Source organism: Vollenhovia emeryi, unplaced genomic scaffold (assembly GCF_000949405.1).
Source record: "Vollenhovia emeryi isolate VEMERY1.0 unplaced genomic scaffold, V.emery_V1.0 DF939121.1, whole genome shotgun sequence".
In the NCBI taxonomy this organism is placed as follows: Eukaryota; Metazoa; Arthropoda; class Insecta; order Hymenoptera; family Formicidae; genus Vollenhovia; species Vollenhovia emeryi.
In genome coordinates, this window is record NW_011967245.1 from 2,869,683 (window position 1) to 2,938,854 (window position 69,172).

The following is a 69,172-nucleotide window of genomic DNA, read 5'->3' on the forward strand; positions in this document are numbered from 1 at the left end:
TTTTTTTTTTTTAATGAAAACGGAACGCGGACAGGGAAAGAGAGAGACAAGAGAGAAATATGTCGCGTTCATCACGGCTCGGCGAGAAAGGAAGAAAAGGCCGGCACGCATCGCACGCGCGACCGCGTGCAACGTACGCGGTTTCGCACGCAACGTTTCGCGATGGTGATTGGTTTACGGGCCGGACGCAGGCAACCGCGGCTTTTCTTGACTTTCACATTAACACAACTTTTGATCGATAGTGTGTTTGTATCTGTTACGTAACCGACATCGGCGATGCGCCGCGACAAATCGGTTTCTAATCGTATCACGTCTCGCCTGTACCCGATCTCTTGTTTCCTCGCATCTCGTCCTCGCGGTTCAAAGCGCCGCTGTCTCTTTTCTAAAAAATTATCCAGACCTGAATTCAACTTAGGGATTTTAATTCCACTTTAAATTGCAAGCCGAATAATTTGATCGCGCGCGCCGAAGCTTTCGGACGAGACGTCGAGAAAATCGCGCTATGGAAACGTCTATGACTGTATGTTTAATAATAATAAAAATTATTGCTACAAAAGTGAGATACGTGCAAGAGAGGTAACGTTGATAATCGAAGGCAAAAGGTGAGGCACCAGCAGAAAGTTGTTGTTACAAAGCCTACCTGCTAGAATTAGGTCTAAAATAAAGATTCGAGCAAATAAAAGACGCTACGCATGAAAGTAAAGCAAAAGAAAAAGGACGTAGCATAGCAATATTACTCGAAAGAGAAAACGGTCGATTGTAAGTATGTGCTGAGGGACGAAAAAAGACGAGAGGAGGACGGTAATTTATTGTAAAATTTGGCGGCGTGCGAAAAAGTACGAGACTTAGCGGTGCGATAAGAAGGGACGGAGAGCAGACCGGGATGGGCGAGTAAGAGGAGAGACATTCAGAATTTAGACGTAACAGACGGGACGGAGATAAGGAGGAGTGTTGAAGTGAAGAGATGTATAATCATTAGTCCAACTTGTAAAATAAAAATAAGGAACAATAAAGGCGTTACACTTAATTTTCCACCTTCCCCGGATTTTTCGTCCCTTGCAGGACGCGCGTTATCTCCGCGACGTCGCCGCGGGGCTAAGAGTCCAAAGTAAGTACCATCGCGGAACGTGTCGCCTATTATTAGACGCGTCGTTTCCGCGTACGGGCACGCAGACAGGCCGCGTCATGCACGCGCTGACGCGCGAGAGGACGCGGGAGGACGCGACGGCGACGACGCGACGACCGTGCTCCAAGGAAAGTGAGTCGTCGTTACGCCGCGTCGGCCCGAAGCGGATTGTGAATCACTGCTCTCGACGCGTTCCGCGCGCGAGCGGAAGCGGAAGGAAGCGCGTCCAAAATGAAGCGGGGACCTCGGGAAGCAATACGCAAGCGTCAAATTTGTTTATTGTATTCCCGGGGGGTAAACCGCTGACGATATAATCGTGTACACCGATGCCCAATACCCAGTGGGCATTACTTAATTTTAACTTGAGAAGATTACTTGACCGCACTGATAAAAAAATATCTTAATAAAAAAAATATTACTTTACCCAAGAAAATTATTCATTAGATGGCTCCTAATAGCTTATTAAATTTAAAAAATAATAAACAAATTAAAACATGCATTTCTTTAATTTAAGTATTTATTAAATATCAAACAGTAGGTAATTCTTAATTAAAAAATTTTACTTTAATTCTATAAAATGTTTACCAAGATACGAGTTTTACAGAGAAGAAAATTGGATTTCTTATGTGACAAAAGCAATGATTTCATTTAATAAATAGTATTCCCTATCTCATGAAATCTTTAGTTGAATGTAGAAAATGTAATGATTTAAATTAATTTACTTAACATAATACACGGATTTACTTGAAATTTGATATTTTTATTTAAATAGAATAAATATTTACTTTAGTAAAAAAATAATTTTAAGTAAATCTATTTACTTAGTTTAAAAAAATTTTTTTGTTTCAGTGCATGTCTGGCAAATTTTAATGTTTAAACTTGCAACGTTTCAACCATGGTTTGTGGTTCTTTTTTTGTGGTCCGTTCTTGAAATTAAGATCTGTTCTTTTGATTTAAAACCATAATCGAAACGTTGTGAGTTTAAACATAAAAATTTGCCGGAAATGGTCAAGTAATCTTCTGAAGTTGTAATCACTCCTGGCGACTTAAGTTTTCCTCCAGCCATTTACTTACTTTTATTATCTTATCTTATCTTTATAATGCCCCAGCAAGGGGCCTAATGCCCAAACTAATGCCTAAAAATGCCTAGTAACGCCCAGTAATGCCGCAAATTTGTACACTACAATGCCCTCAGCGGTTTACCCCTCGTATATTCCCTTTATTTCTTTTCGAAAACGACATCGAAGATTAAAAAGTATTGTTATAAATGACGAGTTGGGTGCGAGAACTAGACGACTTCATTTTTGGTCAAAAATGCGTCACGATTTTATTAATGTAAAAACAGCTAATAGAAGCCGAAGCGTGTATGTTTTGTGTTTACGTGCTGCCCAGAGCTACGATTCAAATGCATCACGCCATTGTAAAAAAATATATGTATAAAGTACTGATTATTCAGACAGTTTCTTTTAGTTGCTGTAAAATGTACGGCAGCACAGTGTCACCTGGGTCTTTCAATTGTTGTCGGCCACGTGAGGCTCCAACGCTACGGACAGCTTAATCGCGCGTCCATTACGCGCTACTTCGAATCACGATTGATGTAGAATTTTTCGTTTTCAGCGAGATATTCCGATCCGAAGAGCCGCGTGCGTTTTCGCGCGTAACGAAAGTCGGCACGCAATGTTTATCGCGGTTGCACATTTCGGTTCGCACGTCATTCATTTCCCGTTTCGAACACAAGCGGCAGGAATCAACGTAACCTGATTTCGCACAACATAATTACGCCCGGGCGGATGCACCGGCGCGGGGAAGAGGCACTTTCACGCAAAATGCATGCGTGTAATCCCACCCCTCCCACCTCCACCTCATATAACGAAAGCCACGTTATCCTTTCTTCGCGTTGCGCGATTTTCTTCCTCGCGACTGGACGTCAGGACCTGCGCGATTTCTTGCGGATCTCGACGGCGCTTCCGGCCCGAAAACCCCGCGCGCATTTTCCGCGGGCGGCGGCGCAAACGCAATCCGCGTGATTTGCCGCGCGACGTACGTCGCGTCGCGTCGTGATTTCGCTGAAAGCGGAAATCGAGCGGCGCGCGTGCACGCACGCATCGGAATTTTAAACAGACGTCTGTTTACCTCGCGTGTATGAAATTTAATTGCGACGACCGTCACGGCGGGCTGCCTCGCTAAAAACAGATGTAAATACGCGGAATCCGCGCGCCGCGCGTCCGCCCCGCGCCGGCGTTCCGGCCCGATCGAAATTACCGCGCCGCTGGCTGTCCATTAACGTCAATGAAGATCGCGATCGCGCGCGTGGGACGTTAACGTCCTTCCGCATGCAGGTATCGCCCTTTCTCCGACCGCCGGGCCAACTCGTAGGAGTCTATTAAAAGGATCGTTATCAGGCGCGCGCTTTCCTTCTTAATCGGGCGCGGGCGTCGGCGGCGGAAGGTCAAATAATTCCTTCGCAGCAACAATTCCCTCGAATACGGATGCGGGCTGAAAGGTCAGAATTTTACGAGAATACTCGCCGCGTGAGCACGTGCTTAAAGGGTAACGAGACAAAAAACGAAACGCGCGCGCGACCAAACCCGACCTTAACCTCTCAGATGGAGGGTTTTCTCCCCCTACCCCTCCCTCCCTCCCTCCGCCGCCCCTAAGTGAGGTTTCAGAGACTCGCATTAGCCCTGCGATCCTGCGACTTCAGCGCGCATTTAAGGCAGGGAAGAATGAGGGCGCGGGGAAAAAGATCGTCTTCCCCATGTCGGCTACAAAATTGGGACGCATCAACAAAACGGAGGCAGAAAGAGATCGATGCGAGGATATTTGAAGAATGAAATATATCGAAGCGTGCTGCATTAAAGCTATTCGTATCGTGTTTTCCGCATTTCGGTCTGAAAGCCGTTTCCCTTTTTCGCGTTTAAGTTCACGCGATTGTCGCTTCTGCGTCTGTATTCAAGATCTTGTAATTTTTTCCGTTTACATTGAATTATCTATTGAATAAAACATTACTCAGACAGATAATGCTCTTTATCTCATTTTAAATGTATCCTTTCCCAGAACACATAAGCGCAATTAAAAGTTAGGGGTTTCAGCCTCAAAGATACAAGTGGTGCATTACTCGTATTACGACACATGTATGTTTCCTTTTTGTAGAAGAATATGATTTGAACGTCTTGTAATTTCTGATTTACATTGAATTGTCAGAAAGATAAAACATTGTTCAAGCGGACAATGCTCTTTATTTCATTGAAAGTGTATCTTTTCCCAGAAAACATAAGCGCGATGAAAAAATTAGGGGTTTCAGTCTCAAAGATAAAAATGGTGCATCACTCGTCTAATTTATAATAAATCTCTACCTAGAACAAAAAGTTAATTAATTTCACCGGCAACGTGTTTTCGTTTTCTGCGCAAGAAGCTGTGGACGTAACAACTTCAATAGTATGGAAAATTACTGAAATCCCTTTTACCTTAAAATTAAAATACACTTTTTATGCGCACGCTGAAAAGACTTTAACGTTTTACAACGCTTATGTATTTCAGTTCCCATCTCACCAAGCGCGTAGAAAGATTCGGGCGGTAATCGCGCCTGATAAGCCGAAAATTCCAAAGAGTCTCCCCCCCCCCGGCCCTGTCGCGGATCGAATTAACGCGCCGCAAACGCACACGCCTCACGCCGTAACTGACCTACGCACTTTGCTCGCGTTCCTCACCCTCCCCTTCGCCCCCCCCCCCAATTTTTACGCCGGTTCTGCGAAACGCAACGCCGGAAAAGAATCGCAATGCGTAATCGGGTTCGCGGAATTTCGCGATCGGCTATCTCGCGGGCGATGAATCAATCGCGGTACACACCGCGGCGATAAGAGAGGAGCGGCCGAGCGCTGATTAAGCAGGCGTCGCGGCGGCGAAAAAGAGGAAAAGAAATCGCTCGGCCTTTAAGTCAGCATGAATTCCACGGCGCGTGTTGAGCGAGTCCCCCCGTAGACTCCGCGCGCGTTGCGTTACAACGATTTTATCGGGCGATTTTTCAGAGCAAGTTTTACATAAACACAATTACGTAATTACAAATAGTATTTAACGAAGCCGGTAGTTAAAAACCAGTGGTATCCAATTTTAACGACCTACGCTGGCCAACGTTTTTATTTTAAAAAACAATACACGCTACAGCGTTTCGGTCCCAGATTCGGAATCTCATCAAGTAATCTGTTACAAGATAGTTAAAGATTGCATATTAATTGTTTGGCCAATACCATTACGGCAGTAAAACATTAGTAAAAAATTGAGAAAGTAAAAATCGCACTCATTGGTTAGGGAATGCAGAGTCCCTAACCAATGAGTGCGATTTTTACTTCATTTATTTTTTTGACTAATATCTTACTGCCATAATGGTATTGGCCAAACAATTAACATGCGATCTTTAACAATCTTGTAACAGATTACTTGATAACGGTCCGAATCTGGGGCCGAAACGCTGTAACGTGTATTGCTTTTTAAAATAAAAACATTTACCAGTGCAGGTCGTTAAAATTGGATACCATTGATAATTGCGTAAATATAATTGCGGAATAAGAAACGATCCGGGCGCTTCATCGAAAGCGGCTGATAAAATGAAACGCTAATCAGACTCCCAAGTTTTTTTTTTAATCGATGAAGAAGATAATTCGCTTCCCCGCCGTGCGATGAAGACAAGTCACGTATGTCTGTCGCGCGAGGGCAAACTGAAATTCCTTTTATCAGCATCCTGCGAGCGAGTTGCGCGTCACACGAACATCTCGACGCACCTAAAGAGAGTTTACGAAAATGTAGGGAGTGATCTCTGCGTCGACGCAACCGTCCGCGTAGAAAAAAAACCTGCAACTTCGCCCTCAACGGAAGACTAGTTTGCCGAAATTAAGGGCAGCGCATATCGGGTCGGCCGTTCAGAGAAGCGGGGGGGGGGGGGGGGGTAAGACACGCGTGAAACGAAATCACGTTGATCAATACGTGAAGAACGCGGCGAACGTGCCGCATTCCTGTTTTAAGTGTACGCGGGCAGCAACGCGCGCGGTGACTCGACACGTTTCGGAGAGCGGCATTGTTAGCGTCGACGCGTCGAAAGTCATACCGAATCAATAAAGTGGCAAATCCTGACGATGAGTGCCACCAAGACGTAGCCTCCTCCGAGGAGGCAAAGGCGGAGGGAGAAAAAAAATTAACGCCCTCCCGTGGGAGGATTCACGCGTAGGCCGCGGTGTAATTTAAGGGGGAGGGAGCGGGGGGGGGGGGGACAAAAACATTCGTCGACGTAATCGCGATCTGGCGACTCGGCTCGGGACGAGTTATCGATTCGAGGCACGTAATTTAATATCAAACTGATAATAACGTCGCCGCGCGTCAAAATTAGGGTCTTATTTCGGAAGGCCGTGCACGTACACGTGGACGGCGCGAGAGGATCGATGCTCGAAAACGCAATTCGGCGGGCACCGCCGTGCGGTGGCGGCCGTGCACTTGCGCCTTTTTACGTAATAACGCGAGCGAGGCGGCAACTGGCCTGTGCCGGCGACGCTCGATCTCTCCGACTGGAGAATACACGCGGTTGTGAAATTACGTAACTAATCTACATCTTTACTAATGCTGCATACGCGTGCTAGCGTAGTTATAATTTTATATATCACGTTGCATGTCGCGTGTCGCAATCGAGCGACGAAAGATTCTCAAGTGAAAAGAGACGTCGCACTAAGCCCCAACGTACAAAGAGTCATTTGCAAAAGTCGTCCAAGGATTTATCGACCTTCGGACCGCCGGGATTTTTGCATTAAAATAGCGCCCCCTTTTCTCAAAACTTTATGCATAGAGGAAAGTGTCCAATTATGAGATAGGCTTCTATAATATTACGAGACAGCAGGTTTCCAACGTCCAAATTCTATGACAAATCTCTTTTCGGAAGTGCTACACAATCTAATGAACTTTTTATTAAACAGATTTTACCCCAGGAACAATGAATTCATGGCGGAACCAACAGACGATGCCTACTAATGTCGTAGAAACCCCGCTGTCTCTTATTAGGAGCCTATCTCATAATAGGGGACTTTGTAAATAGCATACACAATGCGAGATTTGTTAAGAGCCACAAGAGCGGCTTCTCCGGCCAAGTCTAAAGGTTAAAAAAGAAGGCTACCTCGCGCAATTCTCTCGCAAATCCATCCACTTCCGCGATGGTTTATCAGTATTTATAATCGTGGAGTTGCGCGAAAGCGTATCGAGATAGGGTACGTAGCTTTCGGACGCAACTTCCGAGAGTCAGTTCGTATCGGTCTTCAGGGAAAAAGCGCGAGTCCCAGCGCGAGATATCGATGCCCCGCGTCGCGCCCCCGCCAGGCTTTTTCGGATGACGCGCGCAGTGACGGTGATTGCGCGATAATGCGAAATGCAGCGGCGCCCAAGACCTTACGCGATGTCTTACCTACGTCGGTGTTGCCACCTGTAGGATTTTTGCAACAATAACGAGTTTTGGCAGTGCCAACGGATCGGACGACGGAGTATCGGAGCGCGGACATTGCGAAGGGTCCCCCCCGCGTGCGACAACTTTTATTTGTCGGCGACGCGTCACGTTCGTTTACTGTAATTTCTACGCAACTTTAGGCGCCACGTGCATCTTGACGCGTGTCACGTTAGTATTTTGATATGTACACGCACTGATAGAAAAATATAGTCATTTTTGGACCCAACCATATTTTTATAATTCCTCCAACGTAAGTTATGGTTGACCTAACAATGTACATTGATAGAAAAATATGAGAGAATTTTCTCTTAAAGTTTACCCCGGAAATCATGCAATCGTGGGATACGATATCGTATCCCGTGGGAACTTTACGAGTTTTTCGAAATTTTACCATACATTTTGCTAGTAATTATACTTAGTATACATTTTTACTGACAAAATGTACGGTAAAATTGCAAAAAGCTCTCATAATGTTCTTCAACATGCCACGTGTCCCACGATTACATTAGTTTCAGAATTGAATTTAAAAAAAAAATCCTCCCCGTGTATTATGAGCATTTTTCATTTACTAAATACATGTCAAATTGCATTAAATGTTTTATATAATTATAAATAAAGCGGTATCGCGAATTGTAGATCTGGAGCAGACATAAAATAGCAGAAAGAGAATCCAAAGATCGGAATTATTACTAAACTGCGTTTGAATACCTATCTGTCGTTTCGATTCGTAATTTTCATTTCGCAAACTCCATTTTTCAATACTTTTGTAATAATAAAAATTTAATTTCGTCGTTTCAAAATCCGAGGATGGCGTTTTAGAAACGAAGCACCTTTTGTGCGTTCGAATGCATATCTGTCGTTTCGATTCGTGATTTTCATTTTGCAAGCTGCATTTTAAAATAATTTTGTAATAATAAAAATATATTTTCGTCGTTCCAAAATCCGAGAATGACGTTTTAGAAACGAAGCTCCTTTTGTGCGTTTCATGTCTTTCTTTGAAGATACGAAGGCATCGATAATCTTGCGCACAAAATGTATCGATTTACATGATAACACGTGACTCACTGATCGACCATCTTCCAAGCTTCGATATTTATCACTTAAAAGATCGTTTCTTTTCTTCCGACAACAGTAATAAAATGCAAGTTTGTAAAGATTTGATTTTGTACTACTGTTCGCTTCCACCTTCATCTTTTATCATTAAAACACTACAATTGTTTTTTAATTCGATTAGTTTCAAGCTCCCTTCATTTTCTATTGAATGCGACGCTCGAACTATATCACGAAACAAAAGAAACCTGCGTGTCTCTATTGAGAAAGATTTCGGTTGGTAAACACGTACAAAAAGAGCTTTGAATCGAAGGTCTGTCAGCAAGAATCAGACGGCTTAGCTTTCTATCAAAATGAATTATGATTTTGTTACTTCTATGAAAGAAGATAATGGGAACCAAAGGTAGAGGAAAGTCCTCTATTATGAAATAGTAGGTTTTCAACGTCCAAATTCAATCGCAAATGTTTTTCCGCAACAATTACACGATCTAAGGATTAACTTTTCACTAAACAGATTTCACTCCAAAGGCAATAAATTCATGGCAGAACCACCGGATGATGTCTACACGGAGAGAACTTTTTCTTAAAATTTATCCTGAAAGTTATGTAATCGTGGGACAACATGGCATTTCGAAGAATTTTGAGAGTTTTTGAAATTTAACTAGTAATTATGCTCAATGTACATTTTACCAGGAGAATGTAATGATAAAACTTCATCAAACTCTGATAAAGGTCTTCAAAATGCCACGTTGTCCCGCGATTTTCAGGGTAAATTTTAAAAGAGACTTTTGCCCACGTATTAATTTAGCAGAAACTCCGCTGTCTCATACAAGGCGCCTATCTCTTAATTATAGAAGACTTCCCTCTATATATTTCACGCTCACATATCGTCAGCCAGAGAAAGTGTAAGATACTGTGATTTTTCAGTTTTCCTCAGTTCCCGCAAAGCTCGCTACAATAGAATTCCCGCGTCCGGCCCTTCAATTATTCCAATACGCTGCTCGCCCCGTTTTCTCGTTTCTCTCGCATCCAGAAATCGCAATCGGCGCCGGCAACTTTCGAGCCGAGGAAATAGATTCAGGATCGAATAATCAACGAACAGGCAATACGGTCTGATCGGACGCTGGTCAACGTTAAGGATGTTTCGCACGTGCGATCGTAGCAGAAATAACCAAGTGGAAATTCGACTTTGACGAATTATAATATTGACCTTCTCGTGTAGTTTGGGCGACGACGATTGCGTACAAGTTCAGAAATGTATGTTTAATTTTTCCATCCGTTTCAGTCATTCGAGTCACACGTTTTGCATAACCTCGTCGGGTAAATTCGTTGCAAATAAAATTTTTTATAACCTGCGACTTCGGTGAAACGACTCTGGTTTTTTTTTACAAATAAGAGTGAAAATTTTATAGACAATCTGTAAAATTTTCACTCTTATTTATCGCTTGTTTTGTTTTCTAGCGTCGATGACCGGACACATTGTACAACGAGATGTCCGACTTCCAACATAATTTTCACATCTCTAATCTGACGAATCTTGTAAGTCATTTTATTTTAAAAAAAAACTTAATTTCATCTTTTATTTACTTTGAAATTTGTTTTGAATTTTTATACTTTGCAAAACAATTCAACGCGCGTGCTTTGTCCCTCGCCATCTTTTTTAAAAAACACAACATCGATTCTCACAATGTCGTCATATGCCCCTAACGCCTTATCACAATTATCAGTTTACCTTCATTTCAATTTCTGTTACGCGACATCTCGTTTTAATTTAGTTTTGCGTGTCGTTTTTCTGCACTTCAGGCACCTGCAGGCACCTTTGCAAGTTCGTTACCCGAAGAGGACCATTGGCCGAAACGTTGTGCCTCATCGCAATAAAGAGTCGCGAGGTAGTTTCCGCGCTCGTTCAGATTCTTGCAAAATTTTTGCTCAATTCCCAACATTTGAAAAATAAGTAGCAAACCTAATCCTCGACTCTGGCGAGCTCATTTTCCGAGGGAAAGCGGCCAATTCGTTGCGCTATCGACGCGGTCGCGTCTCACACCGCGGGCGGCTGCCCTCGCCGGCTTCGCGCCGCGCCGGTGAATCGGAGACGCCGCCGCGGCTCGGCACGGGGAAAAAAAGAGCGCGCGGGACGCTCGCCGCGCCGCTTAAACAGCTGTTTAAGCGGCGCGCCGCGAGGAGCGGGACCCGCCGCGGAGAGCATTGAACGGCGTAGTTGCTCGCGTACCGCGGGTTTTGAGGTTAGGATCGAGCCGCGGGGAGACGACAACGCGGTCTCCCGGCGCCCCCCCTTCCTCCCAATCCCCCCGTTCGTCGCGTCGCTCGCCGTTTCTTCCCCTCGCGCGTCTCGCGCGTGCGACGCCCCGAGACGCCACGCGACGCGACGTCACGAGAATCGCGAGCGACACGCCGCTACCTTCCGACCGTTCGATCGACTTGGCGCGTCCCGCGCCTAACCTCAAAGGCGAACTTGGCGCGGGAGTGCGATTCGCGCGCGCGGAGCAACGAGAGAGAGAGATAGATAGAAAGAGACAGATAGATAGATAAGAGCCGCGCGCGCGGCACGTACCTTCGATGCGAGTTTCCTCCACGCAAGCTGGAACGCGTCCCCCTTTGTCCGTCGCGCTCGTGCGGCCTGTCCTGACGATCCACTTCGAAAAACAAGCCGGCGACGCCGATGAATGAAGGGCGAAGGGGGGAGCAGGCGAGGAAACGGCGGGTAGATAGGTGGTAGGGGGGGGGGGGTTGTGTGCAGGTAGATCCGCGCGCGCGAGGAAGGAGAGGGACTCCTCCGGCACACGGCACACGGGGTTACGTTTTCACTGCTCCTCAACGGTCGCGCACTTCACCGACGGAGCGGCCGGACAGATCGCGCGGGTGGGGGAGCGCGACGGTGTAGATAGCGGGCGACGTTGGTGACAGCGCGCTGGTAGCGGCGATGGCGGGAGGCGGGGGCAGGCGAAGAGAAGAGACGAGAGCTCCTCGGGTACTCGGACTTTCCGCGCGAAGGAAACGGCGGAGCACTCGCGGCGGGGGGGGGGGGATCGGAAAACGCAGGAGCGAGGAGCCCACCGTTGGCGACTTATCGTCGGGCTGTCACCGCGAGCATAACGAGCGGCACCGCACACCACGCGCACGTACACGCACACCAAGAGAACAGAACGGAGCACACACGTTGACACACACGCGCGGCGACCGTATATCCTCGGCCTCGTCGCGCGCGCGCGCCTTTCCCTTCGCCGATCGCAATCGGGTCGCGGCCGTGAAACTCGCCGCGTATCCGCCGGCGCGCCTCTACCCTCTTGCCACTCTGTCCTCGTCGCGCGAGGAAGAAGCGCGGTGGACCGACGACGACGACGACGACGATCGTGACTCACACTCGCTCGCGCGCGCGTCAAAGGGTCGCGCGGGCACGCACGCACCTTCCTTCCTCCTTGCCGCCGTTGGAGCGAGAGGCGGCTGACGCGAGTCCCGTGCGCTCCCAAACAGGGACGCTCGCGCGCCACCGGATCAGGTGGCGAGGCGGTATATTAATCCCGGAGAGAGCGGCCCCCTCCCCCCGTTTGTTTTCGTGCTGGCGCGCGCCAAAGAGCCGGAGATCCTGGTGGTGCGCCGCGCCGCGCTCTCAGGTTATGGTCATCGGCGTCACCGCGTGACGCCACGCGGCCTCGCGGACTACTGACTGACTTACCGCCGGCCGTTCGCTCGTCCCGCCGTCGCGACGCGACTATCACGTGGTATTGTCGCGGACGCGGGCGCGCGCGCGCGGGCGGAGAGCGTTTCTCTTCCCCGGCGGCCGCCGGTGCTTCTTCTCGCCTTCTCGCGATGGCCCGCGCGGGGCCTTAGGGACGCGCCCCGATCCTCCGCGCTCGCGATCACGAGGCGGCCCGTTCCGTCGACGCCGGCGCTGCTGCCGCCAGACGGACGGAGGAGGAGGAGGAGGAGGAGGAGAAGGGGGGGAGGATACGCGGTGTGGACGTACTACCGGCTGACACCCCCGCGACAGCGCCGCAATGAACTCGCCCGGCACGAAGGGTCAAAAGCACCGCGGCAAAATAATAACAGAACGCAGCCGCCGACGCCGCTGTCGCCAACGACAGCGCGCGAGCTGGGCGGTCGTCGTCGCTGCTGCTGCTGATGCTGTCGCTGCTGCTGCTGCTGCTGTTGTCGTCGCTGCTGCTGCTGCCGCCGTTGTCGTTGTCGCCGCCGCCGTTGCCCCTGCCCCGTCGCTGTCACACGAGCGCGACGACCTTCCTCTCTCTACTTCCTCTCCAGCAGCGGTCGAGACCAGCCGCGACCGGCGGCGGCGGCGTCGTCGTCGTGCGAGGAGCGGCGCGACGCCCCGACGTGCCGGGACGACGTCGCGATCGACGTGACGGCGCGACCGCGGCAGCAACAACGGTAGCGGCACTCGCGGCGTCGTCGTCGTCGTCGTTGTCGTGCACCGCCGCGACGGCTGCCGTCGTCGTCGTTGCCCGTCACGGCACTCGCGTCCTCGTCCTCGCCGTCGCTCGCGAGGACCCTCCTCCCGCCGACGTAGTCGATATCGTTGTTTTTGTTGTTGCCGCTGTTGCTACTGTTGACCGCAGCGACGCTGGGGATGACGACGTTGTCGATGGCGGTGGTTGTTCGCGGCCGCGGGTTTTGGCGGGTTTCCACGGGCGACGAGCGCGCACACCACTGGCACACACCGCGGCCGCCGTGCATTCACCTCGTCCTCGCAGCACGCGCCGCCGCCGCCGCTGCTGTCGTCGCCGTCGCCACCGCCGTCGACACGCACGGCCGACGAGCGCTCCTCCTCGCCAGCTCGCGTCGCAGCCGTGCTCGCGGGCCCGCTCCGCCGCGGCCTCGCAGCGGCCGCCCCGAATTGAGATCGTCGCCGACGCGGCTGCTCCCGTGCCGCCACGCCACACCGAGACACGCGAGACGAGGTTGTCCGACGACGCACCACTGGCTCGCGGACGCGCGCCGACGGGCACCGATCGCGACGACGTCGAGCGGCCGCCCGAGCACGCGGCTAGCACGACGGTCGACGTTCGTAACGCGCGACGTTCCCGCAGCACACACGACAATCGTACAACGTCCTAACCGCGGGGACACCGCATCGCTTTCACGGGCGAACATGGAGCTGGATCCATGCCGAATGCTTGCCGAATCGCCCGCGGGGCGGCGCGCCCGCCCGTCAACGTCGTGGCGGTCGAGCGCGCGGGAGCGAGAGAGAAGGAGAGCGAGATAGCGCGCGCGCCTACCCGAAATACAGCCTTCGGGGGGCCGCGCCGCGCCGTCGCGCCTGTCGCAGGCCTGCCAACGCGATATCGCGCCGCTTGACAACAGCGGATTCTCCCGACTCGCGCCAGATGGCGCCAAAGCCCGGCGGCCCGCTCCAAGGGGGTCCCCCCCCCCCCGTGGCGATCGAGATATCGCCGCTTCGTTCCTTTTTAATTCCAATTAATATTTAATCACGCTCCTCTTTCTTCCGCCCTCGGGTCCAACCTGGGCGTCGACTCGAGAGAATTTCGAAAACGAAATTCCTAATCGGAGCGACGCTGTCCGCCGCCAGCTTTGACGCGATCGGTTTGGATCCTCGATCGAAAGAGAGAAATCCCTTGCTCTCGTCTTTCCTTTCTGCTTTTACCTGCCGGGGATTTACTTGATACAGAAAAATAAAATAATGAACACGCGTATTGTAGCTTCGTAAGAAGAAGGCAAAATCTGCACACTTGGAAAATTTGTCTTTTCTTGTTGAAGAAAATACCGATTAAAATTTGTGTGTTAAATGTTTAACACATTCATGCGTTAATTTAACATATTGCTCTTGTGTTAATTGACTTATAAAATGTAAAATTATTAAAATACTGAAAAGAAATGTTAAAATGTTAAAACAATGTACTTATTTTTTTAATCTTAAACAATACTTACGTTCTGTATTATTAGTAACACGATTTATCTGTTGAAATTTACAGAATAAAATGTTGATTTTATTTCAGGTTCAATCTGTTACCTCGTCCAACACACATCTCGGGACATTTTTACTTGTGCTTCAACAGTTAACAATGCAACTTCAATTGACTTTGCACTCTCCAACTAAAGAGTGCAAGCAAAATTTCTCCCTCTTATTCCTTTGACTAATATTCTGCTAACATAGCGATATTGGCCAAACGAACGATACGAGATCAGGGATAATTACGAAACAGATTACTTGAAAAGGGTCCAAATCCAGGACCGAAACGTCGTTTTTATATTAAATAAAGGCATTGGCCAGTGTAGGTCGTTTTTGTAAAATACTCATCATTGTTTTGAATTGCTGGCGATATCATATCTACCCCAAAGTTGATTTTATTCTATATAACATAAGTATAGACAAAGCCCCTTTCCAAGGAAACGGAATTAAAATCGATCGACTCGGGTTCGTTCGATCGAAGCAAAGTGAACGTTTCAGTCCGCCCGAGCGTTTCGCCATTTCATAACAGCCGCGAACGAGGCCGATTACTGAATGTAAAATTGACTTTCGTGAAGAATGTAATTGTCTCGCTTTGCGGAAAGTATGATCGTCGACCGCGCGAAAAAACGCGGCTCCGTAATCGGGAAATCGACTGGACGCAGCGACATGGTCGGCCCTCGGCGCGTCCTCCTCCGAGATCATTGAGCGATTTCGCGATGACGCTGATTCATATCCGAGGCGAAGCCAGGCGGAATTCGCGAGCAATCTGAACCGGACGTTCGTAAACTGAATGTGCGCTAAATTGCAGTATAAATTGCTCGCTAGAGTAATTTGAATCGAACGGCCGTGCGGGAAGATTAAAAGAACGCAATTTGCAGCGCAATTAACTTCTAAAGAGCGCGCCGCTAGGGATTTATGTTGAGTCTGGAAGCGCGATCATTTTTTTCAAAGCGCTGACGGGCACGGTTTTGTTTTTAACAATCGCCCCCTCTAAATTGCGAAAATTAGTTCTTATTCGTAAATACAGATGTAAATTAATTAGTGCCTGCCTAATTTCCGTTTGCTTAAATCGATGGCACTTTATACACCAAAAACAGAGAGCTGTGTATCGCGATATAAATATTATTAAATCAATATTTTTTGCAAAAGAAACAATCGAAGTAAAATTACGCCTGAAAATATAATTTTAGAAATATATTAGATTTGTATCGCTTCCTGGGAACACTTACTATAATTTTTCAATATACATGTAATAAAAAAAGTGATCAACACGTATATGTGAGAAACTATTGTTTTATATTACATTCAGATATTTGTGAGGCTCAAGAAGCTCCGACAATTTTAACAGTTCGTAGATGTCATTTGCGAAGAACGATTTACAGTTTGAACTTCCACCTCGAAAAAGGTTTTATTAAATTCTTTTTAACAACTCATTATTTCAACACAAACAGTTGTTTTAAAAAAATGTACTTCGCGATTGTAATTACCTAATAAAAAAAATATAACGTTAAACAATCGAAAACTATTTGACGGGTACTCACATTTGCTATGAGCTTCATAATTATCTCGATACCACTCTAAAAACTCGTGTAACGAGATGATAGCCAATATAAGACGTTGTCCCTGTAAAAAAACATAGCGCAGAAAAATGGGACGGAAAATAGCGCGAGTGAAACTCGTTGAAGAAAAACGCAAAAAAATTATGAATGACGTGCGAGACGGTCGTTACAAGACGAAACTCTACAAGCTGCACAACATGATGCAATACTTGAGCGACGTCGTGCAACGCTCTTTGCAATCGCTTGGGAATTAGCTCGCAGCGTACACTGTTTGATCCCTGAAGAAAATAATAAGAAGAGATGCAATTTAATAATAATTTCATAAAATTTATAAATTTAGCTTTACACTTCTAGCTCTATGTATCGCGTGGAAAGTTCCTGCAGCGGAATATTATGTATACTGAATTATATTAATTATATTGAAACAAGAGTAATAGTTGTAACGATGTAATGCTGTATCAATAAAATTATCTTCAGGATGAAAGACAGTATTAGTGCACACTTATTTCACAGCTTCTACAATATACATTCGTAACCTTTATTACTTTTGTTTAAAATTCCCATTGCATCACAATTAGTTTTACATCTTTATTACAGTCTTCATTACATATGTGTGTTCTCAATAAGATTGTATTTTGTTACACTGAAATTGTTATAGTATCATTGTGTACACAGCAGAAGACACGAATAAAATGTCAAAAGTCAAAAGTCAACATTTATCGTATCTACATCTTGTGGTGTCAGGTTACAGGCATGTGTGTAACATCTTTTTTTTTATTGTAATATAACTTTCTTAATAAAAAAGATAGAGGCTGAGATATCATGTTTTCGCGGACACTGTTCATTTCAGCGCGATATGCACAATTCTTTGAAACACACTTATGCAAAAATACTTGAGCATATCGTTTTGTTCAAGTATACGAAACTTTTTGTCACTATTGTTCACTACAAATTCATACCTGAATATTTATCCTGAAAATTGTATTCTCTTTACTGTTTCTCACTTAACATCAAATAACTTGACGTATGTAGTATTATCAAAATCAGTATCGGTTATTGAGACTGTTTATATTATTTAAAATATTTGTTGCAGTTTTCTATATATATATATATGCATGTATACATATACAACATATATATACATAAGTAAAATGAAGTTGTTGATATTACGTTGAGATATTTCATATATGCAACATATATGAAATTAAAAAAATTGTCCCGAAAGTTTTCGCGATCCCGATCTTCCTCTTACATACTTCCCACGTAAATTATGACTTTTGCCCTTTGAGATTTTTCCTCTTTATTCCATGCCAACCAGATGCCCTTTGGAATGTATGTCCAGTCATCAATTCATCGTTGATACAGTACAAACCTTCAAGGGACGTCTTTGTGACGTTCTAATGACGTCCCCAAGACATGCCGGGGTCGGATTCTTCATCCAAATCCATCGGGCTCTCTCCACGACTACGATTACTTCTTCTGTCATTAAACTCGTCGCGCTCTACAGAACGTCTATAATAATCCGGTGAGTATCTGTCACGACTATAGTGATCGCGCATATTAGAGTGAGAAAAATCACCTCTACTTCGAACAGGAGAATCCAGCCTCGAGCTTCTAGATTCATGATCCACAGAACTTAAATAACTCTCTTGTTCGTCGGGTCTTCTAGAAGGCCCTGTCCGCCTGTTACAATTACGTCTCTGCGAGTTTAGACTCCACCTCAGATCCTCGGATCCTACATCGTGATATTTGGATCCATACTCGATTGTATTCCGCGTGCTCCAATCTAGACGATCCAGTATCGACCGTTTCTCTTCTTTTATCTGCTGGAGCTCGTGCGGATAGACCTGTGATGCAGCGTCGGCCGTGGTGACGCGTGCCTGCACACCCTTGCTTTCCGTTTCTACTTCATCTGTCTGACAGATCTTCTGATGCGTTTGAGTTACCGCTTTCGGAATCGGTACCGGCTGTTCCGCGTTGCCCTCGTTCCAGAATATCTTCGTTTTGCTTTTCTGCAGAAGTATCGAATTCGACGTATGGTCTTCGGAAACGTCTTTCGTATCTTTCTCCTCGCTACGATCGTAGAAAAATCTACCCTTCATTTTCAAACGCGGATCCTCAATTGGAAGTTGGTACAGCGCTTGTTCGCAATGTCGTATTATTTCGGCCTTGAAGCCTATCAATGGAAAGAAAACAGAGTCGCGTGGAATAAAATTCCGAATTACATATATATATGCTGTATATTGCTTAGAAAAATATGTTTTATGTCATGCTTCTTGTAGTCTTCACACACGTTGTAAGAGTCTTTAAACAAAAGTCCACTTTAACTGCATATCTAATTAGTCATGTCACACAATTAACAAGCAGCTTGAATTGAATTAAAAAATTTAAAAGTTCTTACCTGGATACAGTATCGGTATATTAGATGAACCTACAGGACATAATAAAAAGAGAAAATATAAACAATTAGTACGGCTCAATAAATAGGATACATGGAAAATATCTGTATCCTTGTGTGATCAACCGAAAAGCGTGAACTGTGTATCAGTTCTATACGAATCTTTACGCGATCAAACACATAACAAATTAAAACATACTCGCACCTTTGGCTGAAACAGACGCTTCCAATAGACTGGATAAGCTGGTCTTTTCGAAATGCTGCAAGATCAAGTCATAAAAGTTACATTAATTAGTTTTCCCCACCAATAAAATACATGCTTGAAACCAATACAACGATTCATACGGCAAATTAATATAAATTAATGTTCATTAACTTCGACATAGTGGCTAGCACTTGTTGTCGAATGTAAAACAAAACCAAATACTCATCACTATCGTATATGTTACAATTACTTTTGGTTTGGAGATGATCGGCGGTTCGGGTGTCTTTATTCGTTCCTGGGGCGGAGAGTAAGCTTCGTTGTGCGACGATGCCGTCGGTCCACGTTCTGTGTAGCTCTGCGACGACGTGGAGGATGCGGTTGAGCGAGTCGAAGGTTTGTTTGGAGGAATCGGTGACTGTTGGACAAAGGGTGCGGTATACGATGGATTGTACGATACGTGCACATGATCCATCGTCGGAGGGGGTACAGGCTGCGGCGAGGGTATCGGCATAGGGAGCAACGGTGAGCACATCACCGGTCGCGGAGGTGCTTGGATACCGGTGGCGTTCGGCTGATTGTATATAACCGGACCGGACGAATAACTGGTTGGAGTTGGGGGTATAGGTTCGAAATTCATTAGCGGTGTTGCAGCCGGCATCGGCTCGAAATTCATAAACGGCGGTCCGCCCGGCATAGGTGGTAGCATGGCCGATGACGGTGTCGGCGGCGGCGGCGGCGGTGGCGGCGGCGGCGGTGGACCCGGTTGATGCACGTACGGAGACCCAGGCGGTAGCGGCGGTTGCGGTGGTGGCGGCTGAGTCGGTGGTCTGGCTTCCCCTTCTTGCTGATACGCAGGTGGGTTGAGCAACGGTGAGATTCCTTCCATCGTCACGGGCGGCACGTATCCACTTGCGTTCACGCCGGTCGACATCGCTTCGTTCCGCAGTTGTCTCGCCAATTCGTTGATGAAGGGCGAACGCTTCCTGACACGCTTCTCCAACGATCTGCTGCGTGTGCGCGTACGACTACGGCGACGGGGGCTGTACCGTCTGCCCACTGGCGAACGGCTCGTTCGTCTTCTCGGACGTTCCGCACTGCGACTCCTCCGATCGCGAGATCGGCTTCTCCGGCTTAATCAAGATAATCACTAAGATATAATCTAGTACATCTTTATAACGTGTATGTATATTTGTACAGTACAGTCGTATATAAAATTACATGGAATATAAAATTTAAAGCGCAAGTTTGAAAAATTATATCTATCGTAAACAACTACTTACAGCACATTTTATACACAAAATGATACGTGTAATTATACACGCGGTAAAAAGATAATCTTTAACTAGGTGGCATAATTGAGTTTTCTAAATCCCTTTCCTGAGCCGGAAAGAGATTGTACTGATAGCACATTTAAAGATCTCTTAACAAAGATGTTAAGAATATTGTCTCCTCACCGTTCGTGCGTCCAATCAGGGCGTTTCCTACGGAGTCGCTCGGCACTCCATCTTCTTTCGCTGGATCGTCGTTCTCTACTAGGTCGCCTAGGACTTCTTCGTCGATCCGGACTTAACGCGGGGGTTCTACGGTCGTAGGACCGCGGTGAACTTTTCAATCTGCTCGGGCTGTATCTAGGACTTCTGTGCCTCTCGGGGTTGGTCTTGAAAGGACTCCTACGACGATCCGGGCTCGCGAAGGGACTTTTTCGCCGATGGGGACTCGGACGTGATCGATCGGGCGTCCGGCGCCGCGGCGAGCTCAACCTTCCATAACGTTCCGACGACTTGCTCCTGCGACGCTCTCTGCTTCGTTGCGCCTCGCGCTGCGCTCGTTCTCTGTTCTGCTCCTCCGCGATGCTCTGGATGGCTTCGGTCTCCGTACCAGGTGGGACCACGTTGTCCGAGTCCAGCAGGTGCTTGATCGCCTTCTCCTTTTCCGCGAGGAGCTTGTTCTCGGTGTCTCTCTTCGTACGCATCTTGTCCCTTTCGATGTCCTTGGTGCTCTTCATAGGATCCCGGCGAGTCTCCTCGCGTTTCTTCTCTTCTTTCTTCTTGCGCTTGTAAGCTCCTTTATCCTCGGGTCGATGGTGTTCCCTATAATTACTCTTGTCATCATTCATTTGCTACTTCCATGTTAAACTTGTATGTTAAATATAACAGATGTTACACATATACCGTACACACAGAGTGCACGTACAAGAGAGTGGAAATTGTCCAACATTGGCACATTGTAACTTACAACTAAATCACTAAAATTAGAACATAATACTTCTGTACACGCAATGTGAATTAACGTAATTTAACTCAAGAAAAATCGTGGCGCCACAATTACAGTTTCCGTGGCAATTATTGCACTTGTAAGTAAGAGCAATACAACGGCTTTATTGCTAATATCAAGTGACAATGTTATATAAAGAATCGTTTACATTAACTTGACACTACCTAGAGGATTGGCTCTTCCCCTGCGTCGCAGACCCCGTCGCATCCTGCTCGTTCTCGCGGTTTTTATCTTCATCTCCCTCCCAGGCGTCCACGACGTCCAGTCCCTTCATAAAGTCTTCGTCGTCGAGGAACTCGTTCAGCTCGTCGTCCGGTATTTTGCTGAGACCCTTGATTGCACGTTGCACATCATCACTGGGACTTTCTGGCGAGGAAGCCTCGTGTACCTTGTGAAATTGCCTCACGTATATCTCGCCGCTAACCCTCGGCTTTTCTTCCTTGATCTCAACCTCCTCCTTTACAGGAAGATGATCGTTCGCTTCGTCCATGTTGCTCGCCAGGTAGCGATTACCTCAGTAGACTGGAGTAATCAACAAAATATCTATGAGCTGTGAATAAAATCAAGTGGTATCTCTCGTGTACCTGTGCTATCGCAATTTGCTTGTTGGATCCAACAAAAAGTACACGTGTGAGGCGAACGAACGACACGAGGCGTTGGATTGCGCAGTTTATCGTGACTGCCGGATCCGCTGTTGCAATCCGTACACTCGGTGAGCTCGGTGTGTCTCACCTATGCCTCAGGCGCGTCTTCAACATTATCGAGATTCAGCACTGCGACTACTCGGTACCTTGACTCGAGGACGGTGCAGGCTCTTGTAGATTCAGTATCACTGCGCACAGTGCTCCGACACGCGCGATCAAGGAGCGAAATACTCGGCTTCGCTCGGACTAACCGAGGGGCAGGTCAAAACGTCAAGGCTCCCGCTTTATTCCCGGTGTCGTCCGGGACCGCCTCGCGAGGAGGAACGCAGGCAGCCTCGCGGACCAATACCGCAAGTCGGTCGTCGCGGGGAACGACGCGTTAACGCGGGCGCTTGGCCGCGGGAATCCAAGCGAGTACGACACCCGGGTGGGAAACGCCTGTGTCTGGCTCTCTTCCTCTAACTCGCCATACTGTTCACCTGGCGAAACTAACCTAACCCCCGGATCAAGAGCGCACTTGCTGCGGCCGTGCGTTTCCGCGAGTGATATTGTACAAGGACTTTCGCGACCTTGTATCCTCCCGTTTCTCCCATAACAATAATGGCGTGCGTCGCGACGCGTCTCGCGTCAACGTGATAACGAGTGAAAACGCGATAACGTTCCTCCGTTGGGCGCTTTTGTGTGTATAAATTGCAAACTCCACTTTCAACGATCTCTTGACGATCGTTCAACGTTCAACAATCTTGCCTCTGTTGCATATTGCTTCGCCGAACTGAACCGATTGTTCTATCCTCTTCGCTTTGTTCTTTTTCATTACGTATATGCGTAGGCCCGTTCTCTCCGTGCTGTGCCACGTGCTGCACCTTCGACACTCGGAACGCGACGGGGTAGGCGCATAGACGAGAGAAAGGGAGGACGAAAAGTCGAAAGAGAAGGAGCACGCGAGAGACTCTGGAGTCACGTACTCTCGTAGCTAAACTTTCTGCACTTTAAATCCTTTTTGCTTTTACTCTCAACGCGTAATCTTGTACGCGTCTCGTTTCGAGGGCAGAAAGTGTAACATAGGCGGTTGTTCTGTACAATTGGTTGATACGCAACTCGTGCCAATTTCTACCAATCAGATTAACTTTAAACTCGATTTAAATTACTTCTCATCTCCATCTAATTCGTAAATCTAGAAAAAATGATATAAAGTAAGTTGAACCGAGATAGAAGTTAAACTCTGCGTAAAGCACCTGTCGTCTATTTTACCGACACATTCGAATATAGTTTTTGCGCGGGTAAATCTTTTTATTAGCTTTCATGCACAAAATAATGCTAGGATGAGTTGTGGACCGCATAGCAGAACATTGTTACACTTAAAACACTCGCGTCAGAAGTCTGATGAAAAAGATATTGGTATTTGAAATTTTCAATTTTTCAATCGTGTTTTTAACACAGAAAATTTACTACGAAAAATATTACTTCAGCCAGGGTTTGAAACTGGATCTCCCTTCTCTCTAGGCGGGCGTCCCAACCAATTCGACCACCGAGGCATATTATACGAATATGTATCTATGTATATGTGCTTGTAAAAACTTGTATATTTCCATATTACACGATTATACTTACTGCATGAGAGTACAGGGGAGCGATCACGTACACGATCGAATTCGATCGGTTGACTTCTCATACGTTTCTACTCTACAGGTTTCATGGTTCATGCTTATTTATTATAGGATAGTTTCTCCCAGACCATAGATTGTTCATGTACGAAGAGTGGTATCGGATGGCATATTCCTTCTCGAATTCGAATTCGATCGGTGCACGTGATCGCTCCCCTGTTCATAGATCTAACACAGAACATAACTTCAATAAATTATATTGATTAGTAATGCGTGTTTGTGTAATATTTTGAGAAATGTGATGTAGAATACAAACTAGCTGGTTAATTTTCTCAAGACCCTCTAAAGATCTATTTGTGAATTTGAAGTAATCCAATCGGACGAATACGCTCGGAAATATCACACAATGATAAAAGTAAATAAATGGAATATTAACAAGATAGTTATGACTTTCAAATTAACGGCGAGTTATGCAGAATAGAGCGCTTAAACTTTTGGTCCATGTCGGAAAGTGCGACGTACACTCAGCATCATGATGATCGTTGTTGGTGGTAGAGCAGCTCGTAGGTCTTTTTGAACTGCAGCATGTGCACCAACGTCTTGTTTATTATTTTTGGTATCCAGCTATTTACGAAGCACTCGAACTGCCGAAAGATGTGATTCTGGCTGTTCTCGTCGTTCAGCACTATGACCACCGCCACGGGATTGTCCGCCTTTTCCAATGTACATACGAAATCCAGCCTTATGTGGTTTGCCTTATCGTGTTCGTTTAGCTGCTCCACCACTTTGTCCGACATGATCGCCTCTTTCTCCAGTAGGCTCAACTGAAGATCCAAAAGAGTTCTATTGTTTTTCTTCCTGTTGTACCACACGCATTTGTTCCCTGTGCAGCGGAACATTACTTTCTGATGACTTCTGGTATGCACGTCAGACAACGCGTCGATTTTCTGCTGCTTCGTTTCTTGATCGAGGATCACCTCGACGTGCAACTTAAAAATCATTTCGAAGATGTCTCTTATTAGGTTAAAAATGACGAAATACCAATTGTCCTTCCTGTACTGTTCTTTATCGGCAATATCCGTACGTTTCTCGAAATCTTCGGGTAATCCAGCATCGATGAAATAACCAGCCTTTAGTACATTTTTGAACTTCTTCCTCTTTTTATTCAGCTGCATCAGTTGAGGAGGAATTGTGCTGAATAACGTGGTCAATAAATAATCGTAATTATTTACACTAGCTGACGCGCAGACATCGGCGCTAAACTTGCAGCAATGTTGAAACGTTATCAATGCACGATCTGACGTATTCGCGGCTGTATTCTGATTAAGTTCGATCGGGTCCTGCACGCATACTGGTTTCTGAACATCTAATTTCTTGGCACTATTATCCACGACGTAAGTTTTGTATCTATTCATGTAATCGGGTAACTTGTCCAACTGCGCAAAGTCAGCTGTTGGATATACTTTTCCATCCAATAAACATATCACGCACGAATTAAAGTTGAATTTACCATAGAAGGAGAAGAAATTGTGAAGCAGCTGTGCAATACTACTGCTATTGGTAACGGCCGGTAATGTGTAAATATCTTCATTAAAATTTATTTGCCAGCCATTCAGGATCTGCGGGACGCAGGTTCTCTGGAGGTCCAATAACGGTGGAAGAAGACCAACTGATTCTTGCTGAAGATAAAATATAATGAGACAAACTAGTCCATAACTGGAGATCCTGCCGCTACCCGAAATCCCAAAGTGCCTTGCCCAATATTTGATGAGCAGCATCAGCGGTCTTAGTCGTGGGTCGCGCGAAGCGCAGTATCGTAAAAAGTTACTTTTATAGATGCCTAGGCTGTTCTTGAAGGAAATGTCGCAGGAGACATTAGTCGGCATATAACGGAACTTAATGATAGGTGTTTTCGCCTTAGGGATCGATATGATGTGGGAAAATATAGATTTCATGCTGTACATGACTCTTCTTACTCTCTTGAAAATTATTGGCGTCCACACGTGCGATGGAATATCCGGTTTGTTATAGATCGGCGGTAAACCTTGAACAGACAAGTTATTTGAGCATTCAACGGTATTCACGTATGGTATTCACGTACGATGAAATTAGAAAATCTCTTACCGATTCGACCGACGTACATGTAGATATCTAAGTCGCTCTCTTTGAAACTCAATTGCGCCACTGTCGAGCCGAATCTGTACGTTTGACATTCTGGGAAAACCGACCTGAATATTTCATCCAGATGAGTGCAAATGACGTTATATCTTGCTGACAATTCAAATTCTGTAAGCTGCACTGTGTTTAAAAGTGCTGCCAGTTGGTTATCAAATGTTACTGCGTTTTCGAAAACACTTTTTATCCGGTCGTAACTTATCGGGTCCTCTTCCTCCTCAATTTTATTCTCCGGTTTTTTCCGGACAGACTTGGTATTTTTCTGTTGCGGCACTACAAAACAATAGCGTGTATCAACGTCATCTCCATAGAAAAGTAATGGTAGCAACTATGTATGTTGCTAAATCTAAGATAACTTTGTGACACTTACCATTGTCCTGGTTAAAATTTCCTCCATTTTTCTTCGGTCTTCTCAAACATAATTTTTCATTTGGCAGCCAATTTGATCTGCTCAATAAAATATCAACAGGTTTGCTGCAACAAATAACCAATACATAAATATCTGCATGGATTAGAAAGATAAAATTTATTCTTATGTATTATAATTATTTATCATAAATTACCTGTCGTTATATTCAATCCAAAAGGAGTTCCGTGCAAAATGTTGTCTCTTGACTGCTCCAAATTGATGAAGAAACTTTACTAAATACCCTGGAGACACGGTTTTCGGTAAAGGTGCAATGTAAAGTGACTTTTCTGGTAAATAATGTTCATTCTCTTCTTGCGATTTGTGTTCTGGTTTCGCTTCTTGATGTTTTGAGCTCGTGGGGATTTGGTTGTTAATATGTTTGACAGATTCAGCGTACGTTTTAGAATTCATGTTTCAATGTTGTTAAAAACAACCGTTATTTATTGTATTGATTTAATTACGTTTCCCTTGCAGGAAATTTCCTTTTAGCAACAGTGCATTATATAAAAATAAAAAGATAAAAAGAAGATCACTACTTTTCATCAAAATTCAATGTTTGTCCATCCCTAGTAAGCACCTTCAAAAAATACTTTGTTTCGATCAATCCTTTCGAATTTCCAGCACAGAGGACAACATTATTTTCAGATTCACGAAATATTAAGCCATCCTCCTTTGCTCTTTCAAAATTTATATAAACAAAAAGTTCGGCGCTTTGCCTCAGACCGTTGACAAAATTTAACCCCTTTGCAAAGTGAACGTGATTTCTTTTCATACGTGACAGACCCTCAGTTTTTATCCTTGACCAGTACTTAAAATAAGTCCCGTGAATTATGTCAAAGTCCACGCAGTCAAGTATTTTCAAACTCAATTCACTAATCCTGGATATAGAGTGCCCTTGATTTGCCTTAATCTCTAAAACGCCGTTAACGGTTGCAAGGGTAAATCTCTGCTTGTTATTTTTCTTTACTACTCTCTCGATGTCGTCAATAGTACACTGATAAAGCTTGTTTAAGAGTTCGTCAACTGCAACGAAACCATTCGGTTTGATGTTTAAGCCTTCCCTTACAGCCCCATGGCGCAGCAGATACGATAATCTCTTGCTGAGAGCAATGTCGCTTTTACTCTGTCCCTGAAAATAAATAACATTTATTAGAAATTCGTTAATTACATTCAATCAAATTAAATAGATTGTTAAAACGATCCTAAAAAAAATACAAATGCCAGTTTTAGCTTTTCAGAAATTAATATATTCTTTCGACAAAGTCTAAGATCCGGTTTCACCAACGTTGTTCAACCTTAAGCCTGGCTTGATTCGTTTTTTGTCTCTTTCCAATTGTTACTTTGGAAAGAGACAAACGTGAATTAAACCACGATTAAAGTTATGCGACGTTTGGTGAAACCGGGCCTAAAGCCTTGTGTCCACGATTCAAGAACTGTGTCCAGGTTCTAGTTCCAAGAAATGTGCACCCAATCAACCTGTATCTTTTATGGAAAAGCTGCAAGTTGATTGGCTACGCATTTCTTAGACCTAGAACTTGGACACAGTTCTTGGATCGTGGACACAAGGCTTAAGAATTAGTTGCAACCAAAGCTACCTACAAATTTGAAGCGTTGGAGCGCTCTTCCTCCCTATCTCAATTTCCTTTCCCGCTCGCTCGCATGCAAAAGAGCGGCTATTGTGTAACAAAATCTATCACCGCTGTTAGTATTATATTAGAAAATATTAATAATTTCTAATGCTCTCTTTCTTTTGAAAGAATATCTTAACTGTTCCGTTTTTTAGTAACAATCACATTATGCCTAATTTCACCGGGTTTTTACGAATAATTAAGCTGCGAGTTACTCTGAGAGCAAATAAGGCCCGCTTTCACCAACGTCGCTTAACTTAAGCTTAGTTTAATTCGTTCTTAGTCTCCTTCCAGCTGTTACCTGAGAACGAAACAAACATGAATGAAACCGAGATTAAAGTTAAGCGATGTTTGGTAAAATCGGGCTTAAAACGTCAACTATCTTTAACGTGAGTTTAAGTTAAATTAAAAAGTGCAAAACAATTGTGAAAATAGAGAAGAGTGAGAAAGAGGCTTGTGAAAATGTCCAAATGGCATATCGATTGTAAACCTGAATCGACGATACTTATTCCGGTCGATACTTTCACTTTCTCTGAGCTAAAATCCCGTTGCGACAGAGGACATCGTCGAAAGTGAAGATTGGGAAGAAGACGCTACCAATTTACCAGTACATCGGACGAACAGGGAACATAGGGCAACCAGATATATTCGACCGAAAGATACGCCAAATAATCCAACGGTTGAAAGACGTTCCCGTAGGGCGTAGAGAGAGAAAAAAAATAATTCCGTTCTTTCAAATTATTTTCGTAAGTTGAGAAAGTTATTCTAGCAGCATGCCGAGAACAGTCTATTATGTGAATAAATAATAAAACGCAGTATACGAAGGAGCAGCACTGAAAGCAAGCTACGTGCCCGCGCAGAAAGGCGCACTACGTTGGAAACACACTCGAGTTATTCCTTGTGTGCAATCTTACTTCACCACGACGTTAATACGAGCCATAATTTGATATAAATAATGAACAAAGCTTCTCTTCCTGCAAATAGTTACATCACGATTGTCTAACCTCTGAAAACATGAAAGCTTAGCGTAGCTCGCGGTACTCTCTCTCTCCCTCGAAACCAATCTAACAGGTCTGCCTCACGCCAATTCGAAGACACACGTCTCGACGAATGTTTACGAACCTCCGAGTCGGCGAAAATCTAATTGTTATCTCGGTAATAATCGCGTAATACCTGCTAATATACGTTTTTAACCGCGGAGAAAATCGTGTCTACGCTCGAAAGTGCTGTACGCGCAGTTCTTTATCGTCCCGGAGTCTCCAGCTTCGTCCGTCGCCCATTCTCAGCGCGCTACTGTCGGCTACCGCGAATCCTGCTCCGCATGCGCTCACGCGTCACCGGAAATGAACGTGCTTTTAAATAACTGCTGCGCGCAATCGTTTGAATTTCGTATGAGAACGTTTAAAGCAGAGTTGTAAACCGAACCGAACCATTGAAGTGTATCCGCTCCGAGAGAACGGATCAAAATTTCAATTATAAAATCGTTCCGATCCGGAGCGAACCATTTTTGATTATGATTTCAAACGCTCCGGTTTCGAACCGGAGCATGAAAAACCGGTTTTGGAGCGATTTCTTTATCTAAAAAGGATTTAATTTATTTAAAAAGATTTACCACGTTTGAATCTTTGCTACATAGCTGGAAAGGTGGTAAATGTGCAAATTTCACCAGTTCGGTTCGATTTGCATTCCAAGTTCTAAATAATTTACTTCATTCATTCGGTTTTCGGGGCGGTTTTTAAACTCGAACCGGTTTAAAACCGCTCCAAAGAACGTATTTATGCTCCGGTTTACAATCTTATTCGCTCCGGTTCGGTTTACATCCCAAGTTCCAAATAATTTACTCCATAAATTCATCTGGTTTTCGGAGCGGTTTTTAAATTCGAACCGGTTCAAAACCGCTCCAAAGAACGTATTTTTGCTCCGGTTTACAACCCTGGTTTAAAGTGCAATCGAAGAGATTTGTGAGTCAATGGCTGCGTTCAGCAGAAAAAGATGCTTTGCAACTGTTGTAAAACTCGTGAGTCTGATTGGCGTATTCTTTTAATGTTGAGTGAATTTAAGAGCATACGCCAAGCAGATTCACGAATTTTACAACAGTTGCAAAGCAGCTTTTTCTGCTGAACGTAGCCATTGATCGTTTATTAGTAATTAATTAATTATATTCCACCCGGTATTTAGCCGGAAGAGACAAATCGAACAAAGTTTTTTTCTATAGAATCGTTTGTATTTTATATTGAGAGTTATGAAGTGTGAGTAAAAAGGTTCTGCGAGTGATCCAGATAATTTTAATTAAATATTAATTTGGAAGTTAGAAGTGTCATCAATCGTAAGGAATGAAGTCGGAAATTTTTCTCATTTATAACAGGTTGTATGACATCGTACTAAAACTTGCTCAAGTTATTAAAATATATTATGTCATCGTTGTGTTTATCTCTAAAAAATTATATCATGTTCTTCGCGTCTTCTGAAAATCTTATATTTTTATTTCACGATCTTTGTGCGTGCGTGCGAGTGCACATAAATCACACAAATGCGCATTCTCCAGTATTAATCTAATCATTTATTCTAATCCGTCTTAATCCATTCATTTACAAACAATGAATCTATGAAAATTCATATTTATTTGCAAAACTATGCATATGCTCTTAAATTCCGACATGCATTTTACAAAATGTTGATCTAACGCGATTTCTATATAACAGATCCATTATGTCAATTTAAAATAAAAGTACTTACTTCAATAAACGGCCACGTCCACCTTGATATCCATTGATCGTTGATTGCAGGAACTGCTAGCAAATTTGATTGCCTGCACTAGTGCGCACTGGGTGCACTTTCTAGTGAATTTTTAAATTTAACTTTGTCTTATAGTGTTTTTCATTGGGCAGAACTGAGTGCGCACTGAGAATTCGTGAAATGCAAAACGGTACTGCCCGAGTGTACCGCTAGTGCAAGTTTCTTGCACGCCGAATGAAACACTCGCGGCTTGGTTCAGTGCATGACATTAGCGTATTTTTACACGAAACCGACACCGTCACTTGGAGCTCGTGCCAGATTTTTGCATGAAATGTGCAAAATTCAGCACATAGAATTACCAACGAAACTGCACGCACGATCTTCGTACGCACTGAGATCCGCAATGAAACAAACAGTTCGCAAATAGTGTGCACTCGGTGCGCACTAGTTCTGCCAATGGAAAACGCTATTAACCAATCGGGCCCAAAGCCGCCTCGTCTGATTGGCTGAAACGTGATCCGCGATCCGCAATCTCAATCCAATCCGCGTCCTCAATACGTAATGTGACACGGGCTTGAAGCCCGCATCAAACTACAGATTGAGATTGAGATTAGATTGAAATTTGACCAATCGCAGTAAAGTTTATTAATCTCAAGCTTAGTAACTTTCCCTCCAATTGGCCAAATTTCAATCTGATCTCAATCTCAATCCGTAGTCCGATACGGGCTTTAAGCCCGTGTCCCACTACGTATTGCGGACGCGGATTGGATTGGGATTACGGATTGCGGATCGAAATTCAGCCAATCACAGCGAGGCAACTTGGGATCCGGATTGCAGATCGCAGGATAGACGACTGTCTATTTGTACGATCCGTAATCCAATCCGCGTCCGCAATACGTAGTGTGACACGGGCTTTAGGCCGATGACCATTAATTGTTCGCACAGAGCACGACACTAGACACAGCACACGATACTCGCACAGAGCGTGCGACACTCGCGAGAGACAGCTACGGCGAGCAGCCAGCACCGAGGCAGAACGCAGACTGATTCTCCGTTTACCCGTGACATTAACGTGGCTGGTACGGCGTGTTTTTTCGTTGTATGTACGTTCGTCTAAATTATTTCGACGGTTATTTTGTCAGACCCGCGCGCGCGTCGCTCGGCAGTTGTTTACGCCGAGCCGCCGAGCCGCCGAGCCGCCGAGCCGCCCCGCCGTCGAGGTCAGCGAACGTTCTGTGTGTCGCATTGTCATTCGAACCGCCGGTGCGAATGCCACGAGACAGTGCGCGCGATCGCTCTCCGCGTAATAAACGACGCCACGACTAACCGATCGAGCTTCTCGACTCCGCGGGACGTCGTCTTTGCTTCTCGGTGTGTTTATTTTACTCGAGATACAGGAAGCGGACCGCCGAGTCGCCGTCTACCGTACGCGCTCGCTGTTTCTTCGACCGAAGTTGAACGTGGGGGAGAACCGTGAGTGTCGATTTCTCGTCAACGCGTCAATTTGCGCGTTTGTTTGACCGAGCGGTATCGCGAAACGAGAAGTGACGTACAGTCGTCGTCGTCGCGCGTTGACTCGACTCGTGTAGTATCGCGCAGTGCCGCCGGGAAGCGACGCCATGTTAGTCCGTCAAAGGAGCCAGCCCCGCGGACACGCAGTGGATCGTTCTCCGGCGCCGACGGTCACAACGACGCATTTCGCGACAGTGCGACAGAGTTGCGGTGAGTTTGAGGCCGCTCAAGTATAGCGATCGCGGCGTAGGTTCGATACTCGTGCGTCGACGATCCACCGAGACGCGTATCTCGCGAGGAGCCGGAATCTTTTGCGCCGTCGCCGTTGCGCCGCCGTATCCTTGCGCGACGCGAAAACTGTACCGGGCTCCAATTTCACTTGGTGTCTCCTCGCGCGTGATGCGCGAAATCGCTCCGTTTACGCATTCGGTCCCTTTCCCGGGGAAACGCGCGAGGTTAGCCCCGCGGGTCTCCGAGCCCTCGTCGCCGGTACGTTCCCGCCAATTTGCGCGACGCCATCGATCGTATTTCCGCGATCGCGTCTCTTTTGCTGTTGTTGTACGAGTCCGCGACGAATAACGTCGGGAGTGACGTGTCGCGCGTTAAGCTGGTGGCAGAGAACGAAGGCACGCACCACGGCGGTGAGTCTGATCAGGTCGCGTCGATTCGATACCCGCGCGTCGACGAGCCACCGCGACACGTATCTCGCGGGGAGCCGCGGGATCTCTTGCACCGTCGCCGTCGCGCCGCGAATATACCGAGCTTCAAATTCAGTTCGCGTCGAATTTCACGCGTGACGCGCGGCGAGAGAAACGTACGCGCGAAATCCCCCGTTTACGCCCGCATTCGGTCTCTTCTCCTCGGGAAACGCGCGAGCGTTAGCCCCGCGGATCTCCGAGTCCTTTCCGCCGAAACGTTCCCGCCAGTTTGCGCGACGCCATTGATCGCGGAGACGCGATCGCGTCTCTTGCTCTCGTTGCGAAAAGTCGTGACGAATAACGCCGGGAGTGACGTCACTTGGACAATTAGTGCGCGCGATCGTAATTATCTTCTCTTTCGCGAGTGTTGTGTTGTGCCGGTGCGAAGTGGAGGAATCTGAGAGGAGGCGGCGGCCAAGGAGGCATCAGGCGCCAGCGGAGCAACCTTGCGGTAATTATCATTGTATTTTATTTTGTATAAAGTCGATCCCTTTTTTGCAGTTTATTATATTGAGCCGTTTTATATTACAATTCCATGTGATTTCTAATAATCAGGAATGATCATTATAAGAAAACAAGAGGTGATTTTAAATTTTACAAAAGTTCGTTCTCGTGAAACTCCTTCGAGGAAAATCTTACGCGATACAATCCTCCTATTCAAGTGAATAAAAAGTTCGATACGTGTAAGAATTATTGTTTGCCGTATTGGTTTTCTCACTATTTTAATCTAAATTTCATGCTTTTCTGTTGCAGAATCACCGTAGCTACGTGGCAGATACAACTCCGCTGTTGCGCATCGGTCGGTGAGTGCGAATTTTTGTAATCGAGGTAACGAATCTACACTTTTGTAGATGGTAGAGACGTAGATAAATAGTTAGGGCCATGCAAAGGGTTTTTGGGGCCCTGGTGCAAAGATAAAAATGGGGACCTTTCATGACTTTAATATCTTGTGTTTTAAGTAATGAAGTTTTAAGAGGATTAAAAATGTAGTAAAGCAATATATATAATTAAAATATTTATTTATAAATGAGCTCTCTTTGCGCTTACTTCGTGAATCATTATTGCATATTTAGACACACTTGTATGTCTCGAAAGGTTAATTATGTAAATAATATGTAAAAGTTAATGGTGTATTAAAAAATTTCGCGTGAAGCGCGCTTTGTAGTATATAGAAAATAATAGTTATATCTTAACCGAATTTCGGGGGGGCCCTGGTGCAGTGCATCCGCCGCATCCCCCCTTTGCACGGCCCTGTAAATAGTAGAAGTAGATTTCGTAGATTCGTCACTTTAAATGGATGGGTTACAAGTAATTTAATATTTCGTTTAATATATTTTATTATTTAATATATTTAATTTATCATTCAATTTATTATTCAAAGTGGAGGGTTGGGTGTCCCGTTACAGAGCCAGAATCTCTGGTTTTTTTACGTCTCGAATTATTTGTTGATGCATTCGTCGATTTCTTGTAACCTTTCCATCTGTTTTTCATATTTTGTACATTTTACTTGATACACTTTCAAGATGCGAATTGCATGGACGATATAGTCACACGCATCTTCGCGGTCGGTTGTCGCGGACGGTTTGCGATTGGTTTTGCATCGATAAAGTCTCCTTCTTCATTTTTTAATCCACATTATTATTCATTCCAAGTTTTCACGGGATATTATTGAAATCGGTGCACATGTAACGCGAAGTAAAATTTGTTTAGCATATTTGACTTACGATTTCGAGTTGAAAGAACAGTCGCAAAGAAACAATCCAGATTTTAAATTAAATAACGGAATATTGAAAATATATTCGATCAATTTGATGCAGCCAATTTTTACAAAGAAATTTTTTTTATCAACTTCTTTTATTGTGTACTCTTCGATCCGATCGGCCGCTCGCTTACTCGAATTAAACGTAATATTTGTCGATTATGATAAATCGACAATGGAAAGAGTTTTTTCTCTTTCCTGCTGGTTTCTGGTCGAAATGTGACCAGATGATATGGCCAGGAGCGACAAAAGGTAGGTCCAATCTGGTCCAACGAAAGAAGAATGCATTCAACGTGGTCCTTATTGACCACAAAGAATTATGCTAATATATGTATAAAATAATTTTTTTTTCAAAAGTCGGGTGGGTCTTTCTTCTCCATATTTTCTCGCGTATATGCGAGATTCGAAAATTTTTAATTAAATCTCAATCGCGCGCGAGTTAAAACCACAAATCGTATCCTTAATAAAATCGCGTCGCGGTTTTAATTAACAATTTGCAGATATGCTAGGCTTTAACACAGGCACGTAATAAAACGGATAGATAGAATTATAAATTGGTATACGGGTAGGTAGGGATTCGGGTAGGCAGGAATAGGGGGATATAATTTGATATTTTCGTTATAGACAAAATAATAATACAAACTAAATGTAATAATAATAAATACAAATATAAATATCTTATATACTTGTAAAGTACATTGTAATGTACTTTCTTTTTCTTTTATAATATTACAAAGTTATGTCGCGAGAAAAATTAAGTAATGGTAAGAGGAAAAAGATTATTGCAAAAAAGAGGACCGCCGATAGAAATTGGCGGGGGTGGTGGAGGGCCTCTATAATACTCTGTTCAAGTCACTCAGTGGATCATCACTGAAAAGTAGTGAATAGTTACTGATGGTCATAGTTATGCGAATCGTAATATATTTATAACTATTATATCAAACTGAATAATAAAAAAGTTAAAAATAGCATTGTAAAAAAGGGGACCGCCGGTTGGAATCGGCGGATGGAGGGCCTCTTTAGATTGACCTGTCTATATCGAATAAATTTTTTAATTTGATTCATTATGAGTAGAATCATAATGAAAAATAAAGAAATTGAGTTTAAAGAGAAGAATATTACATGCTGAGTTCGTCCAAAAATTCCCCAACAAATAAAATAGACGAAAGAGTGAGAAAATGTGTTGGAAAAGTTGAATACAATCTCGCGCTAATGCGGATGCAGGTGAAGTTGGCATATCATTTCCCAGCAGATCAAAAATAAAATGGAGTTCTTATCGCATGCAGTCGAGTTCTGTAGTTCTTGATACTTTTTAATAATAGTTCTGTTGATTTTATACAAAAAACAGCCGATAGAAAAAAAGATGTATTTTTTATCATAACACTAAGACGCTGACGGATTTTCGATAGTTCTACGAGTTCTAAACTATTTCTCGTGTAGTTCTGAACACATTTATTCATTTTTCAAAGAATTTTAGGCAGTGGCAAGTCTCTGTTACTTTTTAATAAATCATAATCACCGAAGAACACCTTTCTAAGCAGATAAGTGTGCTCTGCTGATCGCAAAGTCGGAGTTCCGGTCCTTCTAAAATATTTCTCCTATAGCTCTGAATATATATATTCATTTTCCGAAGAGTTCTAGGCACTGGCACGTCTCCGTTACTTTTTCAAAAATTCATAATCCCCGAAGAACACCTTTCTAAGCAGACAAGTGTGCTCTGCTGGTCGGCAAGTTGTAGTTCCGGTTCTTCTAAAATATTTCTCCTATAGCTCTGAATATATATTCATTTTCCGAAGAGTTCTAGGCAGGGGCAAGTCTCCGTTACTTTTAATAAATTCATAATCTCCGAAAAATCCATTTCTAAGCAGTAACGGTACAAAGTACAAAGTATCGGAGACTTGCCACTGTCTAAAACTCTTTTGAAAATGAATCAATATATGCAAAACTATACGAAAAATATTTTAGAAGGACCGGTACCCCGACTTTCCGAGCAGCAGAGCACACTTATCTGCTTAAAAATGAATTTTTCGGGGATTATGAATTATTAAAAAGTAACAGAGACATGCCACTGCCTAAAATTCTTTGAAAACTGAATAAATGTGTTCAGAACTACACGAGAAATAGTTTAGAACCCGTAGAACTATCGAAAATCCGTCAGCGTCTCAGTGTTATTATAAATACATCTTTTTTTTCTATCGGCTGTTTTTTGTATAAAATCGCCAGAACTATTATTAAAAAGTATCAGGAACTATAGAACTCGACTGCATGCGATAAGAACTCCATTTTATTTTTGATCTGCTAGAAAATGATCTGCTAACTTCCCGTAGCAGATCATTTTTTCGATCGACTGTTTTTTGGTTTAAATCAACAGAACTATTATTAAAAAGTATCAAGAACTACAGAACTCGACTGCGTGCGATAAGAATTCCACTTTATTTTTGATCTGCTGGGAAATGATATGCCAACTTCACAGGCATTTCGAATTTCTGATGATGCCTGTGAAGTTGGCATATCATTTCCCAGCAGATCAAAAATAAAGTGGAGTTCTTATCGCATGCAGTCGAGTTCTATAGTTCTTGATACTTTTTAATAATAGTTCTGTTGATTTTATACAAAAAACAGCCGATAGAAAAAAAAGATGTATTTTTTATCATAACACTAAGACGCTGACGGATTTTCGATAGTTCTACGAGTTCTAAACTATTTCTCGTGTAGTTCTGAACACATTTATTCATTTTTCAAAGAATTTTAGGCAGTGGCAAGTCTCTGTTACTTTTTAATAAATCATAATCCCCGAAGAACACCTTTCTAAGCAGATAAGTGTGCTCTGCTGGCTGCGTTCGGCAGGAAAAGCTGCTTTGCAACTGTTGTAAAATTCGTGAATCTGATCGGTGTGTTCTCTCAATCTTGTGTGAATTTAAGAGCATACGCCAATCAGATTCATGAATTTTACAACAGTTGCAAAGCAGCTTTTTCTGCCGAACGTAGCCATTGACATGCCGCTTCTCGATAAATTTCGGAACTCACCGATATCGAGTTATTCGCGAGCGCCTGCGCAGGGACGCACTACGATGGTCATTGAAGTTGCGCAAAGTTGCGTACATATGTACATACATACATAATGAAAAAAGATTAGATATACATATACATAGATACATAAAGAAAAAGATATTTAATAATCGGGGAGAATCTCTTGGTACGAATTTTAATAATAATGTTAGCAGCAGCTGGTTTAATTAAGAAAAATTCCTAGTAATGTGTTGTCAGCGAAAGCTACTTTTTAATAGTAGCATAGAGAAATCTTAAAGCGGCCACGTCGGCATTTTACTTGATACCGTTTCACGAACCTTTTTTGCGCGCCCTTACGCCCATTTTTACTTTTGGAACTATTTTGCTATGCATTTTCTGGACACTGCCGATAAAGTCTCCCCTTTGTGCGTGTCCGCGCTACACCTATTTTTCAGGATTGTGCTGTGTTAGTATAATTTCAAAATTATACTAACATAAATTTTCTACATGATACTTACATAAACTTTTTTCATGTAGTCAATGTAAATTTTATAAATTAGATGTCAGAATGCACAGCACAGACATACACCAAGTGGACATTTTATCGGTAGAGTCGGGAAATTCGTAATGCCCATTCTACACCTAGGGATGATTCTACTTTTACCACATCCGATACCCCTTCTATACCTAAAGCTAATCCTACTTGCAGCTTATCCGAGGGAGTAGTATAAAGTGTAAAAGGGTACACTGTAGTTGTACTTTGGTACGATTGGAAACCAACCAAAGTGTAAACCTTTTACACTTTATACTACTCCCTCGGATAAGCTGCAAGTAGGATTAGCTTTAGGTATAGAAGGGGTATCGGATGAGCCACAAGTAGGATCATCCCTAGGTGTAGAATGGGCATAATAAAATAGTTCCAAAAGTAAAAATAGTCGTAAGGACACGCGAAATAGTCTCCTAAAATGGTATCAAGTAAACTGACGGCGTGGCCGCTCTCAGGTTTCTTTCTGAGAGTAGTAAAAAATTTCCAAACTTACGATTTTGTTAGTGTGAACATTTGTCAAGTCTTTCGCGGTGCGTTTCTTGCATATTCTATGTTATCTAAATTTTCTATTCTACATTATTTAAATTTTAATTTTTGTAATTTATACTTCTGACACTTTGCTTATTATTTATTTTAAATTGCTTATTAACGTACTGATGGAGACACTGTGATGTCGAAACGTATGCTATTTTGTTTTTAATTATACAAATATATTCTAGTCTTAATTCGCCACCTAAAGCTGCTCGTCATTATTATTGGCCTTTAGTTATTTGTTATAAAGGTTGTTCTTTATTACAAATATCTATAGACAAAGTTAGTAAAAATACGAGTTTTCGAAAAATTTTTCTCGCGTCGCGGAGACAAGATTTTCCGAGGGTCTCCAAATTTCGGTTTGACGCCAAACAAAATACGCGCGCGCGAGGATCGATAACCATCGATTGTCCCGTCGTGCCTTGCGCGGGCAACTTCGCGGCAGTGATGTCGGACTGGTCGCGTTTTTCGCGCATGCACGACAGTAACCAGCGACGTATCGGTAATACCGTATAACGGGAACATATATGAGACTTGAATTAATCTATTTTATATATTAAAATACGTAATATATTAATTTACATACTTATATTATGTACAAGCAAAAAGATGTGTGGCTGTCAAAAAGGCCTCTTGTCCGTAAAAAAAATTTTTTTTCAAATTTTCTCCAAGAAAATTTCTTACGGGCGACCAGCGGTACACCTATTTGTCCGTAGTAGGTGCTTCAGTGAGCCCCAAGTCAAAGCGCGTGCGCCAAAAGCGCGACCAATCCGACATCACTGGTTCGCGGTGCGGTAACTGCGCACACCACGCGCACCCGTTCTTCCCGAGAATGTCGAGCGTGTCTAAAGTCACTTTCGGCCTGTGTTGTATGTCGTCCGTCGGAATAATAGGCTACGTGCATTTCAAGCAGTCCTACGACAGGTAGGCGTCCGCGTCGCGACCCGGCGCGTTTCGACGTTTCTCCCGCGTGACTTACGAGCGGCGTCGCGAATCCGTTTTCAGGGAGCAGCTGCACCTCGGTGTGATACGCGACATCGAGCGACGGGAACGGCGCAAGGCCGAAAATGTCTACATCCTGCAGCAGCAGGCCGAGCTAACCAAGGAATTGCGCAGAGGGGAGGCTTTGTCCGAGACGCAATAACGGCTGACACGCGCGACTGTCAGTCCGCCGCTCAGAGGATCCTCCTTAGGGATGAGAGAGAGAGAGAGAGCGCCGTGTGTAAAGTATTCCGCGCGGTCATTTCGCTCCATTTTGTATGCGCGTCGAGTAGCCGCTGAAGCGTCCTCCTCTGGGAACACTTGAGTAAAATTTACAGCTTTCGCGCGAGCGTTATGGCTACCGACAAAGCGACGGATCAACCGGGTGAGTTTGCAGCCTCGTCTTGCGAAGCGAAAGCGCACACGCGCCTTCGCCGTTTCGCGATGTATTCTTGCTCTATACATTGAGGTTATAATCATACATGATACATCAAGCGTATCGACGATATTTCTTTTTAAGGATTTTTATTTATTCCTTTGTAGCCAATATCTTTTTATTGTATGTATAATCATATTGGTTGTTATATTATGCGCTAATTTTCGAGAGAGAAGAGTCAAAGGTGTCTCTTGATTTGCCGCCGCAAAGTTTCGCTATACGTTTAAAATGTTGCGTTACATTTTAGTCCCGTCATTTATCCATTTGTTGATCCTTTGTTCTCGTACAAAATGGAAGATTTAAGTTTGCTTAATTTCTTGTATCGTACATAAAGTGTGTCGTACGAGTTGACTTCTGTACTCGTAAAGTCTGTATTTTACACTTTGTTCAGTTAGACTTGAAGCTGCGCAAACGTACGTTAGATAATACTATAGGGGGAGAAAATGATGCAAGTGCAAAGTTGAAGTGGCTAATTCTCGTTTTATAGATTTGTCTTGCTTAGAGGAGAGTCTCATGAGTCTAGAGAAATTGGATAGGGCGTCACCCGATCTGTGGCCTGAGCAGAGTGAGTACATTTTACAAGGATCAGTTATGAGTCATGTATCACACAATACATCATATATGTAGCGAGCAATGAAGTTCCAGGTGTACATGAGTTCGTTGCTCAAAATTCACCGCAGACAGAACCATGTTTTTGGGCTGCGATGTCGCAGGATGACATAAGCCATGTGCATCGTGAGTTGGATATGCATTAACATACAATTCTTCATCCTGTTGCTAAATATCGTAAAATATTTTCTTGCAGAACTGGGTAATTTGTCAATGACCGGGCTTATCTCGGAAGTGAAAAGACTGCACGATTTAGCTTATCAACTGGGTCTAGAAGAGGCTAAGGAAATGACGCGCGGCAAATATTTGAATATATTTAAACATAAATAACCTATTTTGGATTTACCAAAAACCAAAAAAAAAGAATAAAACTTGTGAAAATGCAATGCTATGATCGGTACTCATTAAGACACGTTTTGGGACGTTTCTATATATTTTTTGCATCCTTAAGAATTCTCTAAGATCCACCTTGTGTATCTCTGTACATTTACAAATGCAGACGGAAAAATTGTGCTTGAGTCACAACTAGACCCAAATGATAGGATTCCAACCTGAGTAAAAAAAAAGGAAAACATAAATATGTGAACTACATCTGTAGTATATATGTAAATATTTATGTTGATAACGTACCAGGAAGTATGTGTCCGCATATTTGTATAACAGAGGACTACCGCTGTAACCTGAACAAGGTTCACAGTTGCCTTTGGCGCATAATTCCACTGATAGAGCTTGGCTTATATAGTCCGAGCACTGCTGCTTAGGTACGAGTTCTAGTTGTAATGACTGTTGCGTCAGTGGTTGCGCTGGATCACAGGGTTACAGCACTTGAACGTTACATAAACACAGCTTACAGTTTTACGCTTTACGATAGTTTGTTCTATTAATACAATACCTTTTTGACCTGACAATTCTCCCCAGCCGACAACAGTGCATGTACTTCCTAGGCTGACGTATCTGTCCTCCGGTATAAAGCAGATTGGTTGAGCTGTGGCTGAAGAAGACCGGACATATTGCATTTTCATTGAGGCCGTGATTGTCACAGTGTCTTCGACACGTGTACATTTAAGAATTGTACATACCTGTATAATCGATCGCCTTCTTCAAGCGAAGCAAGGCGATGTTGTTGGAAAAACTTGCGGCGTTGTAGCCCGGATGTTTAACTACATACGATATGTCGTGGCTACTGGTATTGCGCCCGCAAAGCAAATTATTGCAATCTGGATTCGACTCTGTATTATATTCACCAATAAGCACAGAGCATCTGAATAACGAACGAGGTTTATTGTAATTACTGCATGCTATAACAACTCAATGCTGTGATACGATCGAAAATCTGAGCAACGATCATTCGTTATATTTTATTTTCGACTGCTATATACGTACAATTTGTATCTGTCCGATTTCGCGAGTGCGCATGTAGCTGTAGTCAATACAGTACGCTCATTAACAATCACGCCATTGCACGAGTATTTGATTTCACCCGTTAATGTATCTGAAAGCGAATTCTTGCTAACAGTCTGAAAGCGCATGTCTTATATAATAAAAGAGATATAGCTAACTTTCTCTCTCTCTCATATCCTTCGTATAAACAAAATTGTACATAATTTGTTATATACATGATGCCGCAGAAGTTTTCTGCCTTGTACGTTTAAATTTCGAACTAGCTGTCGGTGAAAAAAAGCGACGACTCTTGGACGCAGCATTTTAACTTCAACATTGTAGTTGAGTTATAATTGGCGGTTTTTCTGGGACATCCTGTATATTATGCAACTTCTATACAATACAAGCACTTCTGTATATACGTAAAGCAAAGTACTTGCTTATAAAACCGATTCTTGCGACAAAAGGATACGATCCTAAAGTGTCTACGTTGTTCCGAACGATACTCTTGCCGCACTGAAAGTTTAAAGTTGGTTGCGTCGGATATGCACTCAGATTTCTATCTGGATACGTCGGCCGTTCGGTATAACTGTCGACGCTACAGCAAATCTTTATGCGTGTTCGGTCGTACCCGCATACAGCCTGTCGTAATCTGCGTAAAAAAATTACGTTTATGTGTGTGTGTGTGAGAGCGCGCGCGTGTGTGTGTATATATGTACACTCGTCTGTTCAACTTGAAAAAAAAGAGACGACCACGTTACCTGTGAGCGGAAAGCGCGTTTCTATCCATTAGGGATACAACCGCCGGGCAGTACTCGATGAACGAACACTTCTGTTCACTGGGACAAGAAAGAGAATTATTCTGGCACGTATTATACTGATACCAGGGGTACTCGCACAGCTCCGAAGTTACGATCGGCAGTAGAAGTAGGAATAATAGGCAGCACATTTTTCGAGTATAAATGCAAACGTGACGGTGCACACTCTTGAGGCTAAAAATTTGGTAGTTTCGTATGAGCGGAGACCTCAACGTCGACAGTCGACTTTGAGAAGCGAAATTTAATTAACAATTGAAACGATCCTTTTCATGAAAGGAATCTGCAAGGTCGGTCGACTTTTTAAAGAGATGTTATCGGTCTCTCTCGGATCCCTTTTCTCGAGCGCTCTGTGCTTTTCGTGTAGAGACGCGACGGATTAATGCAGACCGATCTCGTAGTCCGTTTCGCATTCGCGACCAACATCGTCTGTACCGGATGATGAACTGATTTCGTTGCATCGCGCACCTGTATGCGACAGACAATTTCGTTTCTCTCGGTTACCTTGACTAGAGCATTATTCGCACATCCGGCGGAACTGTGATGATCACGCGAAAAGTACACGTATTATGCGATTAATGCGTGAAACTGTGTTACGCTTTACTTTGTTAGGTTTCTTGAGAAGGCAACAAATTTAATCACTTCTGTATAAGCTATATTGTCAATTAGCTAAAGTAGCTAATAACAATGAAATTGATTACTTTCTTAAGCGCTGCGATGAGTTTACACGGCGCGTAAATATTATTCAATGAGTTATACAAATTAATAGAAAGTATTTTGTCCTTATATTTCCACGAAAGTAACGGAAAAATGAAAAATGAACACCCCATAAAATATTTACATTTTTATTAGACATTGTCTAATTGCGTGGGCCATTTTCTGTATAAAATTTATTCGTATAACACGTAATTATTGGTAAAATCATAGAAGCAAAGTAATAAATTATTAAGTACTATTTGTATAAAAATTGCTTTGCTGTTCGGGCATACTGAATTAATGGTGCATTATCGGACTTTGGTTTGTACGTTTCTTCAATTCTCGTGCGAATAGGAAATATGGAAGGTCTTAACAATGTGAATTTCGCCTCTCGTTCCACTCGATCGCGGCCTCGATGATGCCGGACGATCGGACGAAGTCGACGGCGACGATATTGGCGGTGCGTTGCCACTTGCTGTTGTACCAATTCGTAACGTTGATATTAACTTTCTCCGCCATTTGGCGGATACCTCCAAGCCGGTTTAAGATTACGTCCCATGTGTTAGGCGTCAACTCCGCCATCGCCGACCTTGGTATCGATCTAGGGTGTCTGAAACGTGAACCGTCAGATTGGCATAATTATTGTCCGAGCTATCATATGCTATGTTCATGCTGCACTGAAAGCAAAACTAAATACTTTTTTTAATACAATAGCGCTCCCATTGCTATCAATTGGGGGCTCCGTTATAAACTTAATCGGTCTAGCCATTTTTGAGATCGTACGAATTAACGAGCGGCTCGGACTGGGTATAGATACTCGGTCAGTTTGCCGCGTGTACACTTGACGCGAGACACGATCGTCTCTCTTGATTAGCGAAAGTGCTTATAAAACTAAGAGTGGGTATATAATGAAAAGAGTGATCTTGAATAGCTAAGGGTGGCTTGATGTCAGCTTTGTATGAGATGCGCATACCCGACACTTTCCGTCTCGATGCGATTCAGATGATCGAACAAGTCTTCGATAGTCCTGACGTTTCCCCACTGATGAGTCACGCAGGGCCACACGCTTTCGTAGCGATTGACAACTCGTCTCTCATCATAGCCGATGATAAGTCTTTTCCCGGACGACCAGATCGTATTCAGCGTACTGGTCCACCCATAGCTCTTCGGCACGTAGTACCTGGCGAATTGTTCTTCGAGGAATCTGACGAAGTCGTGATGTACCGCCAGATTCTTGCCAAAACCTAGCAACACCATCGGCACATATTTTCACATCAACGACAAAAGTCTACTATTTAAAAGGCCTAAGCTACGAGTTGCATAATCTTGCTAGCGTTACTGTCATTATTGACAAAAAAAAGCGGTAAATCGCGCTATGAGATGATGTTTGCGTATTTTATATCTTGCTACAATATTCTTAATCCGTTGCCCGAGCAATACGAGGCATTCGACAAAAAGATTGTCTTTGGGATTGTCAGCTGATAAGCAGGACATCTTACAATTAGTGTGACGCAACTTTTGCACGTGTCACGAACGGTCTTGTAATTGATCCGCTAATTCTCGCCAGTATTTTGTTGCGTTATATAGAGTTCCACATTAACTTGATAATCTTTCGAATCGGTACACTTTGTTTAGCGTGAGAATATCGCAAACTGCATCCGAGTGCAACGGTATTTTTATGTATTTTAAAGAGCACGATAAGAAACGTTGTATGGCTCTATTTTTGCCTGGCCAAGAACCGCCGAGTGCCTCAACGCTAAATTGTATTACCGACTGGGAACTCCTGGATGTCGAATATCACGATCTCGTTCGTGTGGTCGAGGAAGGCCTTCACCTGGTTTACGACGGTCTGCATGGGAACAGACTTGACTACCCCGTGATTCGCCCACCATACCGAGTTTGTGTTGGGATAGTGTCCGACTCGGATATCGAGATATCGGACCCCGTAGATCAGTTGCGCGAGCACGTCCACATCCTGCAGTTTAATTATCCTAACGATTACCAGCAACGGTTATTCTTTATTTAATTCTTATCCGACTTTAATGCGTATATAGGCTCTCTTTAACGTCGCTCAAACATTTTTCCGTCGAATACTCGAGCCGGACAAGCGTTTTACGCGAATCGAAAGGAAATCTACTTGAATTAATCGAAAGGGCACCGTGGAAATCTCTTTAGTAGCCGCGCATTTATTAAAATACTTTCGACTCGGCGTTGTCGCAGCGAGATTACTTTGCGAGAAATTATCTGGCTTATCCACGCAAATATTCCACTCTCTGCTGTTAATTCGGAATTTACCTGCGTTATCACGTATCTCTCGACGATATTCTCGGAATTTGCCCGCTCGTGTGTCGCATACGATGCAGAGTCGTGCGTGCCGGGCAGGAACACTCTGCTCAACGGCAGCGACCCTAAGATGGCCCTCCTCTCCGTCATCCAGCGAGGCTGCGTTTGCAGACAATTAGTCAGTCTTACCGTGCCGTTTCTCAGCCAGGCGACATGGTACTCTATTAAAGCGAAATTCCGTTTTAAGATTGGATCACGTACACGATTAAAGAATGTCGCAAGGAAAAGTGGATCACTTATATAGCAGCCTTTGACCTGCTCTTCGTAGAAATTATAAGCAATTTGGCTTTCGTACAAAAGTCATATGGAGAAAAGAATATTTTCTGCGCGCTACAGTAAATACGAATACGTGAAAGAGTTTTTGTAATTTTATTATGATAAAATTTGTTCATTCGAAACCAGTTAATAATGAAATAATTTAAAAAATTACATTTCTAAGAGATTTTTGTTGGAATATCGATGAAAGCAGTGAAAATCTAGATCTTTAATTTGCAAGACACCGAAAGGAATTTGAGAAAGGAGTCTTTCTTATACTCTAAATATAAAGTTTGCAAATTTTAGTCTTTTTAAATTTACACTTTTTTATATTTTAAATGTTATGTGCTTGCAAATCTTGATTTGATACACCAGCGTATACGTCAAATCTGTTTTAGCGTACGAAAATCTATAATAGTTACATATAATCTGAATTAGAATACAACTTGTTTAGATTTTCAAAGAAGATAGTATTCGATCCTCCAACGCTAAAGCATAAAAATGATTTCGCCGTGACTTTTAGAGCCTCAAATACATGAAAACCACACAGGTTTCAAACGTATAAAGACAACAGCGATATATTCCTTGCATTATTGAAAAAACAGCGCAACTGTGTTACTGCTCTCGCTGCAAACAAGAAAAACTGAAAATAGATAACTGTCGCAATTACAGTTTTTTCAATTGATGCTGTTGGGTGGAAAAATACAACTGATAATGTCGGTTGCGAAAATGCAACTGATAATGTTTGTTGCACAAATGTAACTGTAACGTTACCAGAAATGTTATTATTTCTCAATGCATACACCCAGTAATTCTAAACGCAAGAATATATAAACTTATATTTACACAAGTTACTCTGGTCTCGATCTAGTAAGTCAATCTTTTTTAATTCGATAGAGGAGACTAAGAATTATTAATTTTATTTTGATGTTGTCTTATTTTTCTACCAAATGAGGTTGTGAGAAATGTAAATGCATCAAGAATATTTTTTGTCTCGGTAACAGAAATCCTTTCTGAGGGCGTATGCTTGATTAGTGGTCTATATTGGAATTGTGTAATTACGATGTATATACAAGTCGCGTACGTACGTAGGCATTGCTGAACGAACATGAGATTCGAGGTGGGAACGAACGTGGCCTGCACTCCGGTCCTCTCGATACCACTCGGCGCGTTTGGTATCAGGGTATAAATTGGCTCGAGGCCGTTCGTGGGCTCGCCCGTGTAAAGCGCGATCGTATCGCCCGGTCGATACCTGGCGTGATTCCAATAAATCTCGATCTCCCGTATCACTCGATTCGACATTATGGGCGAGATAATCAGGCCGACGTGGGCGCGCTGGAAATCTGAAAACGAGAAACAGGTGTCTCGGCGAACAAGGCTCTCTGGCGCACGGCGAAAGATGCGATAACGGCTGGTGCAATAATTTCAATAATCCTCGTTAACATCCGAAAGCGATTACTGCGACACGATGACGCGCGGCGACATGATTGCGTAAGTCACAATAATCATGTTTTCTTAATCCTTTGCGGCCCAACAGTAAAATACACGTTTTAAAAAGACATTTATTATACATGCACTAATACTTAAAGATAATTGTCAATTATATTTCTTTTTAAATAAAACAAGTAATATCAATGAAATATTAGTCCATGCATCCACGTTTTGAAAAATAACGCGGATATTAATTTTATTTTGTTTGTATTTTATGTATCTTTTTCAAAGTTCATTGTATCTTTTTATCTTTATTTTTTGTTTTCTTTTGTATTTGTATCTTAATCAATTTTTCATCTGTTTTTTGTGTATTGTGCATCTTAATCAAAGTTCAAAATAGCGACGAAAAATTCAAAGAACACTCGTAGTGGTTTCACAGCGGAACCATTGGGACGCAATGGATTAAACGACCCTAGTAGCACAATATATTGACGCGATATTGAGAAATAATGTAAATCTAGTATTCCCAATATTGATCCAATACTGTAAGATGACTTTCTCTTGTTTAGCCAATATGTCTATGTGGACCAATATCTTATTACATTTTTAAATATTGGCCAATACACTTCCAATATAAATCCAATATTATATAATTATTATCGTGCAATATTCACATTTATCCCATGGCCAATATTGGATGAATGTTTAGCCGATGTTTAGCCAATGCGCTGTGCTACTAGGGAAAATATGTCAAACTTGATATTCATATTCGACAAAGCGGCACGAAAATACGACGATCGATTGAAACGTTTGCCGTTCGACGTTTGTAAAGTTTATCGCTACACCGCAAAACTTAAAACTCACCATCTCCCGTGTCCGGGCCACAAAATCTCGCAGTCGACACGCAGTCGGCGATCGTTAGCCAAGGGAGAAGGGCAGGTACAATTGTAAGTAGCTTCATCTTTGTGCACGAGTTAACCGCGGGAGGGTCGTAGCGAACAAAATCTATTCGCCTCCTCGAGGAGTTGACATTCTTCTCGGTGTCCCCTCAACCGTTTTAATTCTTCCTGCGAAGTCAACTGGCTACAAACCGCTGCAAAAGACGTCTTCACCTTCGGTCCAACCCGGTTTCTTGTGCAACTCTTTCACGGGCTTAAGAAATTATCACCGTCAGGAAGTCTCACGAAATATTTATAAATATACGACGATCGTTTCAAGTAAAAAAGACCACGTACGTTAACGATACATCTTATTATTTACGATGATAAAGAGAACGAACGGGTCGATTCTCGCATAAATTAAAAATATAATTTTCGTTCGCCTTTTCCGACAGAAAATAAGTCGCCTAACTTTGTAATTGAGAAAAGCTCTTATTCAACGATCTGTCAATCCTATTGTTACGTAAATCTCCAGGATGTGACTTTAAGAGGCGAGCACGCTTGTGCAATTAAAAAATTACGGAAGCTGCTCCAGATCGCGTAAAATCGCGATGGCTCATCCTCGGCAGCGACATGGCACGAGTTGGCAAGAGAGTTATATAAAACAATCGTCGGGTGAGAGCTATGGTATTCACTGACACTCGCTCGTTAATCGCGATGCTCGATAATCGAGGAATAGTCGATCGCGCGGGTCGCAGCTCCTCGAGGTTCCCTCGCGTTCGGTTTGATTTCGACGCGCCGCGCCGCGCCGGTACCGCGCTCTCCGTTGATAGATCGTAACTGATCGTACGTGCGGCCAAGTCAAGTTGTGCAAGTTCAAGAACGTGGCGTACGCGATGACGACAGAATCGTGAGACACATAACTGCCAAGGAAAACCATCCGCGTTGATTATGAATGCCGACCGTTTATCCCCTCATTCTGCTGCACGATCGCGCGTGCTTGTTTTTTTTCTTTACCGCGAGGTCACTCCACGTGTCTCGCTCGCGAGGCGGCGGCGGCGGCGGATCCCGTCGCTCCGTAAATTTTATTTAACGTCCATCGCGTTTCTTTTCGGCGCCTCTCCATCTGACAATAATCAAACGAAATGGGATTTCTCTCGAGACTTCTGTCCGAGGATTTTTTTCAACATCCTCGCGCGAGTTGATGGAACGAAAATTGCGTCCCCCTTTTAGTTATTCTTCAGTCGGAGAATCTGTCCGCGCCACGCGATTGATGCCGATCGAGATCGCTGAATCTCTGAATGGCGGCGGAGGAAGTTCTCGCCCCCTCCCCAGGAAATTAGCGCAGTGATATTTTCGCGTGCTGCCGACGCCAGGTCGGGGTCGAGCGACAAGAGGACCGGGTCGGGGGAGAGGAGGAGAGCCCGGGGGTGGAAAGGAAGGGGAACCAGAAGAAGAGATCTCTTACCACGAATTTATCGCGAAGACGTCGGTTGACTTCGCCGGTCGGGTCGTCCGTTCCTCCGGTTCTCCCGGCATCGGAGTGACGCGTAGTCGTTTCCGCGATAATCGGCGGCCGAGAACGCGCAAAAAAAGCCGCCGACTCGCAACGTTACCGCGTCGATGCGTGAAACTATGCGGCGCGATTCGGTATCACGCGAACTTCAGCGGCGGCGACGGCGGCGGCGGTGGCGACGGCGACAGCGGCGGCGACGGCGACGGCGGTGGCGGTGTTGGTGGCGGCGGTGGCAGCTCTCCACCACGCGCCGGCTTTTGCGTGGCACAGCAAAAATGTTTCTTTCTCGGAAGCAGGCAGCATGATGTACAAGCGGGGTGAATATTGTAGCGGTGGCATAATTAAAGGCCGCGCAAACGAGGCAAAAAAGGAAAAAAGGAGGGGGGGGGGGAGGAGACCCTGGCGAGGGGTAGCCGCTGATGTCAAAGGATCTCTCGACTCTCCTGAGAAGAAGAAACATAAGGAAGACACGCGAAAAGAGACGAAAGAGAGTAATAAGAATGGGAAGAAAGAAGGGGGAGGAGGGGGTGAAAAAGGAGACCGTAGAGTGGAAAGAGAGAAGCAAGAAGAGAGGACAGAAAAGGCCAAGAGAGGGAGCGAGAAAATAAATTACCGTCTATATGCATTTGCGACATAGTGCTGCGTGAGCTGTAATCTTATATTGTTCTACTTTCTATAGCGAACATATATTACACTTGCTATTATTAAAGCACGCTGAGAACAGCTGAGTCATGCTACTAGAAACAAAATCTTTTAACTGAGACTTTAACGCGCGTCTCCTTCTCTCTCTCTCTCTTTTCAAGTGAATACCTTATCGAATAAAAGTGTCTCTAACGGAGCGTGTAAAAGAAGGTGATTTAATTCCGCGAGTAAAGATTGTTAAATACGTGTTCTCTGCAAGACGTAGGTAACGTGTAACGATTGCCGTTCTGTTCCATTCAGAGGGTTATCAGTCCACGGTGTAACAACGGCTCGCTGTACACGTACACACAATATCGTAAGTGTTTTTCCACCAAGTGAGCCGCCGGTATGCGAGAGTCATTAAAACAAAAAGTGTTAAACAGACCTTGGAACGTGTTCTGCCCATAAATTTTGTGCTAATGAGAATACAAGAAGAGTATTTACGTTTTCTGTACTCGCGTGAATTATCCTCAAACGTGAACTAATCCGTAAGGCACACAATATCCTAAAACTGCGTCTCTTCTACGGGTTCTTTGGCTGATCTTTTCTTGAGACGAGACTGTCGGCGTCATTGTTTATCATTGCCTTTTTCTTGCATCATATATTTTTAGAATTATTTCGTATTTTTATACGTCGCAGATTAAAAATCCCTTATAACAGACCAGAAACTGCACCGAGGTCATTTATTTACAGTATCATTGGTTATTTTTTGCGTCATAAATTTATAATTATTTTATAATTATATATTTTTACATAGATATTTTTATATACGTACTTATAGACGTACAACATAGTTATTAGCCAAATAATGTAAATTTTTTTAACTGCCTGGCTTCCCGAAATTTAATTTGCGAAAAACTCATCTTTTTCAGTCGCGAAAATTGTTCGCTAAACCCATCGCTAAAAGGCTATTCTGCATATAGACAGGGTTGGGAAAGTTACTTTATAAAAGTATCTAGTTACAGTTACAGTTTCCTCGCTAAAAATGTAAGTAGTTACAGTTACAAGTTACCAATTCTGAAAAGTGCTGCGTTACGGTTACTCAAAAAATAACGAATCGTTACTTTGCAGTTGCTTTCCTGCAATGAAAATAAAAATATCAAATCTGCATTTTAATTGTAAAGCGTCGATAAAGGCGTTTATGCGCAAATGCAAGACCTAATGCGATCTGTGGAGGTTTAAAAAACATATAAAGCAACTCTTAATGTAACTATTAAATTAGTTACTGGTTATCGAAAAAATGTCACTGAGTTAAGTTACAGTTACAGATGGAGAGAAAGTAACGGAGTTAGATTTACCCCCCAAAAAAGGAACTGTAACTGTAACTTCGTTACTTCCCAAACCTGCATATAGATACCTACTCTCTAAAAGTCAATCAGTGCATTATCACTGGGAAAAATTATAAGTATACAGCATTGAATTATTCACTGCTCTACTTATAATTGTGACTCAGTGAATATTTACTGTTTCCAGCGGTACTGTTAGACTTTTAGAGAGCATACGTAAAGCATAATGTACAAGAAATTATCGAGAGGCTGTCACGGAAATGATCTTACGAGTCAATTGCGTAAATATATCCAACAGTCAAAGGAGAGATTAGAGACGTGCCCTGACGTAATAAAGATTAATGCGGAAGATGAAAGTGAAAGCGAAAAGTAAATATTACGCAACGTGTAAATGGATAAATTCTCCGTCTCACTGCAATTTTCAATCTTTTAAAATAACAATATGCGTTATTTGTTCGTTTTATCTCTTGATTTCCGAAAGTATCCAAATTCAAGAGAACAAAAAACTAAGCATTTTCAGACATTTGCTAACAGCTGATAAATGTGCAGATTTTCTTACTGCTTGTATTTAATATAAAACAGCAGCATTAATTGTACGAAATATGAATTCCCCAAACGAGTGTGGGCCTATTACCTCGTACTCCTTCGTTCGCAACCTTCAACTCTTCAATCAACCTTTTATAAAACCGTGACACACATGGGATGAGGGTTTCAATCCGGGACTCGTCGACTACTACTCGACCGCTTTCACACGGAGGCACGCGTCACCCAACACAAAGTAGTACTTAATATATAAAAATGTGCGCGAATATCATAAAGCCGAGAAATAATGCGAACGAAGCTTGCGAAGAACTTTTTGCAGCTAAATTAATCACGACTAGGAAATAACGATTGATATAACTTGGAAAAGGGAAAAAAACCATGCGTTACGTACCTGCCGATCGGCTTCGTTGAAGATCGCTGAAGTGTGTACGCTGGAGAAACATAGATAACCTTCGTTACGGAATATTTTCGCACGCGCACGTTTATTAGCTATATATAGAAAATGATCCCGACTCTTTTATCAGCGACTGTTAGTCTCCGATGCGAGCACGTTGAAAATAAAAGCGGGAACGGGGGCGTACGATGTACAATACCGCGTTTGCTCCGCTCGTATTGTGCTTACGTAAAAGAATCGCTCTGCGCAGAGAGAGAGCGTTATTCATTTCCGCTACCGCGATCATTGTCGCGTGATTACCGTACGGTAAAACCGTATTGCAGGATGCCGCGAAATAGCCGTGCCATCGGGAAACAATAGAAAAAAAATATAAATTCCACAAATGTTTACAGCGTAATAGAGCACACAGTCGGCGGTATCGAGGAATATAATATAAATAACTAATAACAATATTCTTCAATGTCGCCAGCAATAATTAGCAACGTCAGTGTTTTCTTCATCATCTCTGGCATTTTTAATATGAAAAATTTATTATATTTTCGCAATAAATTTTCTGTTATTATTAAAAATGCCAGATATGGTCAAGAAAACACTGACGTTGATAATATAACATTACGTAATTTCTTTTTCTCGCGGATATCACACGGGACGATCAAGAGCTCGACATAAATCCTTTCCTCCAGACGTTGAATTCAATATTCGCCAATGAGGTTTTTTTACTTTCCGCGAGTTCACGCTAGAGGAAAAGATTCATGATCGAGTCCCGGCATTTTGACGTCGTTACAAGGTTTAAAAAATCTTATTGACCCGCGGCAAACATGCACCGACTCGAGTTGCAACAAAGAGGACGATAGGATCAGGCAACACAATTAGATCCGATAAATTACTTTAATTGACGAGTATGCGGCGGTCGGAAATTAAAAATGATTCCTTCCGTTTCGTGAACAAATACGGTATCACGTCGATAAGCATCGACATTCTATTTCACGCTGTCGGTTCCGTCGAGGAACGTAAGAGACGAGAAGACTTAAAGGAAACGCCACGTGACATTCTTCGGGTTTTTCTCATCTTTCTTTATTTTACAAAACTGAAAAAAAGAAAACTTCTGCGAGAGTAACAAACTTTTGGCTTATGTGACTAGTTGTAATACTTAGCGGCAATACTAAATTAGTGCAGTGTAAGTATGTACATTTGTGTTTACAGTGTTCGGCTGCGAGAAACCACGCAGGCTGAGTTTACAGAGCGATTACAGCTTCGACGATAATTTATATCCTAGATACAAGACTCCGTTACGAAGTCGCTCCTACGGGATAAAAGAGGAAACGCCAATTTCTTATTTTCTTTTTATATATATCTTTCTTTCGCGCGGAGAGCGTCCAGCAAAGAGTTAATACAGCAAGGGAGGACAAAATGTACGCGAGTAAAATCGGTAAATCTCGTCTCGTCCTCGTAATTTCTCCGCCCGTATACGTCGGGATTAATTCTAGTCGCTAAAGGTATACAGAATGTAATAACAAGTTACGCGCGTACGCGCACCGTTGGTCTTGAATGAAAGCGAGCGGATGAAATTTCGACATATACGAAACGCGGCACACACACACATGTGCGCGCTTTCACTCGGCACACCCAGTACATGTCATCGGTCCCTGATCATCGGTACATCGTACGCGTCTTAAACAGGATAATGAATAATTTAACTTACGGATTATAGATGCGATAAATGTTAAACTACTTTAGGATAATGTTCATAGTCTCTCTCGTGGAAGACGCGGTATGGCAGGATTTTCCTTGTCCTTCCTTTTTCTAAAAAAAATTGTTCTTTCTACTCCTTTATTTATGTATTTATTAGGAATAAATCTTTTTCTCCAGCGCAGGCCACGATCTTGGCTTTCCTCGTCGCGGAAATCGAGTGGCCTCGAGTAATTGCGTTTCTGTCGAGCCGACGTTTACTTCACTTTACCATTCGCGAAAGAATGATTGACAATCTCATTGACAACCCGAACAATTAGTACGCGTATACCGGAAAACCACGAAGGCCTGCCACGTAAATGCAGTACGTTTACATGTATATACATGTATACATACATATATATATACGGATCGTATTTAGAGAATAATGTATTTATTTATCAAAGAATGTTTGCGTTAAAAGCGGTATGTTTTACAGGCCTATGTCACTATTTTATTATTTCTTACTTGCAACTCTGTAGCAACGAATTACGAGTTGATTTTATCTCATTGATAAAAAGTGTGTCAGACATCCCTAGGAAACATCGTTAATTTGCCGGAAGTGTTTTCGCATTACAAAAAATAGTGACGCGGAAAATTCCACGTTCGGTACAATCAAGTATAAGAACGACAATAATTGTATATGGTGAGGAGGGTTGAGGAAATGCGCACTATATTTATTAATTGCAAATCGCAATTGCGTGCGAAAATCTTAATGATTTCTTTAGAGAAATTACAAGGACAAAAGCTACTTGGTGCGTTTTGCGTAAATTTTTCCACGTCTCGATATTGTGGTCGCCTTCGTTATAAATCTTTGACAGCGCTTGATGCAAGGCAAGAAATTATCGTAAATTTCGAGCTCGGAAAGTTAATCGAGAAGTCGGACACGTTCGTAAATCAATTCGCGACCGCTTGTATGAGTCATTGCTCGGTTTTAAAATTGTAAGCTGCGTAGTTTTCCCCTCTTCGGGATACAAGGAAATATTTTTCTGTCTGTTGGCGAAGTTGGCGCGCCTCCGGTATTCTTTTTACAAACTTCTCTCACTCGTCGAGTGCTTTACACGGATACATAATCACGAGGAAATGTTCAAATAAAAGTAGATACTTACTTTTGCGACGAGATCACCGATTGCGCGGGCGCGCGACAGAAGTATTACAACATAAAACAATATTACAATGCGCAGGAAAAATTGTGTAATTGTCCCATATTTTAATATATTTCAATAATTCAAATGCATTTGAGCACGAGTAGTATCTGGCGATCGTAAAATTAATTTTCTTTTTACAGCTTAGAACTAGATTCGCGGGTCAAGTCGAATTAATAATTCAATTAACGAAATAATCTTATTCAATTACACAATCACGTCCCTCTCGTCCTCGAATTTTACAATTGTAGATAATTCTATTTAAAATTAATATATATATATCTCTCTCTCTCTCTTTCTGTCGTACACACACGCATACACTCACATACAAACATTCTCTTTTTCTCTCTCGTGAAACTTCTTAAAGCCATCATACATATTTTAAGAGAAAACTAATATGCGTATACATCGTGGAATATTTTTCTAACAATAGGTTGCGCAACTTTGTTAGCAAAAGAACTAACAACAGAGAATTAATTCGAAGAAATTCGCAGAGTATATATCATGAGCAGTGAGTTTTCCACAGTGTCCTAGAAAATATTAGTAGTGCAATCTCTGAATCTTCTCGTAGTCGAATCTGTTTTAAGCACCATCATTACCATTACACGATTTACGACGAAAATTACAATTGATGATTTTTCAAAAGAAAAAAGACCATTTCTCGTTACCAAAAACAAAATTGATTAGCAACTTGGACAATTTTAGGGATGAAGAAATGTGTGCCAATATTAAATGGATAGGAAGTGGGAAATTAAATTTTTGTTCCGCCTTTTAAATTTTTACCACGGAGGCAATAACCTGTTCCCGATACAAAGAATGCGTTAAATGAGCCGATGCAAAATTATTTTTACAGCATTCGCTGTAAATTACGGCGAATTAAAAGTCCGGTCCAATCTACATCAAGATATGTGATATTAAGTGCCTTGCAAAATCGTGTAATGATTTATCAGTTTTTCGTATCGCAATAAGTATCATAAAACTTATTACCGTGACGTTAGTGATTCATTCATCTCGCGCGACATTTACGTATGTCGTTCGGCCCGGACAACCTGTATACGTCGATTTTTTTTTCTCGCGACGCTTCGTGAGCAGGCAATGTGATCGATGCGAGGAAGGAAAGGAAAGAAACCATCGAGGACGATGGCGACGGCTAATTTAAAGCTAAAGTCTTCAGTATCAGTCCATCGGAGTTCTCATGCACGTATAAATTAGGTACATGGTGTGCACATGTGGTCGTGCAGTCAGTACTGCAACTAGAATGGTAATTAACCGGAACTTATTTCGGACCTTCCAGCTCGCGCAGTCCCCCCCAATTTTTTTCGTAGTTCGTACAGCGATCGAGGAATCCCAGCCGATCTAGTTCCGACGAATCCTGCTTGTTGCGCAATAAATGCATTGTATGTTCGCGGATAGTAAATGCGAGCTAAAACTCATAATAGTTTGTCTTCAGTTTGTTTCGCGAGCATTTATAAATTAAACCTTGAGCGATACCGGGCGAAAATTTCAAAAGATGAAAAAACGTCCAGTTTATTTCCAGGTAAAAATCAAATTTAACTATTAAACATATTAAATTCTTAGAGTACCAACCGGACGATAATTGTACAATCTCGAATGCACGTTCGTTATTTCCTCTTTTGTGATTTTTTGCGAATTACAGTTAAAAATACATCAATTCGATTTGACATTCAGCGATGTAATGGTAGCAATGCCCGCAATTCAGTAACAATATAAACGCGACAATTCGCGTACGCTTTATCCCGTTATCCCGTTCAATTGCGGAGAAAATCGAACTCGTCGGAAATAGCGGTTTGAATTCTGGCAAACCATTCTCGATGTTAATGGACGCCGAAATTACACCATTCGAGAAATTCGGACATGCCATGACAAGAGTTAAGCATACGCTCGACGGGACCAACGACATATATACATAAATCGAGCATTCTATTGATAGAAAACAAAGCCGGGACTCGGGCCGAGGTTTTCAAATTAAAGGAAAATTGTTCAGTCAGCGCCCCTTTTGCTCTTACAGCAGGAGCAGCGTTCTATCCGCTCCATCGATTGTTCATCGTCTGTCATAAATGCAATATCAACTACTTTGCGAAAATGAGACCACGCGAGAGAGTGTATAAAAGAATTTGGCAAATATGCAGTATTGTAAAAAAAAGCAATATGGGAAAAACGAGGTAAAAGAGCATCGATTTGCCCCGACGGATTTAACTTGCACGTTTTGAAACGTATAAAATGTAAAAAAAAACAAGAACACTGCGATGCAGGGAATGTTATATCATTTTACAACATTCCGTAATATTTCACGAATAAATATTATCGACACTGCACTGCACATTTACCGGAGGATCTTAGCAGGCTTAAAAATAATGGCAGTTTCGTTATACATATGTCGTTGGACGAAACCGATCTCGTCGAGGAGTACAAAGTGACGACGATGCCACGAAATAAATTAGTCAACCTTCTTTTTATATAACTGTACATGCAGCCCGTTGCAGCTACGGGGCTTCGTGTCATCCTTACGTCATGGCGTTGTTCAAATTGTATGTCGTTGCGCCTGCATTATTTACCGAGGCAAATAACATTAACAAAACTGGACTGGAGAACGGCGTCGCTCCGCGATTCGCTCCGATTACCAGCGCGATTACTTGAGCTTAAAAGAGCTATTCGTTAATCATACATACGTAATTAATCATACATACGTAATTAATCATACATACGGTTAATTAACTAATTAATTAAAGTGCTGTACAGGTGACGATGGCGCGATACGCCGCGATGGGGAGCTACGAGGGTGAAGAGTTTTTTTTTCAATAAATACTCCTTAAATTACAAATCTTACGCGGTCCGGGGCGTTCCTGGCAATATATACTTAAGGTTAAGACAACGTCTTGCGCGACAATTATACAGATTGGATGCTCATACGCAAGCTCGTGCGACGCGAGTTGTGCATATAATACAAGTGCGCGTTAATACAGTGTACGGTTGCGCACCGTTAATATATTATCGATAGTGTTAGTCGTGATTGGACCACTTGAGACTCGTAGTCAATTATAGTATGCAATATATTAATCGGTTGTTAATTCTCTAACTAAAGATCCCCCCCCCCCCCTCTGAAATGCCGTCAAATCGCCAGGCCGAGAGTACCACGAGATGACCGAACCGCATTTGCCCGTCCCAGTCATGGGCGCTATCTTATCAGGGAGAGAGAAACCGTGAATCGACGCGAATGAAACGAACGAAAACGCTCCTTCCTCCTTCTCGCTCTCCTCTATCGGATCTCTCGATAATCGCTCTCGATATCCGCGCTAATTTCGAAGAAACCCGCGAAAATCGACCTCTCCGTCCCGCCTCGTAAGGCAACACACACTAACACGGTCTACAAGCACGCGTTATCTCTTTATACACGTCTAGTCGACTATCTATCGGTCTAACGTTTCTAGTTTCCTATATGTACAGGCTTGCATTGATGCGATGGTAAGGAGCTCGGATACCTACACATTCCTCCCCCCCCTTTTTTTTACATAACGTAGAAAATATATATAGGCCGCAACGATATCGCGCTGCTTCTTTCGACGTGTCCGAGGGACACTGAGGGATACGCTACGAGTGAAACGAGCCGCAAGGATTTCTATTCTACGCGCAGTTACCGAGCGATTTTCTACAGCTACGACCAACTGGAAAGAAAATTGTCTCCGAGTATTTTAGAGCGAATTCGGTTGGTTGCACTAGTGCGCACTGGGTGCACAGTAAGCCTTGTTTCCAGTCATTTCTTATATTTAAAGATCATCTTGAATATCTCCTGCAATATTTCTCATTCAGAAAAATGGTTTGCACAACGTTTACGCGGATCATTTTTTGATTAAATACGCCGAACATGTATTTGAGACAAAGTTAAATATAAGAACTGACTATAAACCAGCTTTGGTGTGCACTCGGTGCGCACCTAATGCAAGCAACCGAATCCGCTATTAGCTACGTTTCCGTGATACGAGAACAAGAAGCGACGATAACGTCCGTGGCGATCGCGCGATTACTTGGGGGTTTGTGGCTCTTGAATATATTTGGCATCGCCGAACGGCGGGTTCGCGCGCGAATACATATCTCGCTTTATTACTACCGGACTTGGACTAGCCGGGGTCGAACAGAATGATTTTACTCGCTGTCGGTGAAACGGAACGTGAAACAGGAAATATGTGCGCGTCCGAGTGACTAAATACGCTTGCTGCGTAACGAGGATAGGCGCGGCCATTAGGATCGACATTCTCATTACCTTCTCGATTAAATTACTGAAATTATATCGGGTACGTCATAACGCGCGTCTGTTCAATTAGATCGCTCGCGAGTGGCACGACAGAGTGGAATTACGAAAGCTGGATTATCCGTGGGTCCTCGCAATTTCCTATTCATCATTAACCCTTTGCGGTCCAACTTAGGAAAAGATGGTTTTGCAAAGGACAGGCAAATACTAATAAATAACTGCCAATTATACAATTGAGATATAATTAAAAAGACACACTGATAAAAAAAATATCTTAATCCAGAAAACTATTACTTTACTCGAGAAAATTATTCATTGGGTGGCTCCTTTGGGTGCATTGCTTTAATTTAAGTATTTATTAGATATCAAAGAATAGATAATTTTAAATTAGAAAATTTTTACTTTAATTCTACAAAATGTTTACGGTGTAATTTTCATAGCGAAGAAAATCGGATTTCTTATTTAACAAACACAATTATTTTATTTAATAAATAGTATTCTATATCTCATGAAACCTCAAGTTGAATGTAGAAAGTGTAATATATTAATTTACTTAATATAACACGTGGATTTACTTTAAATTCGATATTTTTATTGAAATAGAATACTTCAGTAAAAAAAAATAATTTCAAGTAAATCTATTTAGTTAAAAAAATTTTTTTTGCCAGTGTAGTAATTGCTGTGTTCCATGTTCGTTGAAATAAATATCACGGTCCAAAATAGCGACGAAAGATCCAAGTAACACGGCAGCTCGTAAGAAACCACCGGGACGCAAAGGGTTGAGCGAGTGACCATTCGTATTCCTAGCTCGGCGACCGTTTCCTGCTATTGTTCATCGACACAATGGCCCGATAGTGGACCAATGGAAATGCAATCCGATCGCACGGAGCGATTCGGAGCGATCCGCGTTCAGCTGCGTTCGTGACAATTAGGATGACGCATGTACAACGTGATTAATCGCGTTCTACGAAACTGACTAGGTGTATGCGCGTGATTTGCCTATCTCTGCAGGAACAAAATGATTGTAGCGACAAGCGGGTGTACAACGAGAGTCGCTGACTCGGCGCGAATCCTTGAATCGTCGCGCGGGCCCGATGATTCATATGCTCGACGTTCTTGCTATCAACGTGCGCACGCCGTTAGATATTCTCCTTCTCTTCTCTCCTTTCTTGCCTCCGTTCGACGCGCCGGCCAGCTCGGCCTTCGTAGATTTTCAAGCGTGATCGATCGCGGCGGGGGGATTAAACGAGAAAAACGGAGCCGACTCTACGACGCGGGATGTAGAATTTCAACAGAGATCTGCGCTTAACGGATGAATATAAATAATCCGACGACTCTTGAGCATCGCGAGGCGCACCAAGCCTTCCCAAGTACTCGGTTGTCCGCTGAAAGAAGATGCGTCTCTTATCGCGAGAGGATTCCTCCGAGAGGAGCTCCGACCTCAATCGACGCCGCTCCCTCCTCCGCGGAGGGATCGATACTCCCGTTCCAACGATTCCAGGCTGCCGGGCGAGCGAGCAATGGCATGCTCGATAAAGAATCCGTTTCGGTGCCGGGTAAAGCACCTCCGAGGGAAAACTTTCGCACCGGTCAAGGTGACGGTTATGCGGTAATTTCGACTATTATTCGCGCGCAATCCATTTCATCCGAGCCTCGTATCGTATTGCTGCCTGCGTCGGTCAGCAATACGGTGATTACACATTTCTGCGAGCGCGAACAATAAACGTGGAGCTATCACTTATCCGGGTCAGCGCGGCTCACGGCTCTCCGGAAATCCGATATTCGATACAAAGTGATTTCGTTATACTCCAGCGGTTCGAGTAGCTACCTTTCGGTCGTCGAAATATCTCGAGCGGAAATCGATCCCGTCGATCGGCGCACATACGGTAAAAAGAGCAGCGATCGAATAAAAAAAAATATATATATAAAACACGAAAGAACCCTACATGAGGTTGCTCTAACGTCGCTGCCGTTCGTGACGCGCCGAGGAAACAGCTTCGCTTTTTTCTTCGCGGAACGAAGGCAGGAACATGATGCAGTGATATCCTATTTCCTAAGACCCTGATAATTATGGTGCGCCTTCAGGTAGTGAGAGCCTCGCGGAGAAAGCAGATGCTAGGAGCGTGTACTTTACGACGTGGTACGACGCGTTTTGCTGTCTCGAGGGAGAAGCGATTCTAAGTCTATGAGCGTTACAATATGATATAAAATATAATCTCTAATAGGAATAAATATATATTTTAATATATATTTACGTGTGTGTGTATATCTGTATATCTATATATATATCTACATATATATATATATTACTTTTATAGCGACGTTGCGGTAGGATTATAATGTTACGGGATCGTTGATTAAGTGTCTTAAGTGTATCAAATGACATATAAGTAGCATAAATAATTCTTTCGTAGCGAGAAATGCGACAGCGCTAATATATAATCTAATATGTTATGTCTAAGGCCCGGTTTCACTGCGCGTCGCTCAACAATCGTAATTTAATTCATGCTTGTCTGCCTCCAAGATAACAGTTGGAAGGAGACGAAGAATGAATTGAGCCATTGGGGTGTTAAAGTTGAGCGACGTCGGTGAAGCCGGGCCCGGGCGATGTGAGAAACGCGTCGTACCGCCGTTTGTGGGATCTGGCCGCTCGGACGAAAACCCCCGAGATGAATATTGAGAGAACCGCTCTCGTTAAGGGATTGCTGGAGTGGTTCTGCACTTTTGGCACCTTTCGCTCCTATAACTGTCAATTCACGAAAACATGTTTGTAATACACGAATTATGTGGCTTTTGTGTACAGACCGACAGTGTCCCACTATTCAGATTAAGTGAAAGAACAGCGTGGTATCGTTGTAATTAAGTTTAGGAGCTTAACAAGAAGTCTATTCACTCGAATAAGCTATACGTTACCTAACCTATAGCTTATTCTAGCGAATAGATTTTTTGTTAGGCTTTTAAACTTAATTTCAACGATACCATGCTCTTCTCTCATTTAGTCCGAATAGTGAAACACTGTCGGTCTGTACACAAGAGCCGCATAATTTGTATATTAGACAAATGTTTTCGCGAATTGATAGTTCTAGGAGCAAAATGTGCCAAAAGTGCAGAATCCCTCCAGCATCCCCTTAAACTGTACAATCGTCTAAACTCGATCAACGTCGCCAACGGTACCTACTACTACTCTCCTTTAAGCGCGGTTAAAAGCATTATTGTAGCGAGAATGCCTAATCGTATTGCTATAGTGAATGCCAGAGCGCGGCTTTCTCTCTCGACGCGTGTGCAGCGAAATCGAAAAAATATAGATAGATATATATATGTATATATATATATGTATGTATGTAGACGTATTGCGGTATATTTATAATACGCGTGCTCGATGAGCGCATGAACAGTAACGTCGGTTCCGGTGATTCCAAAGTCGTTCCAGATTTCCCGAACGGGCGAGGGTCGCGCTCGAATTTGCGACCCGCGAACGTTGATTTCGTTCCTTCGCCCCAGCACATTAATCACACAAGCAAATTTTATCCTCGCGGGAAGCTGCGCGGAGCTCGGCTACGAGATAAAGGAACCGCTCGTTCCTATTCGCGCGCTTACGCGTCTTCTCAGAAACAGTTTGCGAGTCGGAAACGTGGGCTAATACGTGGCCTTGTGTGCCTTTTAATTTTACTATATCGTTATAAAAACGCTCTACTGCGTCTTCCTTTTTTTTCTTCTTCTGAGGGTTAAACGAGAAAGAGTTAAACGAGCAAGCGGAATACGAGGCGTAAAATCGAATTACTACCCGCTTTACACGTCTCGTCTTTCAACTACGAGCCGGTTCTGCCTGTCGCGACGGACAAAGAGATTCAGCTAATATATATCACTCGCGCGACGTTAACGCCCGAGCGTTCAGAGAAACCGTAATCTGAAATTTAGAGTTCGGGATTGCTCGGGAAGGGACCCGATTTCCAAGCCGCTCCGTCGCGGTGCCGGAGTCGCAATTAAGCCGGCCGTTATTACTAATTACTCAGTACACTCGGCCCCCGTGCTGCGACCCATTCTGTCACTCGGACGAAGGGGGTAACGAAACAGTTGGGAAGCCTATTTGCGAACTCAATCCGGGAAGTCCGTACCGCGGAGAATTTCGAGACTCCCCGAAGTTCCGCGACACACAATCCGCTTCCGGTTTACCGATAAACTCAAGCCGCAATTATCGGCATCTAAACCGATCCGCGTCTCCATCCTCGAGCCTCCGAAACGTCTTTACGTATCGAGAACGTTTATTTGTATCAAAATACTTTGGATTCGCCATATTTTACATTTAGCACTTCCGTCAACCAATGCCCCCCTCCCCCGATACACTTGTCCTTTTCTTTTCATTTCTCACCCCCTCTCTCTCTCTCTTTCTCTCTCTCTCTCTTTAATAAAACGATCTCTCTTCTATTCGAGATGCGATCTCTCAACCGATCTTCCTGAAGCCCGTGTCGCACTGCGTATCGCGGATCGCGAATCGGATTGAGATTGAGGGTCGCAGATCGCATTTCAGCCGATCAGACGAGACAGCCTCGGACCCGATTGGTTGAATTGCGATCCGCGATCCGCAATCTCAATCCGATCCGTGATCCATAATTTTTCGTGTGACACGGGCTTAAGTTATCGTCTCGTTATCGTCTTTCCGCGACTATTAAATACCGAAATATTGGCTGCTCCCTTGCCGGGATAACGAGATAACGGGACAACTTTTATACTATACAATCACCTGGCAACGCGGATACGATATATATCTTAAAAAAATTCGGTGTTATACTTTCTTTTGTCAAAAGCACTTCTCTATTATTTCTATACATGTGACATGCTCTTTCTCTCTCTTTCTCTCCGAAGCCTAGAGAAAGATTTGGATAGATTCTGTTGCGCTGGAACGAATCTTGCATCTCGTAGACGTTCAAACTATTTGTACTATGAGGCAAGAAAGAAAATTAAGATCGTTATCTGAATATAGATGAGAAATACTCGCGATATGAACAGTGATATACAGCATAAATTTAATTTTGTCAAGCTTCTTTCGACTATTTCAATTGCTTTTCGTAGAACGGAAAAATGTTTTACGTATCTTCCTCCTTCAAGCCTTTCATGGCTGGGACACACGAGTCTCGCTTGCAAGATTTAACAAAGACTCAATAATTTAGCATGCATTCTATTACCGAAGAAATATTGTATCGACAAAAACGAAAATTAATTCGATCTTAAAAGGGTTAAAGATTGAGATGTTTAAGCAAATCTGACTCGATGCTTCAAACCGTATTAGTTTCGCTCGATAAACTCGCGAGTCGTGTGTTACTCAGCCATTCTCGCGCACTTCCGGGAAATCTTATTTGTCGAATCCCAAGTCAGGTTTCACGCGAATGAGCGGATTATTCCGTAGCGTTAATTGATCTCCACTCAAACTGCTCTTGTCGGATCGCTCGTGTTTTAAGGTACGGAACCGTAACGAGATTCAAATTGGAGCAAGAGCAAACGAGGGCGTGACTGGATGCGAAGCGTTTTGCGTTGGAGCGATAATATTGACTTATGACGCGTAGGATAGAGAAAAGAAAAATACCGGAGGTGGGGAAACTGCGAGAAGCGCAAGGGTAGAATATCTCGGCGATCGACAAGACCCGTCCCAGAGATCTCAATGTATTGCGTTTATATATCACCTACTTTAGTTTGTCGTTACTACCTACTGATTGTTTACGTCACCCGATTCAGCATCTATAAAATCCGAAGCTAAAACGTCGAGATCTATGATACTGTGCTGTGCAGGAAACTGAAACGTGATCAGGCTGGTAGGCCCCTAATTTGCACCCGTTAGTCTTCCTCCCCCCCCCCCTCTCTCTCTCCACTCCCTCCACCCTTTATCCCCCCTGTCTTATCCATCACGCTAATTTTATTGTGAAGATTGTGGCTCGTGGATTGTAGACACGCTCTTATTGCAATAATTTACCTACGAGGTACCCGCAACTCTTGAGGAAGAGACTTGTGACTTTATTTACATGCGAGGGTGAAGTTTGTCTTTTTTAAAACACATTCTCTCTCTCTCTCTCTCTCTCTCTCCCTCTCGCGCTCTCACCCATCTTTTTCTCTGGATATAAATTATTATGTATTACAAGACTATGCGCGACGTATATTGCATCCAGTTCTATTTTAACTTACCATATACGAACTGCGAGTTAGAGTTAACTATTTACAACCTTGAGATTACGCTGTAACGTATCGTGCTACAGGTGTGTGTACGCATGTGACAAGGAACTCTGGCTTATAGAAATCATTCTTCTGTGTCTCGATTTGGTCCTGAAACAACATTTGCCGAATTCGAAAGGGCAAAAAAGAAATGAGAGCATCTCTCCCGGAAAGACTGTGGCAATGTGCCACTTGATTAGCATCGTGCGATCTCAAACGCGGAAATGCAGACTCCGACTGAAAGTGACGTTTTTGTCACGTTGTATATCAATCAACAAACATCCTGATTATTTCCTAACCAAGATTGTCTAAATCGAAAGTGTGGAAAAGGATCGAACTCCTTCGACAGCATAGAAGTCAATCTCGAAATTATCATGAAACGGAATTCGGAAAGAGTTGCTTCAGAATTTATACGTCCGTGCGAGGGACGAAGTAATCCCACGAGGAATGAATAGTTGATACACGGCATAAAGAACTTCGGGCGTGTTTAAGAAAAAGAAACACGGGTGTATGAAGCCACGGCTTTCGATTACGAAATATTACGCGTCTACGTTTATTTACCTAATTGTTCGACAACTTAGCTTCTATTACGAACACTCTTTTTCCATACGCCGTCGCGACGATGCGCGGCAGCGAGGTTCTTCTCTCTGCTATCCACCGTTAAGGTTTGATCCGCAACAAGAGAAGGACATGAAACACTTGTCGCCGCAGCAACGAACGAACGAACGAAACGAGCGAGCAAGTGAGCGAACGAGCGTGCGAGCGACTTGGTAACATTTTTACATATTTTCGTCCAACGGCCACGTCAGACCACTCGCGTATTGCCCTGAGTATTGTTTGTACGTTAATATCTGCATGTCCTTCCTTTTGCGATTAAACACGGTTTCAAGTAGTTACATCTCGTTCTGTTGAGTTTTCCCGTTCAACAGTATATATACATCGACTAATCTCATCGATCGAGCGGAACATCCTCGAAGTTCGTTACATTACCAAAATGCTGAAAGCCGTTCTTGAAGATCCGTGCTCGGCTGGTGCCCGCCTTCATCTGATCGAGCAACGTCACGTTGTCCTCAAAGTCCTTCACCCACCTCGCGGTTTCGTGGCCCCAGTGAAAACGAATCGGCGCGGCATTGTGATAGACCTTCTTGATGCCGAGGCTACGTATCTCGATGCCCTCGTCCGAGTGGTAGAATGACTTCTCGCAAAAGTCCTGGCCTAGGAACGGCTCCAGCTCGGAGACGATCTCCATGAAGGTCGGGCGTTCGCTGGGTCGCCACTTGAAGCATTTCTCCATGATCTTCTGTATGGTCTCGGGACAGTTCCGCGGTAAATTCAGCATGCCTTTGCGTAGCACGTGATGCAGCACCTCCTCGTTCGAGAAACCCTGATACGGTATCTCGGCGAGGGTAAGTATCTCGTAGAGCACGACGCCGAACGACCAAACATCCGAGTCGGACGTGAATACGCCGTCGGAGAGATTCTCCGGCGCCATCCAGCGTATCGGCAGCAGGCCCTTCTTGCCGATCTTATAGTAATCGGTCTCGTAGATATCTCTCGCCATGCCAAAGTCGCCGATCTTGCAGACCAAGTCTTTGGACACCATGCAATTGCGGGCGGCCAGATCGCGGTGCACGAATTTCTTCGACTCCAGGTAGGCCATACCGTCGGCGATCTCAGCGGCCATTCTCATTATCCTGGATGCGTTCGGCACCATCTGCGTGTCACGTATCCTGCGCAAATACGTCTTCAGATCACCGTTCTCCATGAGCTCCATGATGACAAATGGCGGATTGCCCATGGAGACTACGCCCAGCAACTTGATAATGTGCCATGTCGAAAAGTTCTTCATGACCGAGGCCTCGTTCAGGAACTCGTTCTTTTCCCGCTGGCTGGCAGTCTCGGAGATCGTTTTGATGGCTACTTGTCCGGTGCCGTCCAGGTATCCCCGGTACACCATGCCGAAGTTACCCAGACCGAGCTCCTCCAGAATCTCAACGTTCTCCCTGGGTACCTCCCAGCTATCGACGACGTACTTTGTCTCGATATAATCTGGATTCACGCTGGCTATCAGTCGTTCCTGAGTCTTCTTCTTCTGGTGGTTCCTGATAAAGAGTATTACCGTGGTCACAGTGATGACCAGCACAATTAGAGTCAGCAGCGTCGCTATCATTATTCGATTGTTGTCCGATAAACCAACTGAGAAGTAGACCACATCGGTGAAGACGCCGTCGCCCGCTAGCGACGTGGAGCGTATTCGCAGGCTGTATCTACCCGGACTGAGGTTTCTGATGTAGTGACTGATGTGCTTCTCCCTGCGGCCGATGTACGGTATGCACTCGGTGCTCTTCTTCGCATCCTTCACGTCCAGATTCGTGTACTCGATGGTGTATGAGACAGTGAATGCGTTTGGATCCTTGACCGATTCCCAAACGACTTTGACGATAGTATTGTTAGTCACTTGGACCTTCACGTTGTGAACATCGTCCGCGCTCGGTCGCTTCAACGTCCGGACATTCGTATACTGAATGGTCGAGCACATGGGTTCGTCGCTATCCATCTTGACGCCACATGCGGCAATCGTGATAGTGTACAAAGAATAGTAGCTCAAATTCTTCAAAATGTACAAAGTATTTCGCGCACTGACATTGTACATCGTATATTCCTCGTCATTCAGATGGCTGATCGTGATGCCGCTACCAGTGTTAGCCGAAACGTCCGACCCAGTTTTCTGCTCTTCTCGCGTTGTAGTGAATAAATTGTTCGTCACGTCGTAAAACTTACTCTCCGGCGAATTGTAACTATTGAAGACACAGTAATCCTTCCAGCCAGGCGACAAGTGGCTGAGGGTTATATTCGTATGACAGAATATCTCGAATTGTTTAGAGATCTTCCGGTCTTTGAAACAGGAACAGGAATTGGGATTCGAGGTCAGTGATGTCGTCGCCTCGTGTATCTCCTTTTTGGCCTCGTTGTCCAAAGTATCGACACAGTAATCCCGGGAGGCGACCAGTTTCGCGTCGTCCGATCGATGTGTACTGGAGATCATGTAGTAGCCTATAGGACCGTTCGGATATACCGGCGGGCTCCATTTGAGAAGAATTTCGCTGTCGCTTATCGCCTTCGAACTCACGTTCGTCGGTACTGAAGGTATCGTGCTCTTCGTCTGGAAGAAGATGATCTCCGACTGCCCCACCGGACTTACGAAAGAATTCGAAGCATTCTTCTTGTTCCTTGCCGTGAACGTCTTTACATAGGCGGCATACTTGGTATACGGTTTCAAGTTCGTGATGTTCTTCGAAAC

The 69,172-nt window shown here is 43.6% G+C and overlaps 8 protein-coding genes and 1 pseudogene across 25 annotated transcripts in view; 2 read left to right on the forward strand and 7 right to left on the reverse strand.

Annotated features, from left to right (window-relative positions):
- Positions 1-11,456: 11,456 nt before the first annotated feature.
- On the reverse strand, positions 11,457-13,368 carry LOC105570354 (mushroom body large-type Kenyon cell-specific protein 1-like). The gene is made up of 2 exons (XM_012027482.1): positions 13,140-13,368; positions 11,457-12,917 (listed from the first exon to the last, which is right to left on the reverse strand). Exons 1-2 carry the CDS (start codon positions 13,362-13,364, stop codon positions 12,639-12,641), a joined length of 504 nt encoding a protein of 167 aa, XP_011882872.1. The 5' UTR covers positions 13,365-13,368; the 3' UTR covers positions 11,457-12,638.
- Positions 13,369-15,814: 2,446 nt separating this feature from the next.
- On the reverse strand, positions 15,815-22,947 carry LOC105570233 (serine/arginine repetitive matrix protein 1-like). Of its 9 annotated transcripts, none has more exons than XM_012027295.1 (7): positions 21,825-22,942; positions 21,199-21,556; positions 20,215-20,850; positions 19,011-19,890; positions 18,761-18,815; positions 18,559-18,588; positions 15,815-18,333 (listed from the first exon to the last, which is right to left on the reverse strand). In XM_012027295.1, exons 2-7 carry the CDS (start codon positions 21,522-21,524, stop codon positions 17,555-17,557), a joined length of 2,706 nt encoding a protein of 901 aa, XP_011882685.1. In that variant the 5' UTR covers positions 21,525-21,556; positions 21,825-22,942; the 3' UTR covers positions 15,815-17,554. The 9 variants fall into 9 exon arrangements, with proteins under 9 accessions (XP_011882685.1, XP_011882684.1, XP_011882683.1 ...); XM_012027294.1 differs by having other exon boundaries at positions 21,199-21,584; XM_012027293.1 differs by having other exon boundaries at positions 21,767-22,942.
- A 294-nt stretch (positions 22,948-23,241) lies between these two features.
- On the reverse strand, positions 23,242-26,295 carry LOC105570235 (speckle targeted PIP5K1A-regulated poly(A) polymerase-like). The gene is made up of 4 exons (XM_012027297.1): positions 26,021-26,295; positions 25,828-25,931; positions 25,407-25,730; positions 23,242-25,326 (listed from the first exon to the last, which is right to left on the reverse strand). The coding sequence occupies exons 1-4, from the start codon at positions 26,275-26,277 to the stop codon at positions 23,813-23,815; spliced, it is 2,199 nt and encodes a 732-aa protein (XP_011882687.1). The 5' UTR covers positions 26,278-26,295; the 3' UTR covers positions 23,242-23,812.
- An 82-nt stretch (positions 26,296-26,377) lies between these two features.
- LOC105570236 (tRNA 2'-phosphotransferase 1) lies at positions 26,378-28,767 on the reverse strand. The gene is made up of 2 exons (XM_012027299.1): positions 28,499-28,767; positions 26,378-26,995 (listed from the first exon to the last, which is right to left on the reverse strand). Exons 1-2 carry the CDS (start codon positions 28,508-28,510, stop codon positions 26,399-26,401), a joined length of 609 nt encoding a protein of 202 aa, XP_011882689.1. The 5' UTR covers positions 28,511-28,767; the 3' UTR covers positions 26,378-26,398.
- Positions 28,768-39,058: 10,291 nt separating this feature from the next.
- On the forward strand, positions 39,059-39,452 carry LOC105570237 (protein PET117 homolog, mitochondrial). The gene is made up of 2 exons (XM_012027300.1): positions 39,059-39,210; positions 39,292-39,452. The coding sequence occupies exons 1-2, from the start codon at positions 39,119-39,121 to the stop codon at positions 39,428-39,430; spliced, it is 231 nt and encodes a 76-aa protein (XP_011882690.1). The 5' UTR covers positions 39,059-39,118; the 3' UTR covers positions 39,431-39,452.
- Positions 39,453-39,576: 124 nt separating this feature from the next.
- LOC105570239 (protein lin-52 homolog) lies at positions 39,577-41,868 on the forward strand. Of its 3 annotated transcripts, none has more exons than XM_012027306.1 (4): positions 39,577-39,652; positions 40,191-40,268; positions 40,331-40,438; positions 40,509-41,868. In XM_012027306.1, exons 1-4 carry the CDS (start codon positions 39,622-39,624, stop codon positions 40,640-40,642), a joined length of 351 nt encoding a protein of 116 aa, XP_011882696.1. In that variant the 5' UTR covers positions 39,577-39,621; the 3' UTR covers positions 40,643-41,868. The 3 variants fall into 3 exon arrangements, with proteins under 3 accessions (XP_011882696.1, XP_011882697.1, XP_011882699.1); XM_012027307.1 differs by having other exon boundaries at positions 40,343-40,438; XM_012027309.1 differs by having other exon boundaries at positions 40,349-40,438.
- Positions 40,826-43,256, reverse strand: LOC105570355 (annotated as a pseudogene).
- An 80-nt stretch (positions 43,257-43,336) lies between these two features.
- Positions 43,337-52,735, reverse strand: LOC105570238 (PI-PLC X domain-containing protein 1-like). 5 transcript variants are annotated; one of them, XM_012027303.1, is made up of 7 exons: positions 52,528-52,735; positions 48,097-48,384; positions 46,890-47,144; positions 45,499-45,707; positions 44,974-45,178; positions 44,177-44,447; positions 43,337-43,813 (listed from the first exon to the last, which is right to left on the reverse strand). In XM_012027303.1, the coding sequence occupies exons 2-7, from the start codon at positions 48,191-48,193 to the stop codon at positions 43,573-43,575; spliced, it is 1,278 nt and encodes a 425-aa protein (XP_011882693.1). In that variant the 5' UTR covers positions 48,194-48,384; positions 52,528-52,735; the 3' UTR covers positions 43,337-43,572. The 5 variants fall into 5 exon arrangements, with proteins under 5 accessions (XP_011882693.1, XP_011882695.1, XP_011882692.1 ...); XM_012027305.1 differs by lacking the exon at positions 52,528-52,735 and adding an exon at positions 49,579-49,784 and having other exon boundaries at positions 48,097-48,299; XM_012027302.1 differs by lacking the exon at positions 52,528-52,735 and adding an exon at positions 49,579-49,784.
- Positions 52,736-65,542: 12,807 nt separating this feature from the next.
- The window catches only part of LOC105570241 (insulin receptor-like), an 84,697-nt gene continuing 81,067 nt past the window's right edge, over positions 65,543-69,172 (reverse strand). For all 4 annotated transcript variants that reach the window (XM_012027314.1, XM_012027310.1, XM_012027312.1 and 1 more), the window contains one exon: positions 65,543-69,172. This exon is cut by the window's right edge and continues 714 nt beyond it. In XM_012027314.1, the coding sequence (XP_011882704.1) occupies positions 66,821-69,172 (2,352 nt within the window). In that variant the 3' untranslated portion in view covers positions 65,543-66,820.

What these genes read in the sequence shown, in the direction of transcription:
- LOC105570354 (XM_012027482.1), bottom strand. Translation starts at nt 13,364, where the DNA reads ATGCACGGCGGCCGCGGTGTGTGCCAGTGGTGTGCGCGCTCGTCGCCC. An exon ending in AGGACGAGGACGCGAGTGCC is followed by an intron (nt 12,918 to 13,139) that starts GTGACGGGCAAC and finishes GAGAGGAAGTAG; the next exon opens with AGAGAGGAAGGTCGTCGCGC.
- LOC105570233 (XM_012027295.1), bottom strand. Translation starts at nt 21,524, where the DNA reads ATGGACGAAGCGAACGATCATCTTCCTGTAAAGGAGGAGGTTGAGATC. An exon ending in GGGAAGAGCCAATCCTCTAG is followed by an intron (nt 20,851 to 21,198) that starts GTAGTGTCAAGT and finishes GAGTAATTATAG; the next exon opens with GGAACACCATCGACCCGAGG. An exon ending in TATACCGATACTGTATCCAG is followed by an intron (nt 18,334 to 18,558) that starts GTAAGAACTTTT and finishes TTCCATTGATAG; the next exon opens with GCTTCAAGGCCGAAATAATA.
- LOC105570235 (XM_012027297.1), bottom strand. Translation starts at nt 26,277, where the DNA reads ATGAATTCTAAAACGTACGCTGAATCTGTCAAACATATTAACAACCAA. An exon ending in TGGATTGAATATAACGACAG is followed by an intron (nt 25,932 to 26,020) that starts GTAATTTATGAT and finishes TATTTGTTGCAG; the next exon opens with CAAACCTGTTGATATTTTAT. An exon ending in CATGTACGTCGGTCGAATCG is followed by an intron (nt 25,327 to 25,406) that starts GTAAGAGATTTT and finishes TGTCTGTTCAAG; the next exon opens with GTTTACCGCCGATCTATAAC.
- LOC105570237 (XM_012027300.1), top strand. Translation starts at nt 39,119, where the DNA reads ATGTCGAGCGTGTCTAAAGTCACTTTCGGCCTGTGTTGTATGTCGTCC. An exon ending in TTCAAGCAGTCCTACGACAG is followed by an intron (nt 39,211 to 39,291) that starts GTAGGCGTCCGC and finishes ATCCGTTTTCAG; the next exon opens with GGAGCAGCTGCACCTCGGTG.
- LOC105570239 (XM_012027306.1), top strand. Translation starts at nt 39,622, where the DNA reads ATGGCTACCGACAAAGCGACGGATCAACCGG. An exon ending in CAAAGCGACGGATCAACCGG is followed by an intron (nt 39,653 to 40,190) that starts GTGAGTTTGCAG and finishes CTCGTTTTATAG; the next exon opens with ATTTGTCTTGCTTAGAGGAG. An exon ending in TGACATAAGCCATGTGCATC is followed by an intron (nt 40,439 to 40,508) that starts GTGAGTTGGATA and finishes ATTTTCTTGCAG; the next exon opens with AACTGGGTAATTTGTCAATG.
- LOC105570238 (XM_012027303.1), bottom strand. Translation starts at nt 48,193, where the DNA reads ATGAAGCTACTTACAATTGTACCTGCCCTTCTCCCTTGGCTAACGATC. An exon ending in GTTCGTTCAGCAATGCCTAC is followed by an intron (nt 45,708 to 46,889) that starts GTACGTACGCGA and finishes TCGCTTTAATAG; the next exon opens with AGTACCATGTCGCCTGGCTG. An exon ending in AGAGATACGTGATAACGCAG is followed by an intron (nt 45,179 to 45,498) that starts GTAAATTCCGAA and finishes ATTAAACTGCAG; the next exon opens with GATGTGGACGTGCTCGCGCA.